We start from the raw sequence: 70,000 nt of genomic DNA, 5'->3' as shown, positions 1-70,000 counted from the left end.
TAAAGGCCTTTGTTCTCATAACGTGTCCGTTTGAGCCACACAGCATCTGACTGTTAGAGTGAAAGGATGCTTCTGTGAGCGACCTGTGCGACGACTGCACCTCCGCAAACACGGTAATTGCACTGATTCCTGTGAGAGGGGCTGTTTTTGTCTCCTACCATGTTTGGTTTCCCGAAGCATCGGCCAACAAAGTGAGAAAGAAAATGGTATTTTCTCCAAAAATATTAGAGAAACAAATATTGGGTGTCACGATGATGGCATGAATGAGGAAAGATCTGTTAGTCCTGCCAAGACTCAGTGCTGAAGTAAAGAGATGGAAATTATACGAATGCGCTGTTACAGTTTTTGCCCGTTGCTTGAACACATTTGGCAAAACGTCGCTCATTGTGCCAAAACTCTAAACACAAGTAAACACGACACAACACTGGGAAATATACCATACACATCTGTGCCAAAATGAAACTCCACTCCCAAAACCTAAACTCTGCTGTCAAAACCTAACATTCCTCTGTCAAAATGTAACTCTGTTGACAAAATGACACATACTTGCATCATATGCAAACACTTACAGATCAGGGGGAACACACTAGTCTTCTTTATATAAAACACTGCAGTCCTTGATTTCCATTGTTTATTCAGAAGGCACATTTACAGGAGACACATTTCCAAACAACCAAAAACGCAAATAGACCTACTCAATAGTGTACATCGCAGTACCATGAATTCAGATAAAGCAAAAAAAAAAAAAACCACAACACAATAATACTGCAATAGAAAAAACACTATACTGTAAACACAAAAAACCATGACAATTGTGCATAAGTGGGCTCATGGATCCCGCCGTCTGTTGGGGTCTGGCCACAGGACCTCATCAACATCGCAAGCAGTGTCCTCTCCCGCTGGGCACCGGGGAAAATATCCTCTTGCATGTCGAAACCCTGTCACTGTTCCTCTCGAATGGGACTCTGTAGAGCTGCTTCATGGTGATGCTGAGTTTACCCAAGATGCGTCTGATGGTGGTGATGCTCACATGGTTTATGTTGCTGAACACTCGCCTGTCTGCAAGTATTTTCCGTCGTAGCTGGTGGAGACGGATGGCATTGTCTGCCCTCACTAGGTCCACAACGGCAAGTTCCTGCTGTTGTGTGAACAGGCGTTGCCGTCCTCCCCCAGAAGGTCTTCGGGTCATTCTGGAGGAATACAACCACATATTGTCATCGGTTTGCTTATTTTTCTTACAGTACTTTACTGTATGTACTGTGTCATCCACTGTACAACACTGTACTTCAATATAAGGAATCAGCCACTTTGGCTGCAAAAGGAGCATTAGCACCCCGTACACTTGATATGGTAATGTGATATACTGTAGAACAGTGCTATGAAACCATCTGAGTAGAGCAGAAGGTATGGAGGTGAAGACAGACCTGTTTTCTAGTCGGAATGTTCGTATTATAGATGCCACTGTGAAGCGGCTTAGATGTGGGTGGACTCTCTGCCCAGCTTCCCTCATAGTCAGGCCGTGGTTGATGACATGGTCCACCAAAGTTGCTCTTATTTCATCAGAAATATGGGTCCGTGCATGGCCTCTTCGGCCTCCTCCTCCTCCTCTACCTCTTCCTCTACCTCTTCCTCTTCCTCTTGCTCTCCCTCCATCCATGCTTGCGAAGTTCTTGAAATGGCTACGCTGAGGGCTTTTTGTAGTTGGCTAATTGGTGTTCGGTTTTGCAAGTACGTGCCTTCAGGTGTGTATTTGAGTGGTTGCAATTACCCGATGTGTTTTGTATTTTGGATACATGTGTTTTCCGAATGGCACCCTGACATTTCATTTTGTGAGCGAAGTGTCTTATGTATGAAATAGAGTGTAGCATGCAGGACCATGTGTGTTGCATAAAGGGGTAGGAGTGTTGCATAATTGGTACTGGGGTGCAAAGCAGCGCTTTTGTTTAAGGTATGGGTACATGTGTTTGAGGTATGGTAACAAAAGCTTCACGTTGTGTTACTTTAGTCTGAGCATGGGTTTATAGTGTTCAAGCAACGGGCAAAAACTGTAAAACATTTCGTCAGCGCCTGTGTTAATGTTAATTAAACTTGTTTAAGCGTACGTCACTCATACATTGCATCAGCATTTAAAATATTTTAATGTTTAACAGTGAACATAGTCGTTTAGTAACAGATCTAGCTGGCAGAAGTAGCCCGGCAGTGAGGTGAAAGAGGAATTTTGTCCTTGTACCTGCGATATGCAAACTTTTTTTTACCTTTGGATCAGTTGTGATTAACCTCCTAGGACCTGTCGTCCACAAATGTGGACATCACATTTTGGGTTGTCTAGACCAAAATACTACATTTTGCTCTACAAGGATGTGATATCCACTTATGGGGGCATTATGCTGCCACTGTTCTATCGAAATTTAAAGCGAATCCTCATATGTGGATCTCATTTTTCTCAGAAACAAAAATAAGGTAAAAAATAAATAAATAAATCACGCAATTCTTTGTTTTTACATTAATCGGGTCCTAATCAGCCCAAATAGCAAAAAGAAATTAAAAATGCATGCAATGGAAGTGTTCAGGTCTTAGGAGGTTAAAGCTGGGTTAAATTGGTGCTCCCCAGTCTAGATTCATAGCTTGTCCAACGACCGTTATCTCTTCCCACTCTGATACTTGATTGAGAACGTAAACACTTAAAGCCCTTGTCTCCAGCGCAGTGCTGTGTGTGCAATGTAAGTTAAATGTGTGCATTGCTGGCGCATGCCAGACCCATGACTGCGAGGCGTCTGATTTTTGAATCGCATCCAAAAGAATTTAACCTCTTTGCAGAAAGAGGGAAAGGAGGGGGGAGAAAGGGGGGGGGGGGGGGGTCAGCGATTGGCGAGAAAGACATGAGACAACTGGTCTGAGCTGCCACTCAAACCCTGGCAGCAGAATTTATGAGGTCCGCTTGTGGTGCATACCTGCAATATGTCCTCTACTCCTGACCATACATAGAATCAGGCGCAATCGCACAGCTATGATATAAATATTGAGTTGAGACGTTTTGGCAGCTTGGACTGTGACCTAAATGCTGAAACTATGAACGGTGCTGATGGCTGTTTCTTAGAAGCAAAAAGGGAAAATAAAACGAATGAAGTTAGTGTAATCTTTTTATAGACTATCTGAGCTGTCTGATCGGCTGGGCCATTAATCACAAACAGTGACAAAATGGCTTCGTTTTTTTAGTCTGACTTTCAGCGTTTCGCTCGAATTCTGGGATGTTGTTTTGTGGCAGCTCTGATGGGGAGCTGTGGCCATGGAGATGCTTTGCTGTTGTTAGTTTTATTGTTTGGTTTCTTCTAGAAGCTTTTGACTTTGTTTCATGTATTTAAAAAAATACTTTGTTGGTTGGGCTTGATTATAGATGTATCACATTTACAAACAGCCAATGTTCAGACATATGGGACAAGATCTTGAGCTGTGGCCCAGCTGCCATTTTATTGGGTACACCTTACTAAGACTTACCGTCATTAAGGTTAGACGGTCTAGTAAATGAATGCGGGGAATACAGATGGACTGACAAAAACAACAAGGTGACCGGGTGGGTTTTAAACACACAGAGCTAATTCCTTAATTGTACACAGGTGAAACTCTTGTGCACACGCTGAAGCTTGCAAGGGCGGGGAAGAATAATACAAGGGCAGGAAGTAAAAACACAGCATGACACACAGGAAAAGTAATCCTTAAAATTAAACAGCGTGCAACTGCAGAAAAGAGACAAGAAACAAAAACAGAGGTTTGATCCTAGAATGGGTGTTTCTAAAGAGCTCATTTTAATTCACGTGTGCTTCAGTAATCGCACGCTAACCCTGCAGCCTGAACTTTCTTCTCTCCTACATTTTCCATGATCAGCTGTAAGTGATATAAATGCAAAATGGAAGTGTTTAGGAAGCACAGGACCTTAGGCACAATGTGACAAATCACATAAAGCTACACAGCATGGTCTCTGAGAGCTGAGATGCATAGTGTGTCAAAGTCACCAAACCTCCTCTGACATTAGCATCTGGACAAAAACGGCCATTGAAAAAGCTTGATGGCCTAACAGCTCCCATGTAATGATTAGGTGCTCCAATACTTTTGTCCACATAGTGTATTTGAGTGCCAGCTTTAGTTAGAGCTGTTTGAATCATCCATTGAATACTAAGGAAAGATGCTTCAGTGCTTCCTAAAATAATCTCTTTAGCACAGACTCCACTATGCCATCCTTTATGAAAGGAAAAGAAGGACAATGCTGTGCCGTAATTTAAAGTGAAACACTAACTGGAAATCAATAAACAGATTAATTACGAACGTCCCTCTACTCCTATAAAATCCACTTTTTATTGAGGTGTTATACTTCATGTGAGAAACAAAATAAATAAAGGTTATGAGCTGTAATGAAATCATCAAAAAAAATGACCACAACTCAGTTTGCATTTGTTACATGTCTTATAATGTGCCTTCAGGCACTAAAAGCCTTAATAAAGGTTATATTACAATTACTGACATGACAACCAATTAATCTCAGTGTTACAATATTTCCATTTCACTTTACAGGCAAATTCGTTCTTATTTATTTAGATTGCAAACTTTGTAATAAGGTGCTATTTTTCACTATTGGTTCACTTTTATGTCACTGGCATGAAAGCGATAGATAGACAGGGAAAATATCTAAATGAGCTTTTTGTAGGCCGTCTTTGGGACACTGTAGTTACAGCTCAATACCGTTGACAGCAATTACAGCCTCAAGAAATTTTAACATCTAAGATCATCTTAAGCTTCTTCAATTTGGATTGCTGCACAGCCACTTTTTGATCTCTCCAGAGATGTTTAATCGGGTCCAAGCCTGTGCTCTAGCTGGGCCACTCAAAGACATTCAGAATGGTCCTGAAGCCACTCCTTTGCTATCTTGTGCTTATTGTTGGCAGATGAACCTTTGCCCCAGTTGAGGTCAAAGCACTCTGGAGCAGGTTATCATCATAACCTAAATATTCTCATAGTTTCTGCTGCCAAAGAACATCCCCACAGCATGACGTTACCATTATGCTTCAACTAAAAGGTAAAAGGATGGTACTGGCTAGATGATGATCGGTTTCTGATTTCCTCAAGACATGACGCTTGGCATTCAGGCCAAAGAGTTTAATTTTTGTTCTATAAGAGCAGAGAAATTTATTTCTCATGATATGAGAGTACTTCAGGTGCCCTTTGGTAAACTCCAGGCGGGCTGTCATATGAAGCACATGACAGCCCGCCTAGGGTTTGCCACTCTTTTACCCTTTCTTTCAATTTACCTCTTTAATTCTGGAAATTGTTGGTGTTGAACTGGTAATTAGTACAGCAAATAATAAGTATATATCTACACAGCAGTTTTCACAAGTTTAACCAATGTCCAGCAATATTTATGCAGCTTGATATAACCCAGCTGGTGGTACTTGATTAAACACCTAAACTTTTCTGCAGTAATCATTGATCATGTGGGTCTAATGGTCTGTCTGTGTAAATGTGCTCCATATTTACTCTATGAGTAATTATTTTCACTGTTATTTGTAGAGTAGACAAATCAGCGGAGACTTAAAGCTGTCATTTTTTGTGTGTTCAGAGATAGAGGTTCATTATCTGTGGAGGTCTCCGCAGATATCGAGCCAAAAACATGACCTCACTGTACTGTGGGAAATGTGGGCGGTGTACTACAGCCATCGCTCTTTAATCCACTCATGTTTTTCCTCTGTCAGTGTAAAGATAGAAAATCATGAGGTGGTCAATAGGATTCCTTCAGACTCTTAAAGGCAACTCCCACTAAATTTTAAAACGTGGCCTGAAACTTTTTAATGTTGGTCTTTTTGCGGAGGACAAAACTGATCAGTTTGGACAGCTACAGCAGGCGTCAGTTTCCACAGGAACACAAGAGCTCTAAAGCTCTATCTCCATCAAACACACACATTAAGTAATTAGATTTTAAAGCATATAGAAGCTGAACTACATATTTCCCTAAAAACAGATATGCAAGAGACTCAAATAGCATATCTGCAGTCCTGTGAAAATGCTTTATTATTTGTTTGTTTGTTGGCATATTTGGAGCACTTACATGTTTCAGCTCATCAAACTAATTTTGACATTTGACGAAGATAACCTGAGTAAATATAAAATGCAGTTTTAAAATGATTATTTCATTTATTAAGGGAAAATCACTATCAAACCTACCTGGCCCTTTGTGAAAAAATTAACTGTGATTAACCCCATTTGTTTGGAAAGCTGCAGCTTCACTATCCACACCCAGGCCTGATCACTGTCAGACCTGTTGAATCAAGAAATTGCTTAAATAGAACCAGTCTGACAAAGTGAAGTTGTCATGTGTCAATGAGGGGCAGGCAGGAGTAGTAACAAACTTGAAACTCAGAACGGGGGTTCGTAATGGAGCTGCCACGCACAAGGAAACCGCACAGCAACAGGACAACAGGCAGCGAAAGACAGTGGACTAAATACACAGAGGATAACGAGGCGTTGAGAAACAGTAGGGAAACAAGCTGGAGCTAATCGGAGGGAGCAGGAACGCAAGAGACACGACTGGGAAACAGCTGAATAAGTAGGGAGACAGAACTTAACGTACACGAGACACATGACCGACTACACATGAAACATGGACACAGGGGCGGTAAGGAAACAGAACCATGAATATCATTAAATCGAAGAATTATAACTTAAACCAGAAACTACACACACACTGGATCACAGACCCAGTGCCATGACAGAAATTAGCTCAAAGATCTCAAAAAACAGCTGAAAAACAAAATGATTGATCTCTAGCTGTCTGGAAAAGGTTACAAGCTATTTCTGAGGCTTTGGGACTCCAGTGAACCACGGTGAGAGCAATTATCAACAAATGGAGAAATCTTGGAATATTGGTGAACCTTCCCAGGAGTGACCGGCCTACCAAAATTGTTCCAAGACAGCATCAATGACCCATCTAGAAGGTCACAAAAGAACCCAGAAAAACATCTAAAGAACTGCTTTGAAGGGTTCAGAGTTCATTATTCAATAATAAGACAGAGATTGGGCAAAAATGGCATTCATGGGAGATTTCAAATGAGAAATCCACTGCTGGCTGAGGGGTTTACAATAACATACCTGCTTCACATGCTTCACATTCTTAGCAGTATGACACAGAGCAGGAACACCTCCTGTGTTTGTGCCACATGTACTGACAAGGATATTGCCTACATTAAACCTCAGAGCCCCGTTATCAAATGCAGATAGGTTAGCTGTTTGACGCTCCATTTAAAGAAAGTATCCTCTTACTACAAGCAATGTACAAGGTCAAGGGGCTGGCAGCAGAGACAGGAGGAGGTGATGTCACAAGCTGGAGAATATCTCTAAATCCCCCCTGACTGGAGTTTAATTTGAAGCACATTAGCCAAACCGATACCATATTGTTACCTATGACCTACTCTAATGTTTAATGTGTGTTTGGAGTACAACATGTGGCACTGAAAATGGCTTGGATGTCCCCAGCGGCAAGGTGACATAGCCCAAGAGCTCAACTCCAACTGTTGAGCATTCAACCACAAAGTCTTTAAAACACGCTATTCACTGATCATATTTGATTTTTTTAAGCAGTTTATTCATCTTCACAATCACTGTTCCATCCATCCATCCATCATCCATCCGTCCATCCGTCCGTCCGTCCGTCCATCCATCATCCATCCATCCATCCATCCATCCATCATCCATCCATCCATCCATCCATCCATCCATCCATCCATCCATCCGTCCGTCCGTCCGTCCATACACCCATCCATCCATCCATCCATCCGTCCATCCATCCATCCGTCCGTCCGTCCATACACCCATTCATCCATCCATCCGTCCATCCGTCCGTCCGTCCATCCATCATCCATCCATCCATCCATCCATCCATCCATCCGTCTGTCCGTCCGTCCGTCCGTCCGTCCGTCCGTCCGTCCGTCCGTCCATCCATACACCCATTCATCCATCCATCCATCCGGCCGTCCGTCCATCCATCCATCCATCCATCCATCCATCCATCCATCCATCCATCCATCCATCCATCCATTCATCCATCCCTCCCTCCATCCATCCATCCATCCATCCATCCATCCATCCATCCATCCATCAGTTCAGCAGTTGTGCTGGAGCCTATCCCATCAGTCATAGGACAACAGGTGGGGTAATCCCTGTTCAGGCTGCCAGTCTATCACAGGACTAATGCAGAGAAACACCGTCTTTGGACTCTGGGAGGAAGCTGGAGAACCCAGAGAGAATCAATGCAAGCATGGATGGGAGTGATGGGAGCTTTAATCTTAAAAGGCCAAACTGGCATCACCAAAAAATCACCAAATATGACTGTCTCAGAACATGACGTAGTGTAAATAAAGCTACCCAGAAACAAAAAGCAAAAGGATAATACAGGAATGCACAGATATCAACACACCATAGCACAATAAACACAGACAAGCAACATGGGAAAGTGTTCCAGTGTGTACATCTGATCTGGGACCGCTGCAATCTTCGACTGCACCTCCAACTGACCCGAAGTCCACACCAGAGGGGAGGTAAGCGTTGGAGGTGGCGTTGGATCCGGGGTAGGGAGGGTGATGCATCAGTGAGTGCTTGTCAGTGTCAGTATATGTATGTGTGTGCGTGTCCGTGCTCCACCTGACTTAAATTCCAAATCACAGTCATGCATGCATACGTGTCAGCTGCAACAGCTAAAGTTAATAACTCTAATCCTATCGTGACAATTCAACATGTGCGGGGAAAACGTGGAATCTGGAAATCATGTGGATGTTAATTTGACACACGCTGCCCACCTAAACATTGTTGTAAACCAAACACACATGGCAACAAGACTCCTTGATGGCACCACCCTGCCAAACAACAAAAACTTAACAATGGCTCAGGAATATGCCAAACGCCCAGATTACTGACCCGCCCTACCCACTCCCCTATCCCAGTAGGGACAGGCAAGATTCACCTGATGTAGCTGGTGAAGGTCAGATGGACCAAAACTTGCTGTTTAATATAGATATGAGATATATAATATAGATATAAGTGAGACTGCGCTGGAGTTGATTTAACTGTTTTGCTAAACAGCCATAATGGTCTGTGGTGTAAATGCAAATCAGTTCTCCTTCACATTTGCTTAAGCAAAGTTTTGGAAGCCGAGAGGATCTGAAGTCACATTTTTTGTTTTTGGGGCACCAAAACTCTCCTATGAATACACAATAACAGATAACAAACTGTGGCATTAGAAACAAATTCTATTAAATGCTCTTTTTGCCACATGACTGTTTATTGTAGAGATGGAAACAAAGAGCAAAATCCCTTCTCATCATTGGATGTTTTTTGTTTTTTGTTACTACTGAATGATTCATGTCTCTCCCCCCGCGGACCCAGAACTTCATGTTGATGTAATAGAATCACGTCTGCCCGGACACAGACAGAGGCCTGTGCACACCAGCATAAACAGAACACAGTCACACGTTCGCTTGCATGCAAATTCTGAAATAAACAGACACTTTCAATTATTATCATTAGCCGTGACAACACATGCTGTTAGAGGCAGGGGAGTGAGAACAACCAGTTTGTACTGCTGTGCATGACAGAAGTTGGGTGTGAAGGAAAAGTGAGCGTGTCATTTGTTGTGACAGTGTCAGCCTGTCACAACACACGACAAAATTCTCACCTCTGACTTAGACGTATCATACATCACCATACACGTGAATCAAGTGGTTGTCACACTTTTTAAGAATCCGTTAATACTAAAATCTTACAACATGGAAACGTTTTACACAAGACAACCTTTTCATTGTAGTATTTCGCTCCTAAAACATTGCTACAATCAGCTCTAATGTATTTAAAAGTTAGAAAAATCATTTCCACAAACAGCAATATCATTTTACCCACAATCCAACAATGTTTTTTCATTTCGGTGCTCAGCAGAATTTAGCAACAGGATCAGCGGATCACAACTTGAAGTATGAAAAGACTGTGGTGCTGTTGGTGTCCAAGTACCATTTTTATTTGATCATTCAGATAAATAATTTCTACAGGTCAGAAATATAAACTCTGCATACTGCATGAAGCCTCAGACTGATGGAGCTGTGTAATCAAATCTGAAGCATCAAACCAGATCTGAAAAACGTGTTGCTGCTCATCAGTATCTTTGTTTTTTTTTCCACTGTTGACAGTTTGTGATCATTCTTTTCTCTTTGTGAAAACAGGATTCGCCTCAAATTCAGACATCAGCACCACATGGTACCATCTAAATCTATCCATTCTCTTCCGCTTATCCAATTCAAGGTTGCAGGGGGGCAGCTACTATAGGGCGAAAGGCAGACAACCATTCCTACTCACACCTATGTGCAATTTAGAATCACCAATTAATTTAACCCCACTAACTGCATGTCTCTGTAATGTGGCAGGAAGCAGGAGTACCTGGAGAGAACATGAAAACTCCAGACCGAAAGACCCCGGCCAGGATATACACTTTTGGCATTTAAGAAAGCTGCACAACTTCTGTTTTGTTTTGGGGGTTTTTTAACATTGAATGTAGTCAGGCGCATGAAGAGGACATGATATTGGTGTTTGAGGTTAAACCAACATTGGGATGGTAAAGCAGACTGCCAGACGCAGACCGTCTCTATCTACTCGTCTCCACTTCAGCTCAGATTTTAGCTGCAAACCTGAAGGGGAACACCTTCATGAACGCTACAGTCAGTCCTGCATGAAAACAAACACATTACCTGCCTTTGTGTGACTCACTGCCGCTTTTGCATTGACCACAAACGTTAGCACCGCTAAGCTTCTTCCTGCGTGACATGCCTCACCCTTCCTCATTGCTGCACCTTAAACTTTTGACCTGAAACAGAGGTGGAATCAACACATTTAGTTAAAACAAAAAGTGAAAAACCATCCATTTATGTGCTACACTGTAGAGACTACCTGTGTTAGCAGACGTCACAATATGCCACAATAAATCACAATTTTATAGAGATAACTAGCAAGCAGTATGTGGTCTGTGAGACCTTTTCTGTTAAAGCATTTGGTATTGTAATTTATAGTCATGTTAGTTTCTGACTGGGTAGCCCTTAGTTCTGTGTATGAAATCCTTCCTTTTGGACCACAATATGCTCAAACCGAATGCCCTGGTATGCTTTAAATGTAAGTGAATGGCAAGAGAAAAATCTCTTTTTAGTTCTTTTAACTCTTCTTGTGTTACTATTTGTCTTTACAAGTGAGTTTCACACCATGAATTCTAACAATGAGGAACTGAAGGTGTGCAAAAGGTGTGCAGAGTTGGTGAGAGATGTAGATGAGGCTCAGGGACAGACTATGGTTTAATGCTTTCCACCTCTTTGGTTATTGCCAGTCAGAAAAGACACATTCATAGGTCACTTCATGCAACATTCCTTGTTGCAAACTCATCTTCTTAACCCTTTATGTCACTCATATCTCTGACCTTAACCTTAATTGTTTAAAATACATCATATATATAATTAAAAAATAAGCATATTTATTTTTTAATTATATATATGATATATATGTGTCAAGATTTTAGTCTTGGTATGTAAGAATTTTTTTTCCTGTGTGTGGAAAATAATTACTGCTAACTTCAGGGCAGCACTCCCCAGTGACATTATGCAAACGAATGCATCGGGTCATTATGTGCAAGTCTAAATGATGCAACAGTTTCCTTCTAGGCCTGGCAGAATAACAATGGCTCCTCATTGTTACAAAATCCAGTTTTATATTTGATTGTTTGTTTGTTTTTTATAACTACATAGTATTGCTCTGATTTCTGTTTTATAACTTTTAACTCAGACCCCTCAGGTGGGTTAAAGCTTCTGTGAACCAGGCTTAAAACAAAGGAGCATTTTTTAACTGATTTAGCGCCAAAGCTTTTTTTATGTAATAAGTGAATGATTCTGTCAGCTTTAAAGCTGTTAAAAAAAATTTAAATCGTTTTTTGTTCTAATTTTTTAAAAATGTTATTAATGTTTTAAAGTAATGTTTTTGAGTTCATAACCTGACTATATGACTGTAGCTATAGAAATAAAGCTTCTTCTTCTTCTTTGTCATTACCCAGGCCCTACACTGGGGAAAAATTCTCTTTCAATTTACGATAAAGTCCACATATGTATCCCACCCTGGGCTTAAGGGATGTTTTGAACTTTTTGTAAACTCGAGAAACAATAAAATAGACTCTAATAACAACAGATTCTGATTATTTCTGTAGTACATTCACTCAGCTTTAAAACCACCCCATGTCCAGGTCCTAAGGGCTGATCTTAATTTAGTGATAGGCTCAGTCAAAGTCATGAACAAACACGCTGACTAAATTGTCTAATCTATAGAAAAATGTTATATCTAGAGACTAATAACTTACTCAGGAGGATGCTTACATTATTCCAGCATGATAATCTGGAAATATAAAACATGCTGATTAAGAGGGTCACAGTGTTATCACAGAAAACATACATGTGCAATCACACGGTGGGTTTGCTATCGGGCCTCTGTCTTATATCACACCAGCAGAGCTTTCACATGATTCAGAGCTGATAAAGCAACCATGTCAGCTCTCATGTATGAAAACACTGGCTGCATTTTAACTTAGTTATGTATGTGATTATCTTTAGGTAAATATTTTAATATGGCCATTGATACCGTGTGATTTTCTCTTGTAGCCTCACCATATGATTCTCACCCAAAACTTTAATAGGGGTTTGAACTGTTTTTTTTATAGGTGCACCAAAACACACTTCATGTTCTTTTGATTGTGGTGACACCTTTAATTTGACCTACATGGGTTTAGCCCCATGCAGACAATGAGTTCAGCAGGGAAAAGCATGCAACCAGTTGGTATTATTTGAATTGTCTCAGTGTTCTTGTATGAAGCTGACTAAAGTTGGCTAATGCTGTCATTCTGGCAGAGGTAAACCAATCCTGCACTGCCTTAAATGGGAAACAGAGACCCAGACCTGTGCTTTACTACAACATGGCTCTGATTAAGACCAGATTGGTCTGCCTGCGGTTGGTTCTGAGCTGCAGCCAATGCTCAGGGACGAAGCTGCTAACAATGTGGTATGAATGCATGAATGTTAACCCCCCACCTCCTCGCTCTTTCAGACGCTATATGTGCTTTACCGGTGATGGAAAAACACTCACATCAGTGTGGCTGGTTAGTGTGCTGGTCATTTTGCAGACCTTTGACAGTCTAGGCCAAGGGGCCACGTACAGCCCACTTGGATCTTATATGGGCTAGACCAGTGAAACTCCTCTTTCTGTCAGCGTACAGAGATGTAATTGCATATTTAATTAATTACATCTTAATATAAGAAAAAGAAGAGTAGTATGTATTTATAATAAATAAATGCAGCTGTAGTAATGGAAAGGCATCTTTTAGCATGACTCTTCAGGCTTCAATTACAAGAAGTAAATGAGTAAATTACAGAAATCTATAACTTAATTACTTTCGAGCTGTATGAATAGCCATCGGGAGGTCTTTATCTGTAAGAAAAGCTGTAAAACCTGTGAATATACAGTTAAATGTCTAAAATTTGTGTCCTCCTTCGCATTTTCCAAAGCAGTCCAGTGGGCCAGATTGGAGTTTTTGCTGTGGTGATTTTGGTCCCTGAGGTCTTATATTTCACACCACTATTTCAGGCTAAAGAAAAGAGAAATGACTATTCATAAGTGATAATATTCCATTATGAAGATTTTTTGTTATTTCAGGATTTCCAGTTGTTTCAATCAGCAGGTCTTTCTTCCACTGTGTCTTTCTTTACATTACTGTTATCATTTTATTTATTCATTTCTTGCTATCCTGCACTAAGCTGATCCTTGACTGGCAACAACAACAACAAAAACTATGTGTCTTAAATGTCAAGCTATGATCTGATCACACAAGATGCATTTTAAAACCAAGTGTAAACACACTCGTGAAGATGGGAAATATTTGATGTTTATTACTGTTGATCACCTCCTCCCTTTCTCTTTTCACTCTTCCTCTGCAGCCCTGGTTACTCACTGAATCATCAGCACAGCAACACTACCTAACATCTGTCATGTTGTTGCATTAAAACTATCCATCTATCCATCCTTTTCACGACTTGTTATAAAAGTTTCAATTTAGGGGAGGCTGGAGCCTATAAATATAGAAATATTTATTTTGTCTTTTTTCCCATAATTTCAAAGTATATCCTTTTCAGTAAGAATACACCTCTTCTCTTCTCTTCTGCTGCCATCTTGTGGTTAAAATTAATATTTTATTTACACTGGAAAAGGGAAACCCACTTCTGTTCAGATGCTTATATACATTCATTATTAGTAATTTGGAGATTTTAATTTTTTCTTTGCACTATTATCTAATCCACAGAGTCAGAGTTACATATACAGGATCAACTATATGCACCCCAAGCTAGTCCTCCTTCTTCATTATTTCACTCACTTTGTGGAATTTATCAGTTCCATTGGCAGCAAAACTACCCCAAAGCATGATGCTATCACCACCATGCTTGAGAGCTGCTACAGTGTTCTTTAAAAGCCTCACCTTTAATGCAAACATGCCTCTTGTAATTGTGGCCAAATATATCAATGTTTGTCTCATCTGACCAAAAACATTTTTCCAGCGGACATTTGGCTTGTCCATGTGAGCAGCTGCAAATTTCCGCTGAACTCGTGATGTGGATTTTGGAGCAGGGGCTTCTTTATTGGTCTGCACACTTTCAGTCCATGGTTACTTAAAACTCCCATAACTGTGGACAGTGATGCTGCTGTTCCAACGGATTCCAGTTCATGGCAGGCTTGAGGCTGTGTGGATCCTGAGTTGTTCCAGAACATTCAAATCAATTTCCTCTGGTCTGATGGTGACAATTTGGATCTTCTTCCAGATCTTGGCAAAGTGGTGGCACATCCAACTAAGTTGTACTTAATGTGAAATTATTTGAATTGATGATCTTGGAATCTGCAGCTATTTGGAAAAAGACCCAGGAGACTTTCCCAGATTGTGTAACTCTACAATTCTCCTTATTTCCTATTCACTGGGTCCCTTTGACCTTCCCATTGTTCTGAGTATTGGTCAATCCAATGAACACTGTCAAACAAATCTGTTTTATACTGAACGAGAAGTCAATCATAATCACTAATGAGAAGTTAATAGGAATGGGCTTTGTCAAGTTAAAAGACACTGTAGAATGTAAAGATTTAAGTGAGTATGTGTATTATTTGGGCCTCTATGCATACTTTGAACTCTGTGTGGATTAAAGAAAATCCTAAATATATTCAAACTTGTGCACCAATTTCTTTTTTTTCTTTTAATTGATTAAAGATATATGCTGTGCAATCATTACACTTTGGAAAAAAGAACAGATCAAGGAAATAATTACAAGCCCAGAATTACCATGATCTTCACGCTCATGGTGAGTGGATATAAACTTCTGACCACAACTGCATATCTGTAAACACTTGAATATCACCAAGTTAGACTTGTGGCTCTGCACATAAGAAAAGCAGAAGTGTAGGTAAGAACACATTCAACTGGCTGGCTTGGCTCTAAAATTGTTTAACAATCTTTGATGTTGTTGATGTTCATAGTTTCCAAGTTTTTAACTTCAGCCACTCTTGAGCTGCGTAGATTGCATAAAGAAGTAGGTACTGCCCTTCACTAGTGACGTCATATATAGAATATGTCCAATAAATATTTACATAATTATTGTCCAAAAGACAGTCCAGTGTAGTCATCATTTCAGATTCAAGTAAAGGTTATAAATGAATAAAAATTACAACCAACCGAACAGACAAACAGAAGTCAGATTTTAACTTTGATCAAACAGAAAGGAAAGGTAATATAGGCGGCAGCATCCAGTATTTAGCATGTCACTACAGATTAAGTTGAAAAAAGTGAAAAAAAAAAAAAAAACCACTTCAAGTAAGTAGTATAAATTTAAAATCGATTTTATTCATTAAAAATTGCAAAAATATATGAAAGTACACACATTCAATCCTAGATGACGTATAATAAAAATAATTACACATAAATAAAGTAATATGAAATTAAAACGGAAAATTGTGACTAATTGTGTAGGACGTAAATACGGAAGCTTGTTTCCGTAGCTGAAAATAACATTTGTTTGTGTTTAGTTTCTGTCTTGACCTTAATAACATTTTACGTTAGTTTTTTTTTTTTTTTTCATTTCAAGATATTTGGTCAGACGTTTGAGTCGATAAATCGAGGTTTTACTTATTGGTGGCAAAGAATATTCGTTTTCAAGTGTCAGAAACAAGCTTCCATACACGCAAGCATACGCTTGTTGTCGATGTCCCTCGTTACTAGCCGTAGTTTACGTCACGAAACGAGCAGAACTGAACAGCATGGAGGAGCTTGTATGACCTTCTGATGATATTTTCCCGTGGTTATAGTGAGTTAGTTTTGTATTTTCTACTTTCAATGGTATTTTGTATTCTTGCCGAATTACATCAGTTTATTTTTATGACCTTTTCTTTAAAAAATGAATGTATGTTTAAGTTAATGCTAACATAACAAGGCTAACCGTTTAGCGGCTGTTTTACGTTGACTCACATTGTTAGTACAGTTGTCGGCTCAGAGGTTTTATCCGGTAAAACTGTAACTGAACGTGTCTTTAGATTGATTACATTTCAGTTGAGTCTCATCCGTATATAATGATGTCAGGGTTGATAATATTTTGTTTCTGCAGGTTGAGTAAAGCTTTGCAGGATGTCAGTCCAGCACGCATCAGTCCATGCCAAATGGATCATCGGCAGAGTCATCGGGACCAAGATGCACAAAACGGCCAAAGTGAGAGTTACCAGGCTGGTGCTGGACCCTTACCTGCTCAAGGTGAGGCTTTAGGGGATTAAGCACCTTTTATAAAATAAGAGTACAAGTGCTTTAAAATAGGCCGGTAAAGCTACAGAGTAAATGAAATACAGAAGGAAACTATTACAGGTTGTTGGAGAGAAGAGTAAAAACAAAAATATTTGAATGGCCTTTTTAAAGATTGTGTCCACAGCTAAAGGTCCTGTAGAGAAAAGACTCAGATACCTTTAGGGAGAGAATATACCCTGATGCAGGTGTGTAAACGGACAGTTTTGCACACCAGATGTGTGTGGGAGTGAGCCGGTGCTGTTGATGTTATTTTCATATATAGCGAAGGCTCGTGGATGTCCTAAAAAGGCTTCACATACATGTTCTGGTGACATTATGCAAGTCAGACTCATTGCATACTATCAGAGGAAATGAGTAGATCACTGGCATTACTCCACGACTCTTTGCTTAGACAAATAAACAATGAATTAAAGTAATCCAAATACAATAAAATAAAGGCATCAACTGACTTTCCTGATTGATGATTTAGCAAAGGTTTCAAGAGAGCTTGAAGTTTTCATGACATTAAACACAATTATGTCCGAGGTAGAAACAAGGACTTCTGTTTTTATTTATTGTCAGTAAGAAAACTGTGAGCCTTGCAATTTATTCTGTAGAGGCAAGAGGCACACGTGGTGGTGGTTATTTGTTTATATTGGGCGTTATTATTATGTTATTTTTATGCCTTTATATGGATGGGAGGTCCACTGTCCCATGTTTCAGTGACTTTTCTGCACATTTCTGCTGAAGGTGACTACCTGATAAGTCAAAAAGACCAAATCATCTGCAAAAAGCAGAGACGAGGGCCTCAGGCCACAAAAGTCTTAGCTTTCTGCCACTTGGTTCGAACTAGAAATTCTGGGCATAAACGTTCAAGCATTTATGAATTTATATTTGAATAACTGTGATATTGTCTCTTCTTCTCCTGCAGTACTACAACAAAAGGAAGACGTACTTTGCCCATGATGCATTGCAACAGTGCACTGTGGGAGATATCGTCCTCCTCAAGGCTCTGCCTGAGCCCAGAAGCAAACACGTGAAGCATGAACTGTCAGAGATCGTGTATAAAGTTGGCCGGGTGGTTGACCCCCTAACAGGAAAGAGGGTTGCAGGAACTGAATTTGTGGAGCCTCTAACAGACCTTCCACTTCAAGAGGAGAAAACGCTGTCAGAGAAACTGCAGGAGCTCAACATCTCTGCTGCCCCCAGTGGAGCCGATTCCCCACCGGCACAAACTCCCACTTCATGACAGAAAACTGTGATTTCATGCAGTAATATCAGCTTATTTGTCACTCTACAATGCTTGTGTTTCAAGTGTTAATGTGGATTTATGTTTATAAACTAAGAATCTTTGCTGTACATGTATGGGTGAAGAGACTAAATATTACTTCCTTGTTACCTGCTCAGGTAGTGGACACCTTTCAGAGGAATTTGCAAAATAAAACAACTGCGCAAAAAACAATGTCATGGAAGATACTCGTGTCTGTTATCCAGGTTAGGAATATATTATAATCAAAAGGTGAAGGCCTGGGCTGGATCATCTAATCGGCCCATCCATGAGGACCCATCCAAGAGAAAAGGAGAGGAGGGAGGATAAAATAAATGCCATTATGGTATTCACTTAAAACTAAGAAAGTAGATATCAGGTGTGTGAATACAAAAAACGTACATTAGACATGTTATTATCATAGAACATGCATGAAGCTTTGGCTGCTTCATTTTGCATTTAATATAAGGTACTTTGGAGCTTTAAGTGAAGTTGTAATGACGTTTATTGACCCAACAAGGAAAATTATGTTACATCAGCGGGATAAAGAAGAAATAATAGTATAGTTTACAATAAATAATGGTCAAAGTACAATAGGTGCATAGTTAAGACCTTAAACTGAGATAGTGCACAACTTTTATGTATACCATGGTGATTAAAAAAACCCCAGTAAAAATAAAACTGAGGCTAAAGAAGAATAAAAAGTAAAATTGAGATTGTTTAAGAGAATAGTGCAAATTGCATTTATAAATAATATGCACTTTATAATCTGAAAACAACATTTGTATGCAGGGGTGTGTAAAGTGATGATCTGGACATGGTGGGGTGATTCCAGTCAGTAGTGGCTCTGTAAGTGGGACTGCTATAATGAATATGCAGTCAGTGAGTCTGGTCTAATTACTGAGGGAGCTGTCCTTACAGTTTATTGTTGCACAAAGGTGCAGTGAATGAAATTGTTAGGGACAAACTGTTCACTTTTAAGTAATGGGAATATGCAGGTTATAAATGCAAGCTCAGCAGGCGGATCGATCAAAGCCCCCAAAACTATGAAAACTTCACATAAATCCAACAACAGCGAACTCTGCGTATTTTGTATTGAGCTGTGTTAATATCTGTGCTTTAAATCAGCTCCACAAGTGATTCCGGTACTGTCGGTTCTAACTCGGGGTCACGCTCCCGTGAGTAACGTCAGCTCCTGCGGGAACGGACTGCGGCTGTAGCCTCCAGCAACCTCCACACGGCTTTCGAGGAAAGATGGCGATCAGAGTCCTTCAAACAGTGGGTAGAGGCCTTAAACAGACGAGAAGCGGGCTTCATGCGAGCAGCCCGGTGAACGTTGCCCTCAGGTTAGACTCTTCTATACACAGTTTATCTGTGCAGGTGCATAAATATTGCTTAAAAGTCATTAAACTTCTGCTCGTGTAGCCCAATGACAACGTGCGGGCTCTGCTAGGCGGTTAAGCTAATGCTAAAGGGAACGTAAGGACGTTCGCTACGTTTACATCTCTGTGCAACGTAGCTAGCATTAGCCATGTAGCTGTAAATCTGCTAACTTTCTGCTAACATTGATTGTTACCCCCACGATTTTTAAAATAAACAGCGAGTCAACTTGTCCTAACAATCGCCAGTGTCTGATTTATAATGTCATGCGTGATTTTATAGACTTGGGTTGAAGAAATTATTAAAAACTTACCGCCGAGTTACTCTGAGTCTTAAACTGAATTCAACTTCAAGGTCAAAATGCATTGAATTGCTGCACAGCTGTGCTTGTTTTGGTCACTGGACGATTCAGTTTCTTCGCTGCAGCAGCTGAGCGGCCTAAAATAAGCTGTTATTTCCCTTTGAAAGGCAGATATTTGTATAAACCTGACTACAGACTGACACTAAAATGTGTCCTTTTTTTGGTGCATTATGAGGAAAACCGGTGGACTGTTTCCTGATAAACAAGCTCAGCCGCTACACGTGGTGACTGTTGGCACTTGTAGATCGAGTACATTAACAGAAAATGCAGGAAGGCTGATTAAAGTCAGTGCAGACTAATCTCAGGGTTTTGTGCTCTGTGTAGACCCCTCAGCCTTCTGAGCTGCTGACCTCTGAAATGCATAGGTTGGCTGGGCTAAAAAAAGATTTGCACCTTTTCTTCAGCCGACATTTACTAGTTTACACCTCGGGCTCTTGCAGTAAAACTGACCTTATTCACATTAGGAAGCCAGGACACTTTTGAAAGTTTCATAACAACAATAGTAAAGGTATTATTGAATATAGCCTGTCCACATCTGTATTTTTGAGACTTGGACTGATAAAGCAGCAGCTAGAGGTTTAACACTAAAATATATATGTCAGATGTTCACAGAGAAATACAACACAGAATAGAAGGAAACAGGGTTGGATTATTAGGGGAGCTTTGTTGTTGTTGGTACTTAAATGCTGCATTGTGTAGCCAAAGAAATGTTGATTGTATCCAACTTTTAAAAAAAAAATGTTTTAATCCCATCACAGGAGCCTCTCAAATGTTGGTGATGAAAGCTGGTTCAAATCCCTTTTTGTTAGAAAAGTCATCCCCAGAAAAGATGCTCACTCTCACCTGCTTGCCAAAAAAGAAGACAACAACCTGTATAAAATACAGTGTATGTATTGCTGGCAGTGGGACACAGTTAATGATTACCACAACAGTTAATAAACCCATGAAATCTGTTTGATCATGTTGTCTACTCATGCTTTGTTTTTTTTCTTCTTTTGTTGCAGTTCACAATGTCAAACCTGAGTGCCTCGATGCTTACAATGAACTTTGGTATGAGTCTTTGTTGTGTTATCTTAATTCAGATGTCACATTAGAACACTTTTTTTGGAACCAGTATGTCAGATATTTTGCATTTTCACACTTTTTCTTTTCTTTTTGTCTGTGTCTTCAGTGAGGATGTCTTGCCTTCCATTCACACTGACCCTGAATACCCCTGTGAGCTTGTGGGCACCTGGAACACATGGTATGGGGAGCAGGATCAGGCAGGTAAGAACATCCACCCTACCTGAGTTACAACGGACTTTCTTTTGAATGTCAGCGAGGTGAATTATTTGAGCCCATTCAATCTGGTTATTCGTCAAAGCTCAACCTTCTCTTTTAGAAGAGGAAACATGAGATTGAAACCTCGCAGACAACATATTACTACGAGGTAAAAATGAGAACAATGTTCATCATGAATATTATTTATTTAAATAAGCAGTTTATGGATACAGACTTGAGACCTGGATTTTTTTTTTTAATCCAGCGTATTTCATGCGATGCTCAGACTCATTTTATAATAAATATTGTTGCTTTTAGCTCTACAAGATGCAAACTACTTGACCTCTTGATTGTGAGTCCTATTGATTAATGAGAATCTGTACGTGTTTAAGCTAAATCAAGTTGTACAGCGGGATAATCTTGCTGCTTTCTGTTTCCCGCTGCAGATGAGTTACATTGAGATGTGGCAGAATTTTTCAAACTATGTCGTTATCTTTGTGTAAAAACAGACATTACTTAAAGGCACTGTGCTTTTTCTCCTCTCTCAGCTTTTCTATTTCAGTTAATTATAGCTGAGACTGAACTGAACTTTTTCCTGGCTGCTCTCCATTTTGTCCAAGTGGTGACATTTGTCGTTCCACAGCTGTGGGCCCTCTCTGGTGTTACAGAGCTGTAATGTTGGCAGTGTCAGGAAAGGTTTTCTAAAAGGTTGCATCAGTACACTTTCAGCATGTGAACACTTAGACAGTATATGGTGCTATGTTTTTAGCTTGTCGCTGTCCCTTTTTGGCTCCGTCTTATTGTCATGGTTGTGTTTTGTATTCTGATTTGCAGTTTGATGCTAAATCTTGAACTAACAGATTAAAGGCATTTAGTTTAATGTGGAAATAAACATTAGAATTGTTTCTTTTAATATTTTCCGAGATACTATATGTATTAAATACACTCAATGGCCACTCTATTAGGTACACCTATTCAGTTGTTCATTAACTCAAATATTTAATCAGCTAATCATATGTCAACAGCTCGGTGCATTTAGGCATGCAAACATGGTCAAGAAATCCTGCTAAAGTTCAAACTGATGATCTGAAAGGGGAAGAAAGGTGTATTAAGTGACTTTGAATATGGCATACCTGTTGGTGCCACACACAACACACAAAATATTGATCTACTGGGATTTTCCCACACACCCATCTCTAAGGTTTACAAAGACTGGTCACCAGATTTCAATCCAGTAGAGCACTTTTGGGATGCGGTGGAAAGAGAGTTTCTCATCATAAATGTGCAGCTGACAAGTCTGCAGCAACTATGTGATGCTGTCACTTCAACATGAACCAAAATCCGTGAGGACTGTTCCCAGCACCTTGATGAATTAAAGCAGTTCTGAAGACAGAAAATGGTCCAACCTGATAATAGCAATGTGTATCTAATGAAGTGGCTGGGGAGTGTATGTTAGAGCCATGTTCATTTTTTCACTTCATGAAATTAAGAGTTTTTCTTTTTTCTGAGATATAATTGTAGTGGTAAGATGACATGATGTCCTTTCACATGCATACACAGAAACTGACTGGAAATTCATGCTGTATAGACTGAATCCCGTCATGCTCCACAATCACGGGTGGTTCATAGGGAGGTCTAACCACAGATGCTATTGTGAAAAACAAAACTCTTACTCCCCCAAAAAAGACAAGATCTATTTAAGAGCTACGTTATCTTTGGCTCTTCTGCTCCTTCTATTCTAGTTCACCTGTGGAGATATCGGGGAGGATACCCGGCTCTCACCGAAGTCATGAACAAACTCAGGCAGAATAAGGTAACGGGTGCTCCGATTAGTTAAGCCTACTGGCCGTTGGTTATCTGTAGGCCAATGTTTCCAGCAGTGCACCCATCTAGCTAGACCCACGTGACATTTTCCTTCCATCTTTATCTTTAATGTTTCCAGTAATCTTTAAAGGTTATTTACACAGTAATGCTTTGAAGAAGGAAAGTGTTAATGAACAGATGAGTCATGCTGCGGGTTTAATCTTCAGAAATGTGTTTTTTTTTCTTAGTTTTTGGAAAGCCCTGCAGATAAAATAAAGTAAGTGGCTTGTAATAATGTGTTCCTCCCACATTGAAGAGCATGAACTGATTGGTCAGATAATTACAAAGAAAACCAACCTGTTTCACATATTTGTGGCTCTGCCACCTGGGGCCCGTTCTTCGTACGTCGCTTACTACATCCAAGACCAAATCATCGCGCTAACTCTGAGCTCGCTAATCCGGTTCTCCGAACACACCTGCTGTTGACGATTAGTACAGCTGGATGAAGTAATGTGAGATCACTGGGTGTCGTAAAAGGGGCTACGCATTGATAGCAGAAACATTGATCGGCAACCCTCTGATTGGTCGGCGAAAATGTCGAAGGAGCGCGCTCGGTATTTTTCGGCAGCAGAGCAAGAACCCTTGAGTGAGGGATTTCAGGAGTTTCAGAGTTTAATCAGAACGCAAGGGAACACTGCAAAGGCTGCAAAAGCAAGGAGAGAGGGCTGGCAGAAAGTTGCTGACAAATCAAACTCGTAAGTAATTTAATAATAACAATAATAATGGAGTGGATTTATATAGCGCTTTTCAAGGCACCCAAAGCGCATGACAATACCACTATTCAGTCACTCTCACATTCACAACAGGACCCACTAGAACATGGGAACAAGTAAAAGTGAAATATAAGAATATTCTACAGAATGGTAATATTTATCACTTATATTGCTTTTAGTCTCTTGGAAAGAGACCCTGAAATAATCTGTTTGTTTGTTCATAACAGCAACCAAGAAAAGGGCAGAGCAAAAAAAGACAGGTGGTGGTCCTGCACCCCCTCGTCAACAAGTTGGTTAAGTGAATAATACCCTCACGGGAATATCGATATCTCTCAATGAGCACACTGTCGCGCTGAGCTAAAGGATCCTGTCTATCCCGCAATATACGCTGAATTCTGAGGACTCTCCTTATCAATCTTGCACCTTCCGCAATGGGTGGCTCGCGTATACGGACAGGACATGGCTGCGACAGGCTTCCCAAATCCACCTTCGCTTTTATAGCCGTGGTCTCTCATCTTGATTACACGAAGTAATTTACAATTACTACTCTGAAATATGAATTACATCTGTAATAATCACATACATGTAATAGAATGTTAATAGTACATTTCCCTTTTTTAGGAAATGACCTGTATGTATCTGTGTGAAATCAATAAAAGGATCAGGTGCTGCATTATCTTTAGTTACATTGATGATATTTATTTATGGTGAAACAGTGGTGGAATATCGCTGTTGCTTTCGTATAAATGAAGCGGACATACCTGCGTGGCCGCGATCTAATCCTGTTTACATAAAGTAAACCTGCTCCCGAGCAGGTTTACGCTTATGGCTCTGTTGCTATGACAGCAAGTCCCGGATGAGCTTCGGGGAACCGAACGATCCAAGATCACGCGAAATCGTCAACAATCAAATCCAGCTAACTTACTTAGCGAGGTACGAAGAACGGGCCCCTGGTGACAGAATACAGCTACCACATGTAAACAAGAGGCTACAAAACCGTGCATAGGCTTTGTGCACTGGTCCTGCACATCTGTGACGCTCCCTTTATTGCTTTATCAACTGTCCTTTGGCAAACCTCATGATTTTAATTTGCACAATTCCACAAACTTTAATCAGTAAATACATACTACTGTTAATCTGCCCAGATAATTTACTCATCTATCTCTGCATACATTAAGTAGCACATGGCAAATTAGAAGTGTATACACTATATTTATAACCATAAATGCCATATATATTCTCCGCATATCACTACTCCTCTATTATACCTTCTCAGAAAAGGTGATTTATATATGTATATATATTTTTATGAGTCCAGGTAAAAAGATATTTTCTTTCACTTAAATTCTCTGAATGCACACTAGCTGACTTTCGTTGTCTAGATTCTGATCAGACTTCACAGTCGAACAACATGAATACAAATATATTTGGCAGTTATTTTAGCTGAGTCAGATTTTCTGAGCGCTGTGCTTCTTTCATTTGTCTTTGCTGTAGAAGTTTATGGAGTACAGGAATGAGAGGGGGAAGATGCTGCTGTCTCGTAGGAACCAGCTGCTGCTGGAGTTCAGTTTCTGGAACGAACCCGTCCCTCGTCCAGGACCCAACATCTATGAGCTCCGATCGTATCAACTCAGGGTAACTCTTTTTTTTTTTTTTTTTTTTTTTATGAACCACAGAATTAGTCGTCCTCCCTCTGTAAGTCTGGGTTTTTGGGGGGAGCGTTTTTGTTTTGTATTTTGCGGTACATGTAGTGAACATGATCTTTACCTTCTTTTTCTCAGCCAGGCACAATGATTGAATGGGGAAATTACTGGTAAGGCACAACTTTCCTTTTTCATGTAATATCTGAGCCACCAAATTTGATCATTTATGGGGGATAACTTTGCGAGCTTTAGTTCCCTTTGTACTAGTCTTGTAGCTACAATCTAAAAAGTTCCTCACTGCTAGTTTGTTGGTTTCACATTTTGTTGCAGGTGAAAATGAGTCTGCAGTACTTTCTGACTACAAAATGTATGCATGACTCCTGAGCATGACCGCATATAATAATCCATTAACTGCCTGGGCTTCATTTAATATATGTCAATATATTCATCTGTTGAATTGAAATTGATTTTTGTTAATTTTATAAAACCAAATATGCAGGGATGATTATAACAAGGCTGATGGTTTAAAACTGAAATTTGATGTACTGACTTGAAATGAGGGGAGTACTGGTGGATGTTGTGGTGTTTTAATTACTGCCACTCTATTTAGAAGCTGTTTTGTGTAATGTCTTTGGTGCTGTGCAGGGCTCGGGCTATTGAGATTCGCCAGCAGAACCAAGAGGCGGTGGGAGGCTTTTTCTCACAGATTGGAAGTCTGTACACAGTTCACCACTTATGGGGTAAGATGAGTTTCCAGGATCATTCAAGAAAAATGCTGCAAATATTGTCCAGGTCACCTACAAATGCAAATGTATGTACATGTTTTTGGTACATGCCTTTTAGATGTAAAACAGCGGTCCCCACACCGGGCCATAGACCAGTATTTACGCGTTACCATAGTGACCAGAGAGCATTAAGGGGCAGAGAGGAGGATGTTACTCTTAATGTTGTTGGTACATTTCAGGAGGACGCTGCTAATAAAGTTACACAATTACACAGTGAATTCGGGTTTATTATTATATTTACAAATTACCACAGTTTTTGTCTTGGTCGTATTATTTTAATTATTTTGTATTTATCCGCGACACCTTAAAGGCCAGTCTGCGAAAATATTGTCTGACATTACACCGGTCCGTTGCGCAACAAAGGTTACTTGGTGTTGCTCTTCTTTCTTTCCACGTGACGGTGTGCACCTTTAGGTTCTGGAAGTGAACTTAATGCAAAAGCTGTCAAGTATTTAAATTTTCCTGAGCACGACTGTTTGACGTTATGATTCGTCTTTGGTTTAAAAAGCTACAGCTTTTACTCAGTGAGTTTGAATGTGTTTCTTTTCAGCTTACAAGGACCTGCAGTCCAGAGAAAATACCAGAAACGCAGCCTGGCAGCGTGACGGCTGGGACGAGGTTGTTTATTACACAGGTTGGTTTCAGTCTGATACTTTTATACTTAAGCAAGTTTTAGTTACTGTAAGTGCTGAGTCTTGTTGTTCTGTTGTGGGCATAAGACATTAAAATTAACCTATTTTATATCTATTATCCATATTTGTGTCATGTTAACGTTAAATGAAAATATTAATTTCAAACATTTAAGCTCGGATGAACCCAAGCTGCCAACAACTTATTATAAATTGTCGATCAAGAATAGATTAAAACAATGAAGACTAATTACTAATACTGTCAACATATTCTCTTCTCAGGGCTTCAAATACTGGAAGTATTGACTTTTTTACACACCTTGGTAATAATGAATTTTGAGAACTAAATGCCGTGTTTTAAAAAGATACAATAGGTGCAAACCTACAGAAAAGAAATTGACCTTTTACAAAGTGTCTTTTTTATAATCGCTTTACTGGGAGAAAAAGCATCATGAGAGCAAGGAAAACAGTGAAGTAGAACACAGGACACAGGAAAAGAGACTCAGATTGCACTAAAGTGCTTGCAGTGTGTCAGTAGATGCTGTTGACTTGGCTTCGCAGCGTTGAAACTGCTATAATCTAAAAGTGAATTGCAAAATGCACATCTTTGATACTTCATCCTGTTGTGTCATTGCTGTGGTTGCTGCAGATCATATAAACAAAGACAACTTTGTGGTAAATGAGTTTTTCATTTAGCTGCTTTCTGCTCACATCATCTCTTCCTGCTGAAGAGATGATCAGTGTGGCATCTACTAATGTTTTATGTGAATTAATGTTATCCCTAAATGCTGGCGAAACTGCAAACTGAATTATGTTAAACCTCATTAATGCCAGTGAATTTCGTAAGCTGCATGAGGTGTAGAAGCATCGTATAATCTTTCTTTAGTGTTTAGAAAATGTAACCTCTTAGCCGGCAATGAAGTCTCCCTGTTAGGAAGCTTCCCAATGAAAAACTGACTATTCAGCTACAGCCAAAGTCTACTTGAGGAGGCGGGAACAATAGTGTCAGTGAGTTACTTTTGTTCATTCACTGGACATTTTAGCCACTAAAACTTGTCATGGCTGTAAAAGTTCTTGGGAAAATTAATTGCCCACTTCTGCTCTAAAGTGTGTTGGTTGTACATAGAGCTTTGCAGACTTTCACCAGTGAGCTGTGTTACAAATATAGCATCTTTATTTATAACACACTTTACATCCAACAATGTTGGCCAAAGTGCTACAAATATAAAATAAAGAGAAAACAGTTTAAATTACATCTAAAATTTCTTAAAATTAAAAATAATATAATTAATAAGAAAACATATTAAGAGACATCAACAAGTCCTTCTGTGCTGAAAGCCAAGGTAAATAAATGTTTTAAGACGTGATTTAAAAACGGATAAGGAAGGTGCCTGTCTAACATGTAAAGGCAACTCATTCCACAATTTTGGTGCTGCCACAGCAAACGCCTGATCCCCTCTGAGCTTACCATTAGTCCTAGGCACACTCAGCAGGAGCTCAGAGAGGTACAGAGGGGCAGCATTGGACAAACATTTAAAAACAAAAGTAGCTTAAAATATGTGGAATAATAATAATAATAATAATAATAATGGATTGGATTTATATAGCGCTTTTCAAGGCACCCAAAGCGCTTTACAATACCACTATTCATTCACTCTCGCATTCACACACTGGTGGAGGCAAGCTACAGTTGTAGCCACAGCTGCCCTGGGGCAGACTGAGAGAAGCGAGGCTGCCATATCGCGCCATCGGCCCCTCTGGCCAACACCAGGTGCTCTGAGTTATTCTTGTTTGTGCTTTAGTCCATGCTTTTAGCTTTTAGCTCGTGCTGCAGAGAAGACTGTTCAAGCCTGATTTTCATCACCTTTGGGCTTCATTCCTTCCTTTTCTTTGGAGAACTGCACACAAGCATGTCTGTAGATTACATACTCATAATTCTTCACTTGTTCATACCTACACAAATGGAAACAAACGTGGCACAATAAATTCTACTTCAGCGTCTCTCTGATGCCTGAATCTATGAAGGATTGATTTAGCAATAGGGAATCATTATGTTCAATGGGATTACAAAGACACTCAGCAGTGTTGGTGTAAGGACAACGTACAACAACTCAGGCTTTAATAAAATGAGCTTTTATTGGGATGTTAACATTGAAACTAAACTGAGAACTCTAGCTATAAATTCATGAAACATTAGCAAATTTAAATGAGATAAAGTTGTGTTCCCTGTTGGAAATCTGTTGTTAAGACTGTTGTTTGTTCTTTACCTCACAGTCCCTCTTATTCAGCACATGGAGTCTAGAATAATGATTCCCATGAAGAATTCACCCTTGAAGTAACTACTAACACCTGAGGAGAATTCTCAGCCGCCACTGCAACTATTACACTGATCTGTCGAGAGTGTAACCAACCGTCAAAGTGTGCACTGCCAGGGAAATCTGCTCAACATCAACACAATCTTGTTTCCTTTCATTTGGTTTCTTTTCTCCCCTTTTTCTGTTTGGATGATGAGGTCAAAATGATTGTCACCAAAACTGTACCTGTTACAGCAGCTACTATGTTACTGACCTATTAATGTGGTGTGCTTATGATTTGGGGGCGCACTCCTCTTCACCTTCTGTCATTTAAAGGGTGTTTGAAATGTCTTGTCTGTCTTCATTTTCTTTTCCTTTCTTTGTTGTTTGTGTGCTGGTCACAGGGCCTTTTTAATGTACAAGAAAATTTAATATGATTTCTGAGTCCTGAAACAAAATAATGATTACCAGTGTCTTACAGCAGAAAATAAGAGCTCACAGTAGCTCACTGTCAAAATTACATGGCTTAAAATACATACTGAGTGGTCAGTTTCACAGAGATAAACCTGCAGTTTAAAGTTCAGTGTTATAAAATGAGCACTAAAGCTGAGAGTTACAGGTTTTGGTCTGTTTCAGAGCCACAGTCTCACTCAAAGTTCATCGTGTGTCCACTCCTCTTTTGTTACACAGCTTTGATACAGCCAACTTGGTGTTTACTCCTTTCAGAATCATTTGACTGGATGAACCAATTCCTGTCAACAATACTGCATACACACAAGTTGCCAGCTCATTGTTTTTGTTTTGTTTGTTTTTTTTGTCTTACCAGAATCATGAATACTGAATTTGAATTATTTGCCCTGTTTTTTTTTTTTTTTTTAAACTGACCACAACTCCTGATTGTTCAAATTGTAACATATGACACACGTGGCTCTTCCACACAGAAGACATGTTTTTGAATCCAGCGGAACTAATCTGTATTTACAGCATAGCCTGCTGTACGCTTACTGACAAGTTTGGCCTTTCCCTATATCAAGTAGATGATGTCTGGGTGATTGTATGCTCTGACTAAGATCAATGTTTTCTTTCGTTTCTTTCTTTCTTTTTAAATGGGCAGATTGTAGATATACATAGTGGGATTATTGGCCAAACCATAGTTACAGACCCTCCTGAATCTGAATGTGCAGGGTCTTCTATTACCTAGCGGGTGTTGATAACCCTGTGAACAGGAGAGGAGTAGTATCTTGTGTGATAAATTGTAAAATGCAGTGCTTTAATAAGATTAGTTGTACATATTTAATTAAACTTCTGATAAAAATTAAGAGCGCTCTTTGTCATAGGTTTGAAATGATAGAACGTGAGTTGATTTTTGACTGTCAGACCACAATTTTCTGTTTTCATCAGCATAAAAAAAAAAAAATCAAATATGCATATTAATTTTGCATGCTGAAGAAAGTGTGATGCTACTATATTAAATGGTAAGGCTTAATAATAATAGTAATCGTTTAAAATAACTAAATATCGAAATTTGATTTTATGTCGGCTCTGTGAGGTGTTCCAGTGGTAAAAGTGAGGCAAAATTCAGACCACAAACTGAATTTTGTGGTCTGTGTGTGTGTGTGTGTTGTATTTCCAGACATTGGTGTCTAGGGTGTGACTTGTGCTGCCTTCATGGTGTGATGGAAATCTTAAAGGTTAATGCTCGGCACTAATGCTGCAAAGTAAGGAGAGGATGGATTCTGTCGGAAATTTTAAATATATATTTTAAATATGTTTCACGCAAAAAGTTATAACTTTTCAGGACATTGTTCACAGTTTCACTGTGATTTGCTTACCGATATTGCCAGTCGGAAAACAAATGATCTGACTTTGTTGCCTTGAAGGTGTTCTAACGTTTCTTTTGGAGAAGCCGAGTCAACCTGACACGATATTCCCATGGGTTCGAAAAATGTAATGACTTTTCTGCACTGATATAAATCATGGTGTGGACCAGTTGTAATAGCTGTAAATGCGGAATGTCCCAGCGTCGGCGTGTCCCCTAAATGCAGCACGAGAACACGTGTTGGAGCCTTCTGGAAAGCGACTCCCCTTTCGAGAGCTTCCGAACCCGAGTAGCGTGGACTCCCTACCGGCGATACTTTTTACTTGTACTTCGCTGGTTGTGCTGCGCTATGGCTGCCGTAAAAGCTCTAAACCCCAAAGCAGAGGTGGCCAGAGCCCAGGCCGCCCTGGCTGTTAACATTAGTGCCGCCCGGGGGCTGCAGGATGTGCTGAGAAGCAACCTGGGACCGAAGGGGACCATGAAAATGTGAGTGCCGCCGGAGCTCTTTGTGCAGCACGCGTGATATGCTAACTCGCTAACGTTAGCAGCAATTCACCGGTTTAGCATTGCAGCCGATAGCGGTATGTCGCCACCAAAGTCTTTGTGCCTGAAAAGTAGAAACCATCCACTCTTTATTACAGAGTACCTGTCCAAAACACACTTAAAATAAATTGAGGCCTGCCATCGCTAAACGGTTAGCGGATTTTCCCGGCACTCGTTGCCCTGCCCAGTCATCGTCATGATCCGCTCTGACAGCCATAAAGCTAACGTTAGCATGCTAGCTTCAGTCGGTTAGCAGATCATGCCAGTTTACGTTAAAGTCGTAGTACTAAGTATAACGTGTCCACAAGTTTAGCCTTAACGCTAACTAAAGATACTGATGAGCGACTGAATAACTCAGTTACAGGTAGAGATTTGTTTGGGGATTTGTAGATGATGTGAGGAAATGGATAAATAAAAGCTAACAGCCATAATCTGCGAGTTCTTCAGCAGGCAAACAATAATAGGGTGAAAGTTTGCATTATCATAATATAAGCCGCTAGTAGGTAGGTTAACAAATATTAACCCTCTTCTGTCTCTGTGGATCTGCAGGCTGGTGTCTGGTGCAGGAGACATAAAGTTGACCAAAGATGGCAACGTCCTGCTACACGAGATGGTAAGGGACACGATGAGCTGTAAAATGAGGATCTTCTGTCAGTGATGTCATATTAGTACTGTATTGCCTATTTCACAGAGTGACCACACCCTAAATGTTTGTATATGTCTCTTAAGCCTTTGTTCTCACAAACAATGAGTTTAACAGCAGCATGTTATCTGACTGAGCTTTAAATATCTGGATAGATGTGCTTTAGGGTTTGAACTTGATGGCACTTTTTCCACATTTGTCACAGTGCACATTAATAATTTGACAATAATTCGTTAACCATTACAACGTACCTAAATTCTAAAAAATATATTGAACGCAGAAGTCTTTACCAGCTGACCGGGCCACACAACCTGCTATCCTCCTAATGCCATCCCAAGTACAGATTAATGGGAGGGTATCCGGTGTAAAATCTGTGCCTATTAAACTTGTAGATCTGTCTGTCCCTTTGGGAAACAAGGGAGCAACTGGAAATACCTTTTTTAGCACTTCAAAGCAAACTTAGTACCTTGTAATGCAACTGAGGATTCATAATAATTAATAATGGATCAGTAGGTTTAGCACTGCTGCCATGAATTACCCATGAATGAGGATTTTCATAAAATTTTTCCCAACCTGTTTCCCTTTCAGCAAATTCAGCACCCTACAGCATCGCTGATTGCCAAGGTTGCCACTGCACAGGATGACATCACAGGAGATGGTACCACCTCCAACGTCCTCATCATTGGTGAACTGCTGAAGCAGGCTGACCTTTACATTTCAGAGGTACAAGATAGTTCACAGTGTGTGTTTGTATTTGGCATGTCAGTCTCTCTAGTGAATGAATTGTTGAGGTATCTTTTTTTTAACCACAACTCCATTTTAATGGTTTGTTGCAGGGTCTTCATCCAAGAATCATTGCCGAGGGCTTTGAGGCAGCAAAAGAGAAATCTTTGGCTGTTCTTGAGGAAGTAAAGGTGACTCGGGAAATGGATAGAGAGACCCTCATTAACGTCGCACGCACCTCCCTCAGAACCAAGGTCCACGCAGAGCTGGCAGACCTGCTCACTGAGGTGAGACATGAGGGAATCGAGCACAAAGCAGATGTTAGATGTTTTTACCTTATAGCCAATTAGTTAGTTTACTTTGACATTTCAAAGTTGCCACAGACCTAAGGGCTTACTTATTCTTGAACCTTTATGGCAGTCTGTAGCTTGTTGTAAGTGCACTTCTCTATTCTCTAATCTTAGCTGTCGCTCATTTAGCTTGTGATCACCTTGTCTGTTTGCAGGCTGTAGTAGATGCTGTGCTCGCCATCGCTAAACCCAATGAACCCACTGACTTGTATATGGTGGAAATCATGGAGATGAAGCACAAGACCGACTGTGATACACAGTAAGTGTAAATACAGAGGTGGAGAGGGGAATAAGACAAGACTGTGCTTAACTGTGAATTCTAAATGCTGATCTGTTATTTCTTAGGCTGATCAGAGGTCTGGTGTTGGACCACGGCGCCCGGCACCCAGACATGAAGAAGAGGGTGGAGGATGCTTACATACTGACGTGCAACGTCTCTTTGGAGTACGAGAAGACCGAGGTCAACTCTGGCTTCTTCTACAAGAGCGCTGATGAGAGGGAGAAGCTCGTGGCTGCAGAAAGGAAGTTCATCGAGGACCGCGTGCAGAAGATTATCGCCTTGAAAAACAAAGTGTGTCCCAATGGGGACAAGGGCTTTGTCGTCATTAACCAGAAGGTATGCTAGAAAATGCGGATGTTAACATAGTTCAAAGGCTAAAGTTTAAAAAAAAAGAATTGTCAAACTCAGTTCAGTCTGGCTTGTACTACTAAAGATACAGGCTCGTAATTTGACTTTGTGTTTTCATATGAACACTAAGCCTTTTGAGACTGGCCCAGCCAATCTGGCTGCATGCACAGCGAACACCCAAGGATGCTATCATGGCTCCCCCTGGTTTTTGTGTCTGTGCTACAGTAACTCTGATCTGTACCTCTGCATTAGGAGAGTCTCTTCCTCCCCTACATGTATTCAGCGGATCAGGATAATCTTTACATCGCTTAGATTTACCGAACTATTTAGTGTAAACTGCAGTCTCAAGCATGTCTTCTTATTTTGTGTGTGTGTTTAGGGTATTGACCCATTCTCCCTGGACGCCCTAGCCAAAGAGGGCATTGTTGGGTTGCGGAGGGCAAAGAGGAGGAACATGGAGAGGTGAGAAAAATATTTTTCAGTGTTATAAATGTTGGTGGTGTTTTATAGTTGAGATGAGCAAAACATTACATTACTTAGATAAAAGTTCATAGAAGATTTTTGAATTGTTTGATTTAACATGCTGAGATGAGCTCATGCTTTATGTTTTGAAATTGGCACAGACACACCCATACAGGTGCTTTACACTACCAGCCGGTGTCAGTCAGTCATATATTAAGAAGCTGAATTACACTCAGTGTGTCGTTCCTGTGACAGGCTCACCCTCGCTTGCGGTGGCATCGCCATGAACTCAGTTGATGACCTCACACCTGAATGCTTGGGACATGCTGGCCTGGTTTATGAACACACACTGGTGAGACTTTTTTTGGGGGGGGGTCTATTTTTTACCTTTCAGTCCACAAAACTGTGAAATTTAAACTTTTTAAAATTAAAATGATATTAATGCTGCAACCTTGCTTGCAGGGAGAGGAGAAGTACACGTTCATCGAGAAGTGTGGAAACCCTCGCTCAGTTACCCTGCTGGTGAAGGGACCCAACAAACACACCCTCACACAGATCAAAGATGCCGTAAGGGACGGTCTGCGGGCAGTAAAGAACGCTATTGAAGATGGTAAGAGCTGAACATTTCCTCTATGCTTATTTTACTTTTTAAAATCCTTTTACTAAAAAATTATTAACATAAACTTTTGTTGATGATGAATTTCTGCAGTTTTGTTCTATCTGAATTAATCCTACTGGATGCTCTGCTTGACCATTAGTATGGCTTATAAAATGCTACCTTTTTAAACAGATTAACACTTTTTTTTTAATGTCTGTGTGCAGACAAATCAGTGTTTTTAGAATTCTTTAAGCAGAAATTCATTCATGAAACAACACTCTGAAGTCCTTTAAGGCTTTTTCCAAATATTGTGTGGACAAACTGTAGATCAAAATATCCATTTTCTCTTTATGTTGATAACAAGCTGAAATTGAAGGTGGTTAATTTGTCCTTAAGGAAAACAGAACAGGTCTCATTTGCACAGCGAACACCCAGGGATGCTAGTGTGGCTCTCCCTGGTCTCAGTGTCTGTGCTACAATGACTCTGATCTTATCCTCTGCATTAGGAGAGTTTAGTCTCTCCTACATGTATTCAGCTGATCAGAACAAACTCCACTAATTGTTTTAAATATTAGAGCTGTTCCCTCCCCGAGTGGGTTAATTTATATGACACATTTGTTTGCTTTCCTAAATATCTTTATTTTTCTGTCTTCAGGTAGTGTAGTCTCCGGTGCAGGTGCCTTTGAAGTTGCTGTGGCAGACGCTCTGGTAAAACACAAGCCCAATGTGAAAGGCAGAGCCCAGCTGGGAGTCCAGGCATTTGCAGATGCTCTCCTAGTCATCCCTAAGGTAAAGAATAATTCATTTTCTGTCATTTTTATTAACCGAAACCTGGTTTGTTTCTTGCTGCACCATTATTTGTCACCTTCTTATAGTCCATCCTGTATCAAAATTTACTGATGTTTTTAAAATGCCATCTTTCTGTTCTTAGGTTCTGGCCCAGAACTCTGGCTACGACCCACAGGAGACCCTGCTGAAGCTGCAGACAGAGTACAAAGAGTCTGGCCAGCTAGTTGGAGTAGACCTCAGCACAGGTGAGAACCACAGCAGCGATCAGTCAATCCTGAAGTGATTGCATTTTAAAGTTTAGAGTAAAACTCTATAATTGTTGTATTTAGCTATGTGAAGTTATTAAACAGTAACAATTTGGCAGAATTTAAACCTTTTTTTTTTATTCTAACCTTTTGCTTTGCAGGAGAACCAATGGTGGCAGGAGAAGCAGGCGTATGGGATAATTACAGTGTCAAGAAACAGCTTCTTCACTCATGGTGAGACGAAGGAATGTTTTAAATTACCCCGATGTATCGCCCACATGGGTCACTAACACGGGTCTCTGTTCACAGCACGGTGATCGCAAGCAACATCTTGTTGGTGGATGAGATCATGCGAGCTGGAATGTCTTCTCTCAAAGGTTAAAGTCACCTAAAGAAGCTGCAGCTGTTATACTCACAGGGATAGTTGTTTACCTAAAGGTTCAGTCAACGTGTTCCCGCTGTAGGCACTCTGAAGCACCCCCAGTCTGATGGACAGCCCGCTGTAAACATCCACGGCATCCATCGCAGCGCCTGTCAGACATCATTGTCATGCTAGTCATGAGGTTCTTTTTGTTTTCCATGGATTTGTCATCGCCTCCCTCTAAAATGATTGGTTTATTTATGAGATTTTGTTAAAAGCACTGACCTCTGCCTCAGTTTTGTTTCTACCCATTAAAGGTTTTCCTGGCTCCGTAAAAATGTGGTTCTTTGTCGTTGAAGAATTAATCAGTCAAACATATAAAAGTTAACATCTGTGTTTTTTCTGCTCTGAGTCCATGAATGCTTTGGAAGCTCATCAGGAAAAATGTGATCTGTAATGCACAACCAGTGTTGGACCGGAGCATAAGAAATTAAGCAGGTCATCAGTCTCCATCTCCTCTTATCTCTCCCCTTAGCATCCTTCCTGTCACACTGATCCTCTGCATGTGTCCTTTGTGTGCTTCCTCTTGCACTTTTCTACTGTTGTAAATAAGCTCTAGTTTCTAAAGAGTTTTCACGACACACCAAATCAAAACGCAAACACTTCTGAACTTTCTGTATTCACCTGCCTTTTGACATCAAAATGAAGGCTTCACAATAAATGCATCCCAGCAAAAGACCCCAATGAGTAAAACGTCATTGCTCACAAACATTGGGAGATCCCTGAGTTCTTGTAACATTAAAAAAAGTCTATATAATTAAGACATTTTAATTAAAAAGTAAATATGCTTAATAAAGCAGCAGTTCTCAAATTCACATTAAAAAATAGCAAATATCAGATATGTTAGTGGTTCAGTATAACAGAAGTCAAGTGGACAGTGCAGCGCATTAAAAGTGGTGTAATGTGTACTTGGGGTGTTGGGCTGAAATAGCCTATTAACACCAGAGAGCAGATGTACTTGAGAATTGAGAAAGGGTTACACAGATGTGCTGCATGGGAGTAAAACATAACCTGTAACTGTAATTGAGAAGCTGAATCAGTCAGATAGGGTTGAGTACGATTTATATTACACCAGCGCAGAGCATCGGTGTTTACGTCTTACTCGAAATATTTTCCAATGTAATACTCTTCCTGTTATTATTATTATTATTAACAATATTAATATTATTCTCAATATTATTAAACTACAAAGCTTTGAGAAAGAGGAAGTATCGCGTGAATTTGAAAAAACGGACGGAACCAATTTTGAGGTGCAACGGTGAAATCTGTCCGATAGAAACGACTAAAAAATGAAATTGAACTTTGAGAAGTTCTCCATTTGAACGTGGTTAAACGTTTAACGTGTATATTTTTGTTTAGACGTGGTTTCAAACCAGTTTTAGCAAAGACGATGGTATTCTGGATGTTTGCTGTGTTTTTACTGACAGGGGCCGGTAAGAGGACTCTTTCTTTCATTTCTGAATTTAACAAAAACATTAACACTTAAATAAATACCCATCGAGGCATGTTTGTTCCTGGCAGCCGCGGAGGAAATGGTGAACATCCCGGGAGGAAAGATGTCAATGGGAACCAGTGCACCCGATGGGAGAGACGGAGAGTCTCCCACCAAGGAGGTCGAGCTTCAGCCTTTTGAAATAGACAGACACCCCGTCACAAACGCCGATTTCAGGTAAATAAGATCTACATTGAAATGAATTAAGGCAGAACTAATGCACTGAAGTCGGTGACTTGTTCATTTATTTGCCACAGAGACTTTGTGAGAGCCCAGAAGTACAAAACTGAAGCCGAGACGTTTGGCTGGAGTTTCGTGTTTCAGGACTTCGTGTCAGAAGAGCTGAAGAGCAAAGTCACTCAGAGAATTGAGGTGCCGAGTTATTTTTCTCTGATTAATAGATCAGATTACCAGCTAGATTACTTATTTCACAATTTTAAGCATACATCTCAGATATGAAGATTTGCTGTTTTTATATGTCTAACGTTAGTGTTGTTCATAATAATTAATGAAACAATTTGTAGGCATCTCAGCATTTAAAGAGATTCTCCACAATAAATAAAATATATAATGTAGAGCTTCTTACTGTTGTAAACAGCTTCTGACCTATTTCCTCATCTTTTCCATCAGTCTGCTCCGTGGTGGCTGCCTATAGAGCGTGTGTTTTGGAGACAGGTGAGTTGCACATTGTGAGTTTGTTCCTATGTTTTTGACAGTTTTTGTTTACACTCACTTATAACATTTTATTAGGTAAACCATGCGAGTACTGAGTCAGACCCCTATTCCTTAAGCACTGCTGAATTCTTTGTGGCACAGATACAAGAAGGTGCTGGAAACATTCCTAGATACTTCGGTCCATGTTGACAGGACAGCATCACACAGCCGCTGCAGATCATCAGCTGCACATCCACAATGCAACTCTTCTGTTGCGTCCACATCCCAAATGTGCTTTATCGTAAATCGACACTTATCAAACCAAACCGCATTTTTCCAGTCTTCTGTTGTCTAACTTTTGCTTTGTTGAGCCCGACCAAATTGTAGTCTCAGTTTCAGTATTCAGAGGTGTTTTTCTTTACACATTTGTTGTAACGAGTGGTTGGTAGAATTATTGTTGCCTTCCTGCCATGCCTACTTTTTTGCCACGCACGTTGACCCTCTACTGTTCAGCCTTCAGGGCCTGGTTCGGGGATTCGAGATCGTCTGGACTTTCCAGTGGTTCAGGTGAGCTGGAATGACGCCCAGGCCTTCTGCAGCTGGAAAAGCAAGAGACTGCCCACGGAGGAGGAGTGGGAGTGGGCTGCACGTGGGGGGCTGCAAGGTATAATGTTTACTGCTATTATAGTCGAGTTTTTGACTTTCACTTCCAGCTGACAACATTTAAGTCACACACAGTGATGTTTCTGCTCAGCAGCTCCTTTGTTATTGTCTCGACAGAGGAACCCAAAACTGCTTTTATGTTTCAGATTCTTTGTGAAAAATCAGGAAACTAGTTTGAATAATGGACTTTTTCACAAAACTGAAATATAATTTTATTGTTCATCTAATCTCTTTCCTGGCTGTTATGCTGCAGGTCGGACCTACCCATGGGGAAACAAGTTCCAGGCCAACAGAACCAACCTGTGGCAGGTCAGGATGTTGCAGTCATGGTTAGGTCATCATTAGGTCATTAGTATTGTTCTCATGGGAGGCTCTGATTAGGTTTTCACTAATGCTTCTTTAGCCACTGACATTATGTTTTTGTCTTTGTTATTAAGTAAATATATATTGTATATCTGAATACAGAAAAAACCCTCTGTGTTTATGTAAAACAATGTTTTACACTCGCATGTTTTGTTACTGAGGAACAAAACATGCGACTATATTTTAAATTTGTATGGATCCAGAGTTGGGGAGATTAATTTTTGTTGCTAAGACAAGACCAGTGTTGGTCAAGCTTCTTGAAAATAGTAATTAGTTACTAATTACTGATTACTTCTCCAAGAAAGTAATCCCGTTAACTTTACTGATTACTTCTTTTCAAAAGTAGTTAGTTACTTTATTACTTAAGTTACTTTAAAAAACATGATACACAACTTGAATACGTTACAAATACGTTATAAAGCTGTATAGGATCCGGGGGCTTCTCTGTGAATTCAACATTCCTGTGGCAGCTTGCCAGGTGCTTGCTCAGATTTAAAGTTAAAGTTTTTGCAGTAGAAAGACGTTTTCTTCCCACGCAAAGAGTACTGTGGACGCCACATGGTCGTACTCAGTACTCAGCTGCAGTCCATGTTATCTGTTGTTGATTGACACACGTCTGTTGCTGCCACGGACGTCGCACGCTCGTACGTCATTGTCATAAGACACTCTCACAAACAAAATAATGGTTTAGTAACGCAGTAATGTAGCCTGCTTACGGGTAAGTAGCAGTAATCTAATTACTTTACTCTTTACTTGAAAAAAGTAATCGGATTACGCTTTACTGCCCATCTGTGACTAAGACTCATGTAATTCTTCACTTACTGTATTGTGAGTCTGGACAAACATGGATTTAAAGTGTGGTATTGTGGTAATTCTAGCTTTCGTGTATTTTAGGGATCTTTCCCAGATGGAGACACTGCAGAGGATGGATACCACGGCATCTCTCCTGTTACAGCATACCCTCCCCAGAATAGCTATGGTAATCTTGTTTTAACACACATGTTATCAGCATGATGAAAGAGCTGATTGGTAGCTAAGATGTTTAAGAGGAATATTAACTGTGCATTAAGACTTTACATTTGTGTTTTGAGCTTTTGGAAACATTTGATTTTTCTTCTCACATTTTATGTTGTGAACATTAACACATAATGACAAATCTTCCTCCAGGACTGTATGACATGATGGGAAATACATGGGAGTGGACATCCACACGCTTTTCAGCAGCGAGGCCGATGTACGTGCTGCGCGGTGCCTCCTGGATCGACACAGTGGACGGTTCAGCTAATCACAAGGCTCGAATCACAACCAGGTGAGTTTCTGAGGTAAAAAAACAAAAACACAAGATAACGTATGTTCAGACCCACCGATTTAATCTTGAGTAAGGCTTACAACTGTGCATCCTGCAGGATGGGCAACACTCCCGACTCTGCTTCTGACAACCTTGGATTCAGATGTGCTGCCAGTGATGGACAGAAGGGCAGGAAGAAAAAAGAAAAAGCAGAACTATAGCCTATAGGACAGCAGTGTGGATTTGAGCCAGCAGTGAACAGCCTTTAATAATAAATGTGACAAGATGGAAGCAAAGGACTAAATAAAAATGAGGAAGAAATTCACATTAACCGTGAAGCTAACTATATTTCTCCTGTGGAGAATTTCATAAAGAATAAAGGAAATCTACCATTATGAAACATTTAATAAAAAATACTTTTTAAAATGATGAAAAAAATAATTTATTGCTATTTTCCAAGAACTTTCTGTTTACCTGTAACAGTAACATCATGCCAGATGCTAAATGATTACACCATGCATTTGCTACTTCGCCTTTAGAGGTCGCCACAGGAGATAAATCTGCCTCCATCTCACCCTATCCCTCACATCTCTCTAAATCTATGAATCTCCCGTCTGGTCTTCCTCTTTTCTTCCTGCCTGGCACCTCCATCTTCAACATTCTTTGTCCAATATATCCACTATTCCTCTTCTGTAAATGTCCAAGCTTGTTATCCTTGCCTCTCAAACCTTTGGCTCCCAAGACACTCAACCTGAGCTCTGATGTACACATTTCTAATCTTGTCAATTCTGGACACTTCCAACATCAATCTAAAATTCTTCAGCTCTCTCAAAACTACTTCCTTCTTTCTAGGCTGGACTGTTGAAATTCCTCGTTTTGCAACCTTGCAGTGTGAGTACTGCGAGATCATGTTTCTCCCCCGTTAGCTTCTCTTCAGTGGATCCCTGTGAATTCCTGAATTTATTCCACATTTATTCTCAAAAGACCTCATTGTACTATATAATCCCCACGGAGCACTGCTGTTTGTGCTCCCTCTGTGCCCCTCTTTTCTCTTTCTCCTCACTGGTCACAGCACATGGCTGCCCATCCCGGAGCTGTTTCTGCTGCATAGTGCAGGCTTAACTAAAGAGACTTGGTTACATGCCTCTGAACATATCCAGTGAAATGAACAAGTGGGGCACTCTTTGCCAGCATTGGTAGTCTTCCTTCCATGTGGTGGGATGTGTCTTTTGTTGAGCATTTCTATGTGACTGGGTAGTAAATTGGTCCGTTTGTTCAGTCTAGGCTTCTCTAATCCTGTCCTTGGCTTTCTGTTTACTTTCCCATAGTGAGGGTCTGACTGATTGGGCTCATTCTGCTAAACAGACCAGAAATGTTTTGAAAAACTCCACTTTGGTTAAATACAGTAACAGTATAAAGCCATGACCTCTGACTTTGTGATGAAGTGTCTTAGCCCTGACCAAAGAATCAGTTTGAGTCCTGGTTATTCTAATAATCTAATGATATAAAATGGACAAACTGTTATCAAACAGCTTGTGCAGAGGTTGTTTTAAGCTGCATTTCTTGAGGAGGAGAGCAAAGTTAGAGGCAGATGTTAGGATGTCTTGTTACCAAATTCTGAATGACTTTGCAGAAAGTTTTTTTTTTTTAAATCTTCCTGGTTAAGAACAGGCTAAATGTCTGTATTAATACCAAAGACCTGGGAGGTCCTTGATTCATTCAGTTGAGGAAAAACAAAAGGTGCTGTACAGTCTGGTATTTGTGCTCCACAAGGCTCCACCCCCTTTATTGAACCTTACCAAAACAGTGAGAATAACTCCAAAATACAGAACAGAGTTAAATGTGTTTCTTTGCTTACTGACTTTCTTTCTGATTGGAACATAATTACACAAGACAAAAATTAAACGCGCAACACTGCTGACATTTTAAAATTGTTTCACTGGAAATACAACAGGGACCGCCCTGCAAATGAATGCATATGAATAGCCTCACATTGTCACAGACCACCTTCACAGGTATTGTCTGACGATGCAGCTTCTTGGAATGCGTTATAATGTGAAGCAATTGTGCACAAATATTTCTGGAGCATGGTGAAGTTTTATTGAATATTTTTGCTTTGATATCAGAACGCAAAGTCATGGGATTATTTCATATACATTAAATACATAATATTAAAAAAATAGAATTGAAAAATCTAAATCTGACATATGTATCAGGGCTCAGGAGGACTTCATTAATAAACGTGGTGACAAAACTTGTTACATCAGTTACAAACAGCAGAAAGCATTCAAAACTTAGTAAATAGCTCTAATTTTCTAAAGCTCAATGAGGATAAAACTGAGATCCTCCTTATTGGCACCAAATCCAACCTTTTGAAGTTGAACCATTTCTCACTCACTATTGATAACTCCACAGTTTTCCCTTCTCCTCGGGTTAAGAGCCTTGGTGTCATCCTAGACAGTTCACTTTCCTATAAATCTCACATCTATAATCTCACCCGTTCTGCCTATTTCCATCTGCCCAACATAAACAGATTACGTCCTTCTCATTCCACCCAGTTTCCATCCATTCTTGTCCACAGTCTCGTTACATCCCGTATTGACTACTGCAATTCTCATTTGCATGGTCTCCCCCATAAACCCTCCATAAGCTTCAACTGTTTCAGGACTCTGCTGCTCGCATTATCACCAGAACCCCCTCCTACCAGCACATCACCCCTTTTCTTCAGGAACTTCACAGGCTCCCAGTAAAATTCCGGATAATATTCAAACTTCTTCTGCTCACCTTCAAGGCCATTCATAACCTTGCACCTCCTTACCTGTCTGACCTGTTAAGCACTATCTCTTCTGCCCACTCACTTCAATCTTCTTCTTCTATCCAGCTCGCTGTGCCCTCTTTCCGCCTCAGCACCATGGGAAGCAGAGCTTTTAGCTGCTCTGCTCCCAGGCTGTGGAACTCTTTACCCCCAGTTTAAATCTCAACTCAAAACCCATCTGCTCAAATGTGCATTTTCACTGTGAACCCACTGTTTGTTCATTTTATCTTGTGTCTTGAAAGGCAACTTCATAATTAAAATTTATTATTATTATTATTATTATTGAATAATAATAAGCTGTTCTTAATTCTTTACTCTTTTTGTTTCTGTTTGTGAGAATTAAGCCACATAAAGAGTTAATTAGAAAGCTTTAAATGTGCTGAGGTGCTTTTGATCTGGAGATCAAAAATGCTAAGCTAAGATAACCAATAGCTAGCTGCAACAGGCTCATAGACGTGACTATATGCAGATGGCCTTACAGCTTCTACAGGAAGCAAGTGGATAAGCAGCAGCCAGGTGCTGCTTATCAAATTTACTCGATTAACTAAGTAGGTGTGTGTTAGCTTAATGCTACAATCTTCTTAGGAGTAGATTTCCTAGCAAATTGACCACAAGGTCAGACAATGCAATACTCCGAGATGATACGCAAAAGCAAAGTGCGCTCATCTCAGACTCTACAGGCCTCAGTTAGCATGTTAAATGTTAAGTCCAAGACAGTACAATAAGAAAAATACTGAGCATACATGGCCTGTTTGGAAGGGTTTCCAACCAAATAGAAGATGGGAACACAGCTTAGGTTTGCATTGTTGCATATGAACAAAAGGAAAAATGTCCTTTGAACAGACAAGGTGAAACTGGAGATATGTGACGTAATGGACAAACGCAGCACATTAGCAGAAACATCTAGTAAAAGCTGTCAAGCACAGTGGAGGAGGGGTGATGGTTTGGGCTTGTTTTGCAGCCACAGGCCTAGTCCTCTATATACCAAAGATTCAAATGTGAAGCCGTCCATCCAACAGCTCAAGCTAGGTTGTACGGTCATGCAACAGGACATTGATCCCAAACACAGCAACAAATCTACACCAGAATGACTGAAAAAGAAAGGAGGAAATGTTGAAGCACATGATTGAAATGCTGTGCATAATGAAATGCCCACAAACCTCAATGAACTGAAACAACATTAGTAAAAAAGTGAGCCAAAATTCCTCCACATCGTTCTACAGGATTGTAGATAATAGGGTGTATTTAGTTTCTAGCGTGACTGAATGCAGTCCTGTGAAAACTTTCTGTGTCAGATATATCTGATTAAAACTCTGAGGCATAAATAAAGTTAAACAACATTTGTTCAGATAGGTATGTGCCTCAGTCTGTCATTCTACTGACTTTGATTAGCCACAATAAAGTAGTTGTATACTGCAAAAAAAGAAAAAAGGTAATTAAGGCAAATTACAAGATTAATTGTGGCACTGACGGGTAAAAAAGCAGAAGCACCTCAAAACAGTGAAATAGAGATGTCTGATTCCATATTTAAGAGAATTTGTTTTAAAAAAAAAAGTGGGCCTATCTAGCTGAATATTTAATTTAGAGGCGACCTACTTCTTGCTCAAAACAGCCTTGGCTTAGTGGGAAAAACACAATCAAGAACCACTTCCTTGCTGCATCTTGGTGAATCGCATAACCATGTGAACTGTAATGGAAACAGCTTTTTTTAAATGCACATAACTGATGATGATCATTTTTTTCCTTCAGTCACTTACTGATTCATCTTTGCACAGGCATGTGGGAGGTTTGTCACAGAATCCGTTTTACCTCAGATATCAGGAATGACTCTAACTGGTGTTTTCCCCAAAGTCTTTCAGTACCAAAAATAAATCAGGGACTTATCAGAAGTGTGATTTTTCACAAGCAAACATTCACTTCCGCTGATGCTGTTGTGTAATTTATTTTCACCTCTGTTTACTGGCCTACTCCTAGTAGCTATGTTCTATGTATGTGTGACTTTCTTGATAAAGGAAGAGTTTAAATAAAGTTTCATGCGTCAGGTTTGAATAACTAGATTGTATCAGAAGCCCTCCTCCCATTTGTCTCCCTGCTGCTGTGGTATGTTTGCACGTCATGTTTTTGTAGCGGCAGAAAAAGGAGGAAGAAAGCTCAGACGGGCCACTTGAAGCCACAGCCTCCGCTGACATCACATCGTGTCATATCATGCCCCAGTGAAGACGCACACAGTTCAGGTAAAACAAGTTTAATGACATTCTATTTGTCATCCTCACTCCACCTTGTTTTATGGACTTCCTCTTGCTTTCCTGAGTTTGTTTTTACCTGGCGCTGTCTGCAGATGGTTTAACTGAGCCCACTTCTGCCTGTGACTTCCACAGAGCCGGCCATGGATTTCAGTCAGCCTTTTTCAGTCCTCAATGAGAAGCTGAGACCTCGAGTCACCACCAGCGAGCAACTCTACTCCTCTCTGAACAGGTTGGAGGACAGACAGCTGGGCTCGCTCAGGAACAAATATACTTATTACCGAGCAATGGTTTTGCCAAGAGAACCTGAACCAAATGCCACAACAAAGACAGACGATCCAGAAGAGTCTGTAGACGAGACAGAGAAAGATTACTCTAAAGGAAACACTGCCAGTCTGCTGGCTGGTAAAAACACATGCCTCATTAACGAATTGAATTTGAACGATATCAGCGAAGATGAGCTGGGTGACGACGAAAGCACCTCACAGTCTGACGAGAAAGACAGCGTGGGTGAGGTGGCCTCAGAGGAAGCAAGGGACTCTGAAGGGTCAGGATCCAATGAAAACACAAACTCTTTCCAGAGGAACTACCTAGACGGGACCCTACCAGACCTGCTAAACAGTGGCAAGCCGCTCAGCAGACGCAGAACACTGGGACACTACTCAGACACGGTAACGCCAAGATAGTCTTTTTAATATTCACGTGTGTAAAAACCACAAATATTTTAAAGCACCAGCGCTTGAACTGAGATCTGTTTGAAGAGGATTGTCAAACATGAAACCTGTAAAACAGGGAGGAGGCTGATTGAACTGTTGCTTAGCAGTGTATCAAAGGGTACAAACACACAAAGCGCACAGAGTCCTGCCATGCAAACATAATGAAGTAGAATAAAAACACGTTTGATGCTCTGCTGTCAGAGTGCAGTAAACCTCAGTTTCCAGTGACAATGAATGATTTTGGACACATGTTAACAGCACTTATTAGTCCTATATCTCTGATATCTGTGTGTACGCACACTTCCAGGATTGCATTCATGTGTGAAGACGTGAACGTCATCAAACAGTTTAGTGTTGGATGACCTCTCAACTAGTATGACTGGATTTTTATCTGTTGTTTCACTCGAGATTGTAGATTAGCAGTTTCTGTTCAGATTGTGTAAAAAATGTCATGAAGTAGGAGCTTTTGAGTGCAGGCTTTGATTTACTTTCACAGCAAGAGAAACTAAACATTTTCTGATGGGATATTAAATTATGGTGTTTGTAGCTTAAAGAAGTACGGCGAGAAGTGGAGCTGTCCCGCAGACGAAGTATCAAGCTGAAGGCCCAGGTGGACAAACTGCAGGAAAACAGAGAAGGAGAGGGCTGGAGTCAACACAAAGATCGGGTACAGTTTACCACAACACAGTACTATGGTATACATCCGCAGAGCTCTGGAGGTTTAAAAAAAAATTTCTTTTCCGTTGATTTTTATTCCAGGTCACAGAGGAAGTTTTGTCTATTCTGAGGCTGCTGCACCCGCTGACAGAGCCAGAGTCCAGCCAGATCGAGCCGTCCGATGGGGAAAACCGCCTGGACGCCGCTCTGGGCCAGCTGCAGAACGTGGCCCGCAAACTGGCAATCAGCCACACCAAACAGGTCAGAGTAAATAAAGCTCGTCAGCACTTCTATTTCTCTGACGTCTTTGTTTGAGCTGGTTTCAGTGGACACGTTACTCAGACGAGTGTTTTTATGCTAGCAGAAGGTCAAAGGTGACAAATGATTGAAATGGAAATTTTAGTTTCAGTGAGCAAAATTATTAGTTGATCCCTCGCTGAATTCGTTAGTCAAATCAATTTATAACGTTTATGTAATGTGTGTTTTTTGGGATGCTTCTCTGTCTTTCACCATTAAAATGAAATTACTATAAAAATTAGTGATTGCTCATGTCTTTGTACGTGAGCAAACTAAAAAATTCAGCAAGATATCAAATATTTATTTGCTCCATTGTATAACCTTAAACATTAGTGATTATATAGTCTTTAGACCACTGGGCACTCCTGGTATTAACGTGACTTCAAAAGAAGCATTAATACATTTTTGTAGTGCTTTTGTTGGTTTTTGGCTAACAATGGGCCTTTTGGGGAGTCAGTAAACAGGAAATTATAGAGTAAAGGCAAAATTGTGTATTATACTTAAGAAAATGGGCCACAGTAAATAAAACAAACATCCTAACACGAGTAATTTTTCTTTGACTCTGGCTAACACCACAAAAATCCTCTAAGCATTAGCCCCGAGGCTTGTACACAGATACTAACGCTCACGCTGAGGGCATCTCTGTCTCCTCCTGATGAAACATCGTCATTGTTTGCCTCAGAAAAAAACATCATTAATTCCTCCACCCATGTGCTAAGCTCAGGTATGCAGTCGAACAAGTTTACAAGTAACACCATCAGCAAGTCTTTCTGGAGTTTGCTTTGTGAGATGTTTACAGAAACTTTCAAGGTGTGGAACTAAGGTAGAGGCCAGATTTCAGCTGATAAGAGAGACTAAAGTTAGTGAGATTAAATGTGGAAAATGTTAGGTAATGGAAAGAAAGATAACGCTGCCATGTTTGCCTGTTTGTCCATCCAGGAGTCCAAACCTGGAGGAAAGGTGGCAGAAGACAGTGCAATTCTCCAGCAGGCGCTGCGGGACAGAGATGAGGCCATAGAAAAGTGAGCACATACACAGTCACACTCCTCTAAAGAGCAAAATAATCGAAATGTAAGAGGGGGGAAAAAAGAGGGAAGCTGACTGTACTGCATCTATTTTTGTGGAGTGTGTCATTCTTTCTGTTCCTCTGTGCAGGAAAAAGGCGATGGAGGCCGAGCTGCTGCGGAGTAAGACGGAGATGATGACGCTGAACAACCACCTGCTGGAAGCTGCACAGAAACGTCTGGAACTGTCGCTGGAGCTCGAGGCCTGGAAGGTAAACCTGAGATGAGTTTAATGTTTAACAGAGACAACACAAGGGTGTGCTTCTCTGGGCAAACACTCAACCGAGATCTATAATCTGAGCACACTGGGCTTTACTGAGGAAAAGAGAGCTGGTGGGAAGGTGTAAACATAAGACACTCAAAGGAGTGGGGGAAAGTAGGACACACGCACGCACACATACTTTCACAACCTGGTTTCGTGTTCAGCCAATAAAAACACACACCAGACTGCAATTAAAACTCTCTTGTATTGAATTCAGCACGCCATCACGTGCAGGCGTTAATGCCAGCGGCTGTTCTGGCACTTTGGCTTATGGCCCACATCTTCATCTTCCGAGCACCCGACTGCTACAGCGTTAAACTGAAATGACACGGTATGCTCTTTAATGTTGAGAGCAGCAGCATCTGTTTCAGGTGTACCTGAAACCTCAAGTCATTTCACGTAAACTGCATGAAAGATGGAAGACTTATGTTTGCATAGTTTAGAAGAAAAAGTGTGGTTTTAATGCATCACACATCTGTGAGTAATTGAAACAAAACATCAAAACCTTACTGTCACTGTCAGTGTTCATCTCACTCCGATGCATCTCAGGATAGGATGTGAATCTCATTTAAGTGTGTTTCTGGCTTTCTGTAAAATATCAAAAGCCTACCCATTCATTATATCTTAGATTTCTTTGTGTTTAGACCTTCGTTAGCGCCATTTTCCTAGAATTTCTTAATTGTTGGCTTTTATTTGTGTAGTTTTAGTGATCCTTTTATCTGTATGTCTTTATGCAGTCTGCTAAGTCACACAGTGGGACTCCACTGTTTATGTTGGGTTAATCCTAAGGACCATACAGTAAATGTTTTTAATGTTACAACCTTTTTACAAGATAAAGATGAACGTGGAATCAACGCTGGTATAAAAATACTGTCATCCCTTAAAGCCTTTATGCACTGAATGAGCTGTTAAAAACAACAACACACACACCGAACACGTTGCGATTTTGTGAAAAATTCGTCCTCAAAAGATGCACTTTGAAAAAACAGAGGTCAACATCAGGCAATGTGGAGCTGGTCTTGATGTTTCTAAACAAGAAAAGGAAGAGCTGTGGTGCTGAAAGTGGATCGCAGCTGCTTTCGTACATATTTCAGGATGTCAGTGTGGCAGTTTGAGCTTTGTTGGCAGAGTTGGGATCAAATAATTTCAGGGAGCTCATTTACTTGGAGCTGTCTAGCTGTGTGTCTGAGGTAAAATATTCTATATAATCTATATTCCTTATTGGTGCGCGTTTTGAGGTGCACTCGTAGCCAAATCCAATGGTCTGATTGGTCAGATCTGTTTCATCCCTGTGGGAAAAACAATTGGAAAATTAAATTTATGACAAAAATAAAAAAATGCCACAAAACTGCCGATGTGAATGGCTGCTGTAAGAGAAGTGTCCAAAAAATATTTTTACACACAAATTTTGCACATTCGCTGTTTAAGGAGAAATTATCGGGAAGAACTCAACATGATGTTTGGTGATTAGACTTTGACGACCCCTCATAACAGAGTATAGTGGTATCTGTGTTTTAAAAAAAATGAAATAAAGTTTGAATGATAGAATGACACGAGCAGCTCGGAGAAAGATAAATGATTGGACTAGAGCGATGATGTCAGCATTGAGTTTTACAGTGTGGGAAAGAGGAAATATTGTAAAGCGTAGACTTGTAGCCAAAAACCCAGGAAAGCAGGCAGACGAGTGATTATAGACCTGTCTTGTTGAACTTACGCATCACAGTAGAAGACATTTCTGCTGAAGTGACTCGTGACTTAACTTGTTACACCTGAAATCCTACTTGGAGTCGACCTTGAAGCTCTGAGGTGTTTCTGTCATAGTTCAGGCCTGCTTATGCAACAAAATGACTGGGTTTGCATCAGAAGTTAGTGAGGGTGGTCTCTGCTTATGCAGCCACCCTTAAAAAACCCCCGAAATATTCAAATGGTCCTCAAATCACATACATACATACATATATATATATATATATATAAAAACACCCAGCACGCCCCTGCGGGCGGTTTATCCTTCAAGCTCGGGTCCTCTACCAGAGGCCTGGGAGCTTGAGGGTCCTGCGCAGTATCTTAGCTGTTCCCAGGACTGCGCTCTTCTGGACAGAGATCTCCGATGTTATTCCCGGGATCTGCTGGAGCCACTCGCCTAGCTTGGGAGTCACCGCACCTAGTGCTCCGATTACCACGGGGACCACCGTTACCTTCACCCTCCACATCCTCTCGAGCTCTTCTCTGAGCCCTTGGTATTTCTCCAGCTTCTCGTGTTCCTTCTTCCTGATATTGCTGTCATTCGGAACCGCTACATCGATCACTACGGCTGTCTTCTTCTGTTTGTCTACCACCACTATGTCCGGTTGGTTAGCCACCACCATTTTGTCCGTCTGTATCTGGAAGTCCCACAGGATCTTAGCTCGGTCATTCTCCACCACCCTTGGGGGCATCTCCCATTTTGACCTCGGGACTTCTAGGTTATACTCGGCACAGATGTTCCTGTACACTATGCCGGCCACTTGGTTATGGCGTTCCATGTATGCCTTGCCTGCTAGCATCTTGCACCCTGCTGTTATGTGCTGGATTGTCTCTGGGGCATCTTTACACAGCCTGCACCTGGGGTCTTGCCTGGTGTGATAGACCCCAGCCTCTATGGATCTTGTGCTCAGAGCTTGTTCTTGTGCTGCCATGATTAGTGCCTCTGTGCTGTCTTTCAGTCCAGCTTTGTCCAGCCACTGGTAGGATTTCTGGATATCAGCCACCTCCTCTATCTGCCGGTGGTACATACCGTGCAGGGCTCTGTCCTTCCATGATGGTTCCTCGTCTCCCTCCTCTTTCTTGGGTTTCTGCTGCCTGAGGTATTCACTGAGCACTCGGTCAGTTGGGGCCATCTTCCCAATGTATTCTTGGATGTTCGTTGTCTCATCCTGGACTGTGGTGCTGACACTCACCAGTCCCCGGCCCCCTTCCTTCCGCTTAGCGTACAGCCTCAGGGTGCTGGACTTGGGGTGAAACCCTCCATGCATGGTAAGGAGCTTTCTTGTCTTTATGTCAGTGGCTTCTATCTCCTCCTTTGGCCAGCCTATTACCCCAGCAGGGTACCTGATCACGGGCAGGGCGTACGTGTTGATGGCCCGGATCTTGTTCTTACCATTCAGCTGACTCCTCAGGACTTGCCTGACCCTCTGCAGGTACTTGGTGGTTGCAGCTTTTCTAGCGGCCTCTTCATGGTTCCCATTCGCCTGCGGGATCCCCAAGTACTTGTAACTGTCCTCTATGTCTGCAATGTTGCCTTCTGGTAGTTCAATCCCCTCAGTTCTGACTACCTTCCCTCTCTTTGTTACCATCCGACTACACTTCTCCAGTCCGAACGACATTCCAATGTCATTGCTGTATAGCCTGGTAGTGTGGATCAGTGAATCGATGTCTCGTTCACTCTTGGCATACAGCTTGATGTCATCCATGTACAGGAGGTGGCTGACAACTGCTCCGTTCCGTAGTCGGTATCCGTAGCCAGTCTTGTTAATGATCTCACTGAGGGGGTTCAGGCCTATGCAGAACAGCAGTGGGGACAGAGCATCTCCTTGGTAGATCCCGCACTTGATGGTGACTTGTGCTATGGGCTTGGAGTTGGCCTCTAGTGTTGTACGCCACATCCCCATTGAGTTCCTGATGAAGGCTCTTAGGGTCCCATTGATCTTGTACAATTCTAGGCATTCCAGTATCCAGCTGTGGGGCATTGAGTCATAGGCCTTCTTGTAATCAATCCAGGCAGTGCATTCCAGTAGCATTCCAACAACGCCCTGTTTTCGTCCCTTGCCCACCGATGCCTTCTTGTTCCAGTAGCCCACTTTTCGTCAGGGTGCCCTGGTTCCTCAACACCTGACGCGGACCTTGTTGATCCGGGCGACGTCCGAGCCGGCATGCCTTCATATTTATCTGTCTCGCTCATGTCTGCGGTAGGCTTGCTTAGCATAGGGGGGTCTAGCCTTAGGACCCTTACTGGATACAGACGCCCCAGGCAGGAATCGAACTTGCGATCCTCTGTTCCAAAGGCGTGTAGTCTAACCACTACGCTATCCAGCTGTTAGTGTCGGTACATACATACATACATACATACATATATATATATATACATATATATATATATATATATATATATATATATATATATATATATATATATATATATATATACATACATACATACATTAAACTCCAAGATAGTTTGCACCTGTGGGACAAATTCAAGTGTTATTGAGTTCCTGACCAGATATGCCGCCTTTGGTTTGGTCATCTTTGGACTCAACGCTAATACAATATTCAGATTGGTCTAATAGTCATTACGGATAAGGTAAGGTCAAAGAGCAACCATCACTAAAGCTGATGGTTGCTCAGAACCGGACTTCCTTGGAGGAATCTAAAAAGCAATAACAGCAACTCTGGGGGTGATCCAGGGGTGGATAAAGGCCAAATTTAATGTAGTTATGTTTCTTGCTTTATTAGACAGATTCACAGTACGCATGCATTATGTGTGAGCACTTATTAGTGGGGTAATTGTGATATAAAAACATGAAAAGTCCTGAATCTGTCTCTATGGCCTTCCCTTAATGCATTTCTGTACAGCCTCTTATTCAGTCAGTATACATGCATCGCTCTGAAAGCAGCTGCAGAAAAGGCATGTGTGACACAGATGTCACACTCTAATGTTATAAAACTGGTCAATCAGCATATTTTCTCACTTGTTTCCTACCTTTGCTTAGAGACCAGTCTGTAGATGTGCTTGAATGATTCTAATATGACCACAGCTGTGAATGTCAGAGTGAACTGCCTCTATGTGTTAGCACTGTGTCACACTAGCGACTTGTCCTGTGTCTACTTTGCCTGCCACTGTTATAACAGCTGGGATAGGCCAGTCTCTCCATGATCCTTATATGGGTACGCAGAAGAAAAGGGATGGATGTGCTGTAACGATGTGCTGACATTGTTTTTTCCTTGACTTACCTCAGGAGGACTTTCAGCTGATCCTCCAACAGCAGGTGAAGAGTCAGCAGCAGGCAGAGCAGAACCAGAAGAAGCCCTCTCGCATGGGCATCCTGAGGAGGACGAACAGAGCACCCATGCAGCGGCCGACCACCTTCCCTGTGGCTGGAGCCGCCACCCCCGCAAACAGCTCAAACCAAAGCCCCACCTCCAAGTCTGCAGCATCTGCTGCTCTGGCTCCCAAAACGCCCCCTACCATTGGCAGAAGTAGCAACTGGAGGGACAAGCTCAGGATGGGCAAGAGCAGTCGTCAAGGAGACCAGGATTTAGCGAGAGGAAGGGAAGAAGACGATGGCTTTCAGGTCGTATCGCTCGACTGAAGTAGTGATGACTTCGAATGACTTCAAACACTCGTTCTGCTGCAAAACTTTGATGTGTAGCTCTTTAGAATTCCTCCACAATGAAAAACACGCTGCTTTTCGTTGCCCTTTAAGCCTCACTGCGCCGTTTGAAACTAAAAGACTGTTTTCACATTGATCTCCTTCTCTGCTCTTACTTAAAGTCTTAGTTGTTTGGACAGGATGATGTGACAGCTTGTCAGGAAGGCAGCCATAAACAGCTGAAACAAGTGTGATGCGAAAACGCTCCAGAGAACTGGGTCTGGAGTGAATAAAGGGACATCTCTGTTACACTTCTGCAAAGAACAATAATATTGCATATTGCAAATTCTGTTTAAGGAGTTTTTATAAAGTCACTGAACTTTTTCTGTGCAAGAACCATCATGTATTTTTTTTTTAAATATCTCAACATACCTGGAGGAGATGTTTCAATATTCTTGGGAAACATATTTTGGATCTTGAATCTAGTGCAATTTAAGTATGAAACATAATATGAAGACATGTAATTATTAAATACTGTTAATCTTATTCAGTTTTACAAATGCTGTTGTTGTAAATTAATTAAAATCCTATTCAGTTCTTATGCTGTATAAAAAGCACTCTTGGTGTCCAGCTTCAGTTTATTTTAAGTCCCTTTAAATAATAAACTTTATATGTGGGTTTTGCTTCAAGGCCTGAAAAGTGAATTAGTGTTTTGAACAGCAAAAGTCCACTCCTCTAGATTTTGAATAAAAAGGCTGTGACTGTAAAAATCTGAGGAGCCATTTAATCTCAGCTACCTTTAACATTTCCTGATATTTCTTTGGCAGGGGTGGTGGGGGATGGGGTGCTCTGTCACTACTTTTAAGTCTTACCATGGCAACATGATGCTGATTTGAAATTCTGGTCTCCTAAACTTAGAATTAATTCATTAGAAATTCACAGAAACAGGCGCCTGTTTGTGGAAGCTGCCATGTTGAATCCAGTATCCCAATGCACATCCCGCCTAATATATGTGTCATATATGCAGTATGCCAAAAGCAGAGGAAACAAGAACTTGTAGCCATTTGCGGATGCAAATTTTAATTCATGCCTTCACCTTCAAGATATAAAACTTAATATCTATTCTTTATCTTTATATTTCTGAGAAGAGGAACCTTTCACCAAAGAAATAAAAACATCTTAATAAAATGTTATCCTCTTCCTCCTCCTTACCGCAAGCCTCAGCTCCTGAGCTGAAGTCAGGGCTCTAACACGTGAGTGTTAAAAAAATAAGCAGCGATTACCACGTAGCATTTCCTTAACATTTTACCTTTTTATCATTGTCATCGGACAGTGAGCTTCTCTGACTCATACCAGACTCCTTTTATAAACTTTTACAGCCTCTTACAGAGTAAGTAGATGTGGACAAACCGAGGTAAACAGCATACTGACAGCCTACACTCGCTACAGACAAACAACACTCAAGAGTTGTTTGTTCTACAACGGCCACTGGAGTCAGGATTTTGTGCTTCAACTGGGAGAGGTAAGAAAACAAAACTGTGCAAGCTACTGACATTTAATGGTCAGATTTTACACACCGTACCTTTAAGGAAAAACCTACATGATCTGTGGTGTAGGTTTAAGTAATTGCCTTCCTTGTTAAGTTATGAATTAACTGTGCTTAACCACATTTTTTGGAAAGCTGAGTTCAGGTTTACTAGCCACACCCGGGTCTGTTTACTGTCAGACCTGGTGAGTCAAGAAATCACTTAAAGGTCACAAAACAATCCAGAACATGTAAAGAACTGCAGGACTCACATGCCTCAGTTGAGGTCAGCACTCACAAGTCAGCATTAACCCCCAAAAAGTTGATTCTGTTCATCTGGACGTAGATGAACAGAATCAACTTTTTGGGGTTTTACTTACCTGGATGATTGAGAATGCATCAAGATAAGTCAGCATTAAGAAAGAGTATGGGCAAAAAGTACATCCATGACCAAAAAGAACGCAAAGGCTTATCTCACATTTTCCAAGAAGCATCTTAACGTTTTTGGAAAATATTCAGTGGACTGATGAGACAAAAGCTGAACTTTATGGAAGGTCTGAGTTCTGTTACATATGACATAAAACCACACCAACAATCAGACGTGATGGTGATAGTGTGGTATTGCTGCGTTAGGACCACAACAATTTGCTGTAATTGATGGAAAAATGAATTCTGCTCTCTACCAGAAAGTCCTAAATGAGAATGTCTGAACATCAGGACGTGCCCTGAAGCTCAATTTGGTTATGCAGCAGTACAACGATGCAAAACACATCAGCAAGTCCACCATTGAATGGCTCAAAAAAAAACCAAAAACCTGCAAAATGAAAGTTTTGAATTGATTCAAGTCTGGATGTGAATCAGATTGAGATGTTTTGGCATCACCTTAAACTTCCATAATCGAAAACCTTCCGATTTGGCTGAATGAAAACAATTCTGCAAATAAGATTAGGCCAAAACAAAAGAAATGCAATCAAGCGGTTACAGCAAACACTTGATTGCATTTCTTGGTGCCAAGGGTGAACCTATCAGTTAGTAGGTTTTGGCGGCAATTACTTTCTTACACAGGACCAGGAAGGTTTGGTAGTTAGGTTTAACCGTTTTCCTTAGTCAGTGAAATCATCTTTTAAAAAACTGCATTTTGCATCTACTTAGATGATCTTTTCTAAAATTAAAATTTGTTTAATGATCTGTAACACGTACCCTATTTTTCGGACCATACAGTGCACCACATTATAAGGCGCACTGTCGATGAACGGGTCTGTTTTCATACATAAGGCACATTAAGCAAAACAGTCAGATAAGTCAAACTTTACTCATTTTTCTTGCTTCCTCCACTTCCGTACCATTGATTCATTAATGTTGAATTCTCTCGCAGCTGCTCTATTCCCATGTTGTTGCAGTATATTAATGACTCATATTGTGGATGGATTATCTCAGTTGTCCTCCTGACTAAAGTTTAGTCCGTTTACAGCATCCTGCCATGCGATTGCATTTGTCCCTAACCATCAGGAACCCTCATGTTAACCTTTATCGAGCGAAAAAAACTTAGCGTTCATCCTTCAGCTTTACTGTGCTAATATTATGCTAACATAGCTGTGTCACTAGCGTTCACGTAGCACATCATTCTATACCAGCTAGCCCAACTTCAGTAACCCTACAAACGTCACTGCTGACGTGTTCTGTCTTTATTTATGGTGGAAGTGATAGCAGAGCTGTACTTTTTAATTTTTTCAGAAATCTCTCACTCAGGACATGCTGTCATGTTTAGGTGGAAATTAGTGAGCTAACTGCCCGCTAACTTCTACCTCTGTTAAATTTAATAAATTCTATTTTCATGGATGCCTGGATGTTAAACTTAATTCTTACATCTAGTAAAGCAGCAACATTATTAAACATTTTATTAAAAATGTTTATTAAAAATATTAAAAATGAAGGAATTTAGACAGTTTTTAACTCTCAGTGATACTGCAGTGTTCGTTTAACTTTGGGACCTGAAGCAGATGGAGTTTTGGACCCGGATTACTCGCGCCTTATGGTATGGAAAATATGGTAAGTGTGACAAGAATTGGGAAGGGGACAAATACTGTTTCACAGCGCTGTATGAACATGTACTGCCCCTTGATTTCTCAGTGAAGTTATTTTCAAGTTGGAAAACGCCAAGACAGCAACAGTGAACTGGCTCAGCTTTGAGGCTCGACACAAACCTTTGAGCGACATCCATCATTTACAGTCTTCTGTTCACTGTCAGCATGTTTGCTTTTTGCAATATGAAAAAGAAAGAAAAATGACCAACTGTTTTTTTTCCTGGTCATTTTATTGTATAATATATTTTCAACAATATATATTCCACATATATATGCATCTTCCACACATTTAAAATTTATATACATATATGTCATTATCTAGAATGAATGCCATCATAATGGTAACATATTCAACAAACAGGGATGTATATAGCACAGTAAAGTCACACCTGACGACGAGAGAGAGAAGGCATGCTCAAAGTGAAACTATACAATCCTGAACAGATGGTTACAGTCTTCAAACAACTCGTAATGTTACTGAATAATTTGACAATATTTTTTTATACTGTTGCTGATGGAGAGCTCTGCTTTGTCATCCACTCATCCCACTGCAACAGTCCAGAAGCTTTAGCAAGATCTGCATTTAAGTGGAAGTGCTAACCAACTATTAATATTGTGCAACAAGACAAAATCTGTCTTGTGGGTTAAAAGAGGAAGAAAGGGTGAGTCTCTACTAGCTGGAGCTTCACAAAAAAAAAAACAACTTAAGAAGAGTTTCACTCAACTTAATTCTGACCATTTAAACCTTTTTAGACGTTCGTGATGACAATAAAAGAACAAAAAACATTGACTCTGGTAAACATCTAAGTGCTTGAACTTTTCCTTGTGAGAAAATTCACACAGAACTGGCAACCCAGCTGCCAATCTAAACTCTACTAGATTATTATTGAAGAATAAAAGTTGTTTTTTCTTAATAAAGTTTTACAGAAATGTAAAAGGAGCTCTGGATAAAAGAGGCACGTATACAAATTAACAACACCCTGCTTATTCACACAATGGCAGTTTCACTACTATTACGATCACATAACAAGGTACAGTTGTACCTCGTTGCAGCATATATTTGTGAGATACCCATACGCGCCTTATTTGTAGAGATAAATGAGATACAGACTGGTAAAACATTATTTCATCAAAACACTATTTGGACTGACCACATACAAAGACACGACGACGTTACCGATGCTTATCCCCAGACAGACAAAACAATAGCATAAGTGTGTAATAAGTAGTATATCCAGTTATAACCTGAGACACTCAGGAAACAGTGCGATAATACTGTATGTGTGGTTTCTGCTCACCTTTCATAGATGCATGAGTTGGCCTAAAAAACACAACCATCGCTCTCCGTGACCTTGAGTTTTGCAAAATGCAACTGACCTGTAAATCCTCGTGTCCGACACACAGCAGATACACAAACGAAGAGACGCGTTCTGCACCAAAAGCTGAATATATCACTATTATCAACAGTAAAATAAATTCCTATGACAAACCAACTGACCACATAAATCCTGTACCACGTCCTCTGCGCCAAGCTCGAACTTCCTGATACCTTTTTTGCTTAACACATTCATCACTTCTAAGATTTACAGTATTTGTTTCATTGCAGTGCTGTCATGACTTTCTACACTTCAGCGGTCCCAGATTGTCCTCGGCCTAAAGCCACTGGAAACAAACAAAGCACTGTGCAAATGAGAATTTCTTTGGATTAGTATACCGCCTCCAAAAACTGCCCCATTATGTTAAACTGGAGATTCTTTTGTTTCTATTATCTAAAAATCAACCAAAAAACAAACACACATCTAGAAACCAGCCAATCTAATAACACTACCTGTCTGGCAGAGAGGCTAAACAAAATAAAAGTTCACCTACAGTACATTACACTAAGTGCTATATTGTTAAAAGGTATGATCTGACTGTTGTATAAGGGTGAGTTTGGTCCAGTGTTGGCAAATACAAGCATCGTTAATAGTTACACTTGCTCCTGCTGAAGCTGCTGATTCGGCACCCTCAGTTTTTGACGAGCGGATGCTCACGGTGTCGAGCATAAAAAAAGTTCAGACCCGTACGCTGGAGGCAGCTAGGATTGAAGGAAGGAGATGATGGAGCTGATGAAATCTAAGGGTTTGTCTGCGTGAATCCAGTGGCTGGCATCTGGGATGTACTGGATATCTGCGTTGGGGAACAGCCTCTGGATTTCTGGGTAATCGTCGGAGCTGGATCAGGAGTGAACACGAGGAGGAGGAGGAAGAGGAGGGTGTTATAAGGAAGACAGGCGGTGGTAAAAGTCATGAATATGCAACTGAAAAAGTGCTAAAGGAATATAAATGAAACCTGTTAATCACTGGTATTTGGGTTCGTGTTTTGGGGTTATATATTGTTAAATGTTATGTTTATTTTACACTATACAGTCTTTTTATTTCATGTATATTTACATATATAATACATATATAAATATATATAAGAATTTATATCAGTCACAATGGATTTCTAAGTCCTGCTCGTAGAGGGCAGACGTCTCTTTGGTTTTAGAAATATTATAATTCATCATGGCATAAACTCAACAAGTGCTTGAAACTTTAAGTATAGTACAGTGAACTCACTGTCATGTTCAAGAAACCTGTGTCAGATAATCTGAGCTTTGTGACATGATGCATTATCCTGCTGGAAGCAGCCATCAGAACATGGATACATTGTGCTTATAAAAGGATGACCGTGGACAGCAACAATACTCTGGTGGGCTGTGACATGTACAAGAAATAATCCCCCACACCATTACACCACCGGCAACCAGGCAGAATGGATCCATGCTTTCATGTTGTTACGCCAAATTCTGGAGCTACCATCCGAATGTCAGACCAGGCAACGTTTTTTCAAATCATCTGTTGCCCAATTTTGGTGAGCCTGTGTGAATTACAGCCTATCCGCTATAAAGTTTGATATGTTAAACAATACGAGATGTTCTTCTGCACAACTTAGTTGTAAAAACTGGTTGTTTGAGTTACTGTTGCCTTACTATCAGCTCAAAGCAGTCTAGCCATTCTCCTCTGTATATAAAAGGACAGTCTTAATATATTTGAATATTTTTTGGTGTGACGTGCTTACTTCTAAGCTAAAGTCTTTCTGCTGCTCGCTTCACACAGCAGATGGATCCACATTTCGATTTTTTTTTCATCCTGGATGCCTTTCCTGAAGCAAACCCTCTCAGGGATAATCATGTGTTATTTTATTTCTCTTATATCCATTACTGTGCCTTCTTCTGTCTGAATAATTACGACAACATTTTGCATTCCAGTTGTTTAAACCTGAGTTCATTAGTATTTTCTTGAGCCACACATGTGCTCACAGCCAGTGGCTTTCAAGTTCACTTACCTGTTACAGATTATGTATGTTAGCTAGTATAGCCAAAGTCCTTTTAATACTAAGTCTCATCACTCTGCAGTCACTCTCAGGCACTTACTTTGAAGTAATATCTGAATTAGTTTAATTATTTAAATTAAAATTTAATGGTCACCTGTACATTAAAAACTGCATTTACAACATTAGAATTAATAGTTAAACTGGATAAAAAAAAAACAATAAAAAATGATAAAAGCTCTCTTCTCTCTGGAAGTTGTATTTCTGCAAACGTCTTTGCTGTTGCAGAAAGTTCAACGTCTCTTATGCCTCATGTACAGCTTAAGACTAAAGGAGATATAATAAACAGAAACACTCAACAGAGCAGGAGAAAAGAAAAAAACATTCTGTTATTCAGTCTGTGGACTCTTGTTGTGATCATTGAGCGATTAATCCAGCATATAATAGATGTCGCATTACCTTTACACACAGTGCAAAACTGTTAAAGTTTAGGTATTTACGATAAGCTCAAGGTAACCTCTATCATTTTTAATTGGATTGTTTACATTTTTGTAATCAGAGAAACTGACTAAATGGTCAGTCCCAGCATCCCAGAATGATTTCGTGTCCACTTGCATTTTTTTTGTTAAATATTTTCCTATTTTCATAAATATATAAAATCTAAATACTTTAGTTTTAAATGTTATAATATGAACCTTTTTCAGGAAATATTTTACATGTTCAAAAAAGTTCACAATCTGTGTTTTATACCTGATATAAGCAGAGCTAGCTCCACCCAAAAACAGAGTAGGTCCATCATAGCCGGTGTCAAAGTTGGGGAAACTCATGATGTCATCAAGGTGCGCTGAGATGGCCTCCAAGTTGACTCTCCAGGCGTAGTGTCCGTTCTGCTCCACCAGGTTAGTGAGAAGGAACTGACGCACTGAATGTTCCTGCGGAAGGAAACAGCAGGTTATTGAATAACGAGCTTAACTGTTAATAGAGGTGGGAATCACCATACATCCCACGATACGATATTATCACAATACTTAACGCACGATACGATATTATTGCGTTTTTTTTAAAAATATCTGGGATATTCAGATTCTGTACATAAAGGTAAACTTTGACATTCGATAAAATGAATATTGATAAAGTCTCGCACTCAGTCTTTCTCTCATTTCAGTCAGTTTTATTGTTGACAAACGGAACGGTTTGTATTACATACTAGTCCAACTTAACTGAATGCAACCATCTGGTACAATTATAGCTATTCTGAACTATGCAATTTATGAAAACTATGCAGCCCATTCGGCAACTGAAGAATTTGAAAGTAAATTAAAACAAAATATAATTTTACATTAAATAAAAAAGTTTTAACCTTAATTAAAATAAAACATGTCTTAAATTAAAATAAGTAAACTGTCATGTTTATTGCTGCCAAAAAAAAAACGTTAAACACATTTGGACAGTGAAGGAATGTCAGGATTCTTGCTCAGAAAAAGGATCAACATGCTCTGAAGTCAGAGCACAAAAACGTTTTTTGTAACAAAATATCGATTTCTGCTGTCCCTGTATCGATACATTATTAGCAAACAAAATATCACGATACTACACAGTATCGATTTTTTCCCCCACCCCTAACTGTTAACTGCATAAACACCTTTTTTTTGCGAAGGGGCTGGTATGTAGTGAATCTACATAGATTTATTGAAATATATTAACATTTTACAGATGTAAATTATTAGTTTATAGTTTTATGGAAAACAGCTTTCCTCTTTTACTTTACTCACATTCCTCACTAACATCCTTCTCAGATGTGACAGGGAACTTTTCTTAAGAAGAAAAGCTCTTAAAAACCTTCTGGAGCCTTCTTGCTCAACATTAACACAAACAAAGACTTAGGCCTGCCTCTGTGACTAGAACACAGTATACTGGTCTTATGTCATCATAATCAATGCCATTATTGTGTCTCTCCAAGACTCTAAAATGGTAAGTGGCTTTGTTATGGAACAATGCTGACCTCAAGTGGTCCAACAGATCAGCTATTACAGATTTAATATCTATACAAAAACCCTTAACAAAACAGATAAATGACACTTCTGACAAACTAACAATCGTTTTTGGGGAAAAGGTTGGTTTTATTGGTTTATTTATTTAAAATACTGACTGGTATCATATCAAAAAGCACTCACAATGAAGATAATTACCTACAACTAGTCTAGGTGGGAAAAACAAACAATACATTTAGTAAATGAAATAAAATAATAACACAAACTTAGAAAAAAAACATCTCTGAATACTAACATAATAATAGAAATGCAATACCATTTAATAACAACAATATAAGAAATTAAATTATAGAAGTGTAATGGATTATCCTGACCTTCACTAAACTGCGCAGTTGATCCTCAGCCATCCGCCTTGCAGTGGAACGAGGGATGTCTGTGGAGATCTTCATCTCCTGCATTGCTTGGATGTAATACCGGAAGTTGGTCCGTGTGCTGCTTTGAGCAGGACTGATGTCAACGACCACCAGCCTCTCCACTAAAGCAGGCTACAGAGACAGACAGACTGAGGTAAACAAGCAGGACAATGGAAGTAAAAAATGCCACTGTGGGAAAACCAGTAGGAAAATGGAAATTGCTAGGACAGGAGGATTATTAAGTTCATAGGAATGTACAGTGAAAAAGGTCAGGTGACATCCAGCGAGGGAATTGCACTATCATGATAAATTCATGTGACATTTTGTGACCGCTGACCTGCGTCAGAGCGGTCGTCATGGCTGTTTTCCCACCCATGCTGTGGCCGATCAGGATGCACTTGTCGATATGGAGCTGGGCGAGGAGGTGGTTCAAATCATTCGCCATCGCCTCGTAGGTCAGCACGGGGTTGTGAGGGCTGTTGCCGTGGTTACGGGCATCTACTGTCAGCACCTAACTGGACAAAGGACAGTTAGGACACTTGGACTGGAGAAGAGGAGGCGAGAGAGCGTACACGCAGAATTGGCTCTTATGTCAGCTGTGTCTGTCTTGGGCCCAGCACAAACAAAGAATGTGTTGTGAACACGAGTTTCATCAAGGAAACACATGAGAGATTATCTGTCAGGGCAATTTCGCAACAGCACAGACTGCTGGGAAGCTGTATCAAATTACACACAACACACTGTCAACTGTACGTTCCCACACCTGCTTTTGTATGAAGACTATTAACAGGGTGCTTAAAGTGAACACATAAGTGGGAATGTTTTTGATGTAAAAACTGACAGGTCTGTTGTCTTCATCACTGCATTACCTTTCTGCCTGTGCGCTGCACCAAGGACTTCGCTATTGAGTGGAAGTTAGATTTACTGCCAAAGAGGCCGTGCAGAAACACCAGGGGAGTGCTCTCTCCCTTCCCATCGAAGACGTCGTAGGTCAAGTTGACAGGACTGAGGAGGCTGGGAAAGAAAAAAACATTCATGTTTATTAGAATGAACCTCTATGCTTCCAGCTGTGCTAAGATTTGTGTTACTACTTAGACAGGAACTGCAATAAATCCAACAAATAAAACTCTTATTCAACTTTTAGGGAGTAGAAATGCTTAAAGTCACTTACAGGGCATTTTTCTTCTCTAATATTAAATCCCATTCAAACTGCCCTGTTAAAATAATTTTTTTGATGGGAATTATTTTCCTGTCACCTACTGGTACAACACAGGCAACCACACACATGTACAAATAAATTTAATACATTTACTCTTACGTGCAAACATAGGATATCAATGTTAAACGTGTTCTTATTTATTTCACCGTGACTTTAAATTGTTGTCATTACAATGTTAACAAGGGGAAGATGACTAATTACATGACAACATGTACAAAGAGTTAATAGATTAAAACACTGACAGAAAACTGTGAGAAAAATAATACATTCAGGTTTTAATTGGACAATGAGACAAGGTGTTTGTGAGTTATTCCATCACTGACTCATCCTGTGATTGTTTGCTTGATTATTCATTTATTCAGTCTATAAAACGTGAAAACGACACACTTTAAAGCCCCTCAGTGCCAGGCGACAGCTTTAATACATTTATTTTGTTAAACAGGAAGTCATCGTCCAGAGATAATCCATTCACAAAGACATAAATCAAAGATAGGCACTAAACATTTTAAGTTGACGAGCTGGAAACAGCAAATATTTGTCATGCTTGCTAGGAAAATATCACACAGTTAAAGCTAATTAAGCTGAGGTTTTCAATGTGTTTTTATTTATTTTTATATTGAAAATATATCTGAAATGGAAATTTACCATATCTGCAGGCAGCTGCCTGTTTACCGGGCACACCTTGCTTAAATAATAATAAACCTCTTAGTACCTCTCAATATTCATATAATATTAAAGTAATTAAGGTAAAATCATTTGTATGTATGTAAATAAGTAACAAAACAAAGGTAAGATTAAGGGCTTATTACAACAACGTTAGCATTTATTTTAATCAGGCTTAGCATGACTGCTAAACTGCTGGCAATTCAGAAGGTATGTAGCATATAATAATCGAACTAGATCACAGCAAAGACTGTTTTATTTATCCCGACAATATAAATATAAAATAATAAAAGCTCAGATCTAAAATCCTGTTTGTGGTTGTGATGATAGTTGAGCTGCCCGTTATCCATGCAGCTAACATCTGAATGTCATTTACGTAAAACTGTGAAAGTAACGTTTAAAGACAAAAATTATATGACATGGCCAGAGATTCCTTTGGTTATATAACGGTTTTAAACAGTTTTTATTTTATAGCAGAAACACCGGGCTGTCATATCTACCCAGAACCATGTCACAGACGTGACAGGCAGAGGGCATCTGTTAGCCGGGAAAGCTAGCACGGATACCTGGATGAGCTGGCTGACCGGACCGCGGGAGCTACCCCGCTAACATCCTGCTGTCCGGGGAATAAACGACACAGAGGCCGGCCGCTCAGCAGTCCTCTCTGAAGCAGGCGACACAAAGCACTCATGGCAGCATATGCTCCGTTACCAGGTAGTAGAAAAACAGCATGTGCGTCTCCACACGGCCACAGTGACAGCTGATGAGCGGGCATGCACAGAGCGGCCGGAGGTTGAAACTACAGGGAGAGGGCCTGGCTGTGCTGTGCGTAATGACGCAGGAGGCGGTTCTTTCCCCTGAAATTAGACTATCAGGCTACCAGCATGAGAAGCGCTATTTAGTTACTTTTCACATTCTACCATGTACAGTATTTTCGGGGGGTTTGTTTCGACCCAGGTCGAAAAGTAGGTACATATATACCTACAGGTGACTGTATGTATATACAATGCTTAACAAATTTACTAAACCATCTGAAAATCAAAAATTATATTGTTATTTATCAGGCAAATAAACCGATTTCACTTTTTTTACACAAATTTCAGCCCATTGAACTTCTGACTTCTGAGAAGTCAGAAAATAATCAAGTGTCCTAAAATATTTTTTCACGTTCAGGAAAAATTCAAATTCAAATTCAAATTTTATTTGTCACGTACACAGTCATACACAGTACGATATGTAGTGAAATGCTTGGACAACTGCTCGTGACCTAAAGAAAACAAAAAAGGAAAAGGCTATGAATAAGATAGGAAATAAATATGAAAAATTAAAAAGGGTAAATTTAACTAGGAAGGAATAGAATATAAATTAAGGTTAAAAATGAAATAACTGTACAACACAAATTAGAATGAAGGGTAAATTTAACTGGGAAGAATAAGATAAAGATAAATATATAAATTAAAGTTGAAAATAAAATAACTGTACAACAAAATACACAATACACAATATAGAACTATATAAGAATGTATGAAGAAATCTAAATATAAATAAATATATACACAATAACAGCAGCTGTACAAGTATTAACCGGAAATGAAGAATATAGTGACCAGTGTTGTGCAAAACCAAAGTCCAGAAAGTCCAGTGGAATCCGATAAAATAATCTAAATACAAGAATAATGGGCTTTACTTTTTTTTTTTCCAGATTTTTTTTTTGTAAAACAGAACGTTGGAAAGTTTCTGGAACAAACATTATATTTCAGAAAATCCATCCATCCATCCTCTTCCGCCTGTCTGGGGCCAGGTCGCGGGGGCAGCAGCCTAAGCAGAGAAGCCCATCATCATCATCATCATCATCATTTATTTATTTATATAGCACTTTAAAAACACACCTGGTAGACCAAAGTGCTGTACAATACTAATATGCACATAGTAATAGACATAGCAATAAAGTTAAAAAACAATAAAAAAAATAAAAATAAAAATAAAAATAAAAATAAAAAAATAAAATAAAAATGTCAGTTACCCACAGAGTTAAAAGCCAGGGAATAAAGCCCAGACCTCCCTCTCCCCAGCCATCTCCTCTAGTGTGTCCTGGGTCTGCCCCGGGGCCTCCAACTGGTGGGACATGCCCGGAACACCTCACCCACGAGGCGCCAGGGGGCATCCTTGTCAGATGCCCGAACCACCTGGCTTCTTTCGATGTAGAGGAGCAGCATCTCTACTCTGAGCCCCTCCCGGACGGCTAAGCTTCTTATCCTATCTCTAAGGGAGATGCAAGCCACACTTCGGAGGAAGCCCATTTCTGCCGCTTGTATCCGCAGTCTCGTTCTTTCAGTCACTCTCCACAGCTCATGACCATAGGAGAGGGTAAGGACGTAGATCGACTGGTAAATTGAGAGCTTCGCTTTTACATTCAACTCTCTCTTCACCACAACAGGTTGACCAGAAATAAAATTGAAAAAACATTAAATTACAGAAAAGCAAAACACTAATGCAAACACACATTGCGTCGTTAAGCCACTAGGTGACGCCAGAGTTCATACTTTGGGCTACAGTGGCTTATCGCCAACTTAATGATTTTCTTGAAGAATTGCTTAAAATCCAATCTGTGAGTGCAAATCCTTTATTGTTGAGTTACATTGTCTTAGGAGGAATATTTACTGAAGACAAGTAAATCTGTAGAGATCAAAGAGGTGACTTTCTTGTTTCTGGACATGTCTCTCAGCAGACTGCTCCAAAATCATGTGTGACTTTATATTGTTGTGATAGTCAATGGAATGGATCGTAAGGATGTTTTCGCCAGAGCCAAAAAAGCAGTTTGTGGGTTTTTTAGTTCTGAAAGTTATTGGATCTTTGGTTTGAGTCTTTGATTTGTGTCATATTGTCTTTGTCGTGTCCTTCTTTCTCAATCTGGTTTAGTTTTTCATTAGTGAAGTTAGGTTTTGTCTTTATGCGTCTACATCATGTTCAGGAACACAAAAACAAACCACAAGAGCTCTTAGAGCCTGGCCGCATCTATAAACATTGATTGCTATGGGAGCTGTGTCTTGTGGGATAAAGCATGCCGCCAGCTGTCGCCGTAGTGATGGTGTGAGAGCGAGGCCCTGGGAGAGCATGTGGTGCACCCTGAGGGAGAGAAGAAAAGGGAAGTGGCAGACGTGCATCTTTTCACTATTGTCATGACACTGTGTTTTCACACAGAAAAAATGGAAAACAAGAAAACTTAGGGTAATAATTACTAAATGAATAGTTAAAGCATTTTCCTTTATTCTCAACTTCTTTCTTCATAGTTCCTGCACATAAACACATAAAGGTTATATAACTAGTGACATTTCTTTGTTCTACTTTTTCAGCTGTCACAGAAACGATGAAATGGAAACATTCAGTCTTGTGATGGAAGTAAATGTAAGAGTACTTCCCTACTTTGATAACCAAATGAATGATTTTAATCTTCGACAAGCATGTCACTTCACTTCCCACATGGCACAATGTGTTTTCTATTTTCCGATCCCGGAGCAGAAAACCTAAAGAACTAATATTCTAAAGAGTTATTAGTTGAAACAATAGTTCTCTTACTGCTTAAATTGTGATATTACATTCGGCAAGTGTTTTATTGACAAAAAGGTAATAAAATAGAAATAGTTGAACATTTAGCTCCTGGCAGACTTTTTAGCTGGTTTCCATAAGCTGAATTTCATCAAACGCATCAGTGAGGTGTGCTGTCTAGGTCACAGAGCAACCTTTAAAATGTTTAAAATTGCAGGATGGGGCTTTAGCGCAGGGAAACAAACCTGCTAAGAAATTCTGTGACACATTGCTGATGTGAAGCAACCTATAATGTCTTTTATGGAACTTAATGTTACACTTAACGCCAAACAAACCTGTCAGGAACCCAAATGCAGGACACAAAACAGATAGGAGTTGACTCAAAAGCTGTTGAAGCAGTCCAAGAAATTCAAAGTCCAAAAAGTAAAAGGCGAACTGACTCGTGAGCAAACAAAGAACATAAAGTGCAGGTTTACAAAAACTGAGGCAAGGTGGACGACAGCACATACAAGATGAGATCATAAGAGGGCAGTGCAGTGAACTATCTGGCCTGTAAGAAAATGGATAGGTGGACATACTAAGAGCTATTTCGAAGAACCGAGAACAGGTTTGTATTGAGAAACTGGAGAAACTATAAACAAGAAATATGAAAAGACAAGTGAGCACAAAAATAAGAGAGGAAGCGATTGACTAAAAGCAGAGACAAATGCATGTAAACTTGACATAGATAAGATACAAGGTGGAAGGGTATGAAAACAAGACAAGAGGTTACAAAAAATCAACACTAACAAAAAACCATGAAATAAGTTGCTATTTTAGTCTTTTACTACAATGATTCACAGGATGCACGACAAATATAAAAGGTTTATTAACTCCCAAAGTCATAAAAGTTAAAATCCAGATAAGGGAACTATCTTGATGGCTTTGGAGAGGAAAGGAATGGTAATATATAACATCCGCACAATCACTCATTGCTGTCAACATCTAGGATCAAAGTCTCTCTCATTCGAGCAGC

General features: G+C 40.1%; 6 protein-coding genes and 2 non-coding genes across 8 annotated transcripts; 7 read left to right on the top strand and 1 right to left on the bottom strand.

Annotated features, from left to right (window-relative positions):
* The first annotated feature begins 16,343 nt into the window (after positions 1–16,343).
* Positions 16,344–18,374, top strand: mrps17 (mitochondrial ribosomal protein S17). Its single transcript, XM_085470521.1, has 3 exons — positions 16,344–16,445; positions 16,743–16,885; positions 17,844–18,374. The coding sequence occupies exons 2-3, from the start codon at positions 16,763–16,765 to the stop codon at positions 18,159–18,161; spliced, it is 441 nt and encodes a 146-aa protein (XP_085326647.1). The 5' UTR covers positions 16,344–16,445; positions 16,743–16,762; the 3' UTR covers positions 18,162–18,374.
* A 1,001-nt stretch (positions 18,375–19,375) lies between these two features.
* On the top strand, positions 19,376–30,426 carry LOC146700353 (protein NipSnap homolog 2-like). Its single transcript, XM_085470523.1, has 10 exons — positions 19,376–19,525; positions 20,679–20,806; positions 20,925–20,970; positions 21,092–21,186; positions 22,923–22,993; positions 25,251–25,391; positions 25,538–25,569; positions 26,045–26,139; positions 26,735–26,818; positions 29,088–30,426. Exons 1-10 carry the CDS (start codon positions 19,434–19,436, stop codon positions 29,150–29,152), a joined length of 849 nt encoding a protein of 282 aa, XP_085326649.1. The 5' UTR covers positions 19,376–19,433; the 3' UTR covers positions 29,153–30,426.
* Positions 30,427–31,160: 734 nt separating this feature from the next.
* Positions 31,161–36,610, top strand: cct6a (chaperonin containing TCP1, subunit 6A (zeta 1)). The gene is made up of 13 exons (XM_085470520.1): positions 31,161–31,412; positions 32,019–32,082; positions 32,701–32,835; positions 32,949–33,122; positions 33,341–33,444; positions 33,531–33,801; positions 34,193–34,275; positions 34,531–34,627; positions 34,738–34,885; positions 35,529–35,662; positions 35,805–35,907; positions 36,069–36,141; positions 36,217–36,610. Exons 1-13 carry the CDS (start codon positions 31,276–31,278, stop codon positions 36,287–36,289), a joined length of 1,596 nt encoding a protein of 531 aa, XP_085326646.1. The 5' UTR covers positions 31,161–31,275; the 3' UTR covers positions 36,290–36,610.
* Positions 33,976–34,111, top strand: LOC146700352 (small nucleolar RNA SNORA22). Its single transcript, XR_014922707.1, has one exon. It is a non-coding gene; the product is annotated as a small nucleolar RNA SNORA22 (small nucleolar RNA).
* LOC146700351 (small nucleolar RNA SNORA22) lies at positions 35,290–35,424 on the top strand. Its single transcript, XR_014922708.1, has one exon. It is a non-coding gene; the product is annotated as a small nucleolar RNA SNORA22 (small nucleolar RNA).
* A 940-nt stretch (positions 36,611–37,550) lies between the features above and the next one.
* sumf2 (sulfatase modifying factor 2) lies at positions 37,551–43,914 on the top strand. The gene is made up of 9 exons (XM_085470519.1): positions 37,551–37,761; positions 37,850–37,997; positions 38,078–38,192; positions 38,451–38,495; positions 38,988–39,138; positions 39,391–39,446; positions 40,395–40,479; positions 40,668–40,809; positions 40,907–43,914. The coding sequence occupies exons 1-9, from the start codon at positions 37,719–37,721 to the stop codon at positions 41,007–41,009; spliced, it is 888 nt and encodes a 295-aa protein (XP_085326645.1). The 5' UTR covers positions 37,551–37,718; the 3' UTR covers positions 41,010–43,914.
* Positions 43,915–45,748: 1,834 nt separating this feature from the next.
* Positions 45,749–54,807, top strand: bicdl2l (bicaudal-D-related protein 2-like). Its single transcript, XM_085470518.1, has 7 exons — positions 45,749–45,837; positions 45,982–46,517; positions 47,110–47,229; positions 47,322–47,480; positions 48,456–48,538; positions 48,672–48,792; positions 53,837–54,807. Exons 2-7 carry the CDS (start codon positions 45,990–45,992, stop codon positions 54,188–54,190), a joined length of 1,365 nt encoding a protein of 454 aa, XP_085326644.1. The 5' UTR covers positions 45,749–45,837; positions 45,982–45,989; the 3' UTR covers positions 54,191–54,807.
* A 4,677-nt stretch (positions 54,808–59,484) lies between these two features.
* abhd11 (abhydrolase domain containing 11) lies at positions 59,485–66,276 on the bottom strand. Its single transcript, XM_085470517.1, has 6 exons — positions 66,006–66,276; positions 64,427–64,571; positions 63,895–64,068; positions 63,519–63,689; positions 61,904–62,085; positions 59,485–60,012 (listed from the first exon to the last, which is right to left on the bottom strand). Exons 1-6 carry the CDS (start codon positions 66,212–66,214, stop codon positions 59,877–59,879), a joined length of 1,017 nt encoding a protein of 338 aa, XP_085326643.1. The 5' UTR covers positions 66,215–66,276; the 3' UTR covers positions 59,485–59,876.
* Between the last annotated feature and the right edge of the window lie 3,724 nt (positions 66,277–70,000).

Source organism: Copadichromis virginalis, linkage group LG10, assembly GCF_057382275.1.
Source record: "Copadichromis virginalis isolate Kocher_CV1m ecotype Utaka linkage group LG10, C_Virginalis_male_GT1.1, whole genome shotgun sequence".
NCBI classification, from domain to species: domain Eukaryota; kingdom Metazoa; phylum Chordata; class Actinopteri; order Cichliformes; family Cichlidae; genus Copadichromis; species Copadichromis virginalis.
This window is presented reverse-complemented; position numbering and strand designations above follow the sequence as displayed.

Excerpts from the sequence above, each read along its gene's own strand:
- mrps17 (XM_085470521.1), top strand. The coding sequence starts at position 16,763 with ATGTCAGTCCAGCACGCATCAGTCCATGCCAAATGGATCATCGGCAGA. Across the intron at positions 16,886-17,843 it reads TGGACCCTTACCTGCTCAAG|TACTACAACAAAAGGAAGAC; the intron begins GTGAGGCTTTAG and ends CTTCTCCTGCAG.
- LOC146700353 (XM_085470523.1), top strand. The coding sequence starts at position 19,434 with ATGGCGATCAGAGTCCTTCAAACAGTGGGTAGAGGCCTTAAACAGACG. Across the intron at positions 20,807-20,924 it reads CAACCTGTATAAAATACAGT|TTCACAATGTCAAACCTGAG; the intron begins GTATGTATTGCT and ends CTTTTGTTGCAG. Across the intron at positions 26,819-29,087 it reads CGAGGTTGTTTATTACACAG|TCCCTCTTATTCAGCACATG; the intron begins GTTGGTTTCAGT and ends TTTACCTCACAG.
- cct6a (XM_085470520.1), top strand. The coding sequence starts at position 31,276 with ATGGCTGCCGTAAAAGCTCTAAACCCCAAAGCAGAGGTGGCCAGAGCC. Across the intron at positions 33,445-33,530 it reads AAGACCGACTGTGATACACA|GCTGATCAGAGGTCTGGTGT; the intron begins GTAAGTGTAAAT and ends GTTATTTCTTAG. Across the intron at positions 33,802-34,192 it reads TTGTCGTCATTAACCAGAAG|GGTATTGACCCATTCTCCCT; the intron begins GTATGCTAGAAA and ends GTGTGTGTTTAG.
- sumf2 (XM_085470519.1), top strand. The coding sequence starts at position 37,719 with ATGGTATTCTGGATGTTTGCTGTGTTTTTACTGACAGGGGCCG. Across the intron at positions 38,496-38,987 it reads AGCGTGTGTTTTGGAGACAG|CCTTCAGGGCCTGGTTCGGG; the intron begins GTGAGTTGCACA and ends TCTACTGTTCAG. Across the intron at positions 39,447-40,394 it reads ACAGAACCAACCTGTGGCAG|GGATCTTTCCCAGATGGAGA; the intron begins GTCAGGATGTTG and ends CGTGTATTTTAG.
- bicdl2l (XM_085470518.1), top strand. The coding sequence starts at position 45,990 with ATGGATTTCAGTCAGCCTTTTTCAGTCCTCAATGAGAAGCTGAGACCT. Across the intron at positions 47,481-48,455 it reads CAATCAGCCACACCAAACAG|GAGTCCAAACCTGGAGGAAA; the intron begins GTCAGAGTAAAT and ends TTGTCCATCCAG. Across the intron at positions 48,539-48,671 it reads AGAGATGAGGCCATAGAAAA|GAAAAAGGCGATGGAGGCCG; the intron begins GTGAGCACATAC and ends TCCTCTGTGCAG.
- abhd11 (XM_085470517.1), bottom strand. The coding sequence starts at position 66,214 with ATGCCCGCTCATCAGCTGTCACTGTGGCCGTGTGGAGACGCACATGCT. Across the intron at positions 64,572-66,005 it reads CGGTCAGCCAGCTCATCCAG|CCTCCTCAGTCCTGTCAACT; the intron begins GTATCCGTGCTA and ends TTTCTTTCCCAG. Across the intron at positions 64,069-64,426 it reads TGCAGCGCACAGGCAGAAAG|GTGCTGACAGTAGATGCCCG; the intron begins GTAATGCAGTGA and ends TTGTCCAGTTAG.